Here is a 72,089-nt window from a genome sequence, read left to right on the forward strand (position 1 = left end):
CTAAAGTAGCTTATCTTTTAGTGCAACCAAACTCAAATTATTTGCTTTACTAGAATTACCATGCATAGCTATTTATTATCAACATGGAAAGCTTCACCACTAACATGATGTTGTCCATTCAAAATTAAGTACAATAGTCATAACCACCACTAGGATGGAGAGCATTAAAAAGACCCTATACAAAGATAAATATAAACTTGTCTATAAATCTCGTCTCCTAGTAGCTAGTTTGTCTTTACATTCAATTCATGATGATGCAAATTCATATTTTGTGAAAAAAAAACTTATGTGTGAACTTGTAAAATTTACTACTTACACTCAATACATGATTGAAGACAAATTAGATGTGTTTGCATGCCATGTAGACCTTCAATTGACCAAAAAGGGCTAAATGTGAGTAAGTGTCCCCTTTGTTCTCATGCCCCCCTCATGAGGAGTCACATCCTCATGCAAAACAAACCCCAAAATGAGCATCTTCGCTCTCTAATTATGTAGATCTTAACTTCTTTATGATATTCTAAAAGCAACAAGATCCATTCCCAAAGTTGAATGGTCCAAAATCCAAAATCCAAGTGTGTCAAAATAAGCTATTACGTAAAGTCCTCCAGTCTCAATCCATTGTGATGTTATCTTCTACCTTTAAAGCATGACATGGCTAGCAAGCCTTGTGCTACCTTTTTTCCAAGTACTATTATTGAAGTTCCATAAGGAGCATTGGCTTGAGCCAAGTAACCTAGTTACGTAATCATTTTATTAGACTCTAGCCTTCTTATAGCCTAATTAGAATCATTTTCTCCTATCATTCATACATGCCACATTCGTGAATGCCTTTTTATCTTATTGAAGAAAGTTTCCTTTTATTGAATGGCCCCCTTTTTTGTCTTTATTTTAATACTTCTATCATCAAATAGTTTCTTCTTTATCTCAAGGGACTCCATGTAAACTTCTTCAATCATCACCATGTGTGTTAAGTCTACCAATTTCACGTTGGACGTAGAAGTTATCTCTATCGACATAAAATGCTCTCAAAGTTTCTCTAAGATTGGGTTTATCAACCAAGTGCATACATGTCAAATAGGAATCTCAATATGAACTTGGCATCTAACCATTCCTAGATCCATTGAAGCTTCATATATAAGCATACGTGTGTTCCAAATTATGAGTATACTCTAGGGTACTTTGTGTATGTCACATTATCAGTTAGTGGCAAATGCTTTATTCTCAAATGCCTATGAGGACCATCCTTTACAATGCAAAGAGCTCTACATCCTAGTGTGCACTATTACTACTCTTCAAAGAGGGTAAACTTGCCATCCCTCACTCACATGAGTGGTGTTTCACCACTTACATATAGGATACTTGTAAATGTCACATCAATTTAATGGTGTAAATTTCTACTTGTAACGCACAACTTTATGATCTTATATAGACGTACCTGCTTATTACATATATTTGCATGATCCCTCTTGAACAAATGAGGATTCTTAGCACCCTATAATACATAATACTCTCTATAAAAATGGGATATCTACATGTTATCTCAAAGTCTATTATCCTTTTTTTGAAAGGAATGTAATATTCTCCAGGCTTTCTTCAAGAGAGTAATGGTGGAGCTTAACATCTTTTGTTTTGAAAGGGATGTAATGGTGTCCAAGCTTTCATTGACCTCTACTAAAGAGTAATGGTGGAACTTGGCATCTTTTTTTTTGAAAGGGAGGTAATGGTCTCCAAGATTTCTTGGAGGCGGACTCTATTTTGGAGGGTTTATTGGTATATGATTATGTTATCTACATCCCACCATTTATGCAATGGTGGGTGGTACAAGAGGAGCGATCAAAACACATACCATGGGCCTTCCATGCGGTGTGGGCAAAGATTGGAAAAGTGAAGGAAGGCGAAAAGCAACCTGAGGTGGAGAATGCCGCAAAGAGGGTTGTCTACAAGTATATATCTTCTAATGCCATTCTATTTTTGCAAAAAATACATATACACATTTAAAAAAATGCAAAGGAGATGCAGTCCAAATTTTTTGCAAATTGGTACATACATAGTTCATGTTACATTTAAGGTTTGGCATATCAGATTTTAAAGAAATGTTGTTAAGTTTTGATATATACATACCTACATACATATACATATAAATAGATACATATACCTACATACATATACATACACATACATATACATAGATACATACCTACATACATATACATATACATATGCATATACACATAGATATACATGTACATATACATATACATCTACATACATATACATATACATATACATATACAAAAAGGTCTGGGGATTTCTACCTTTTTACTAAAATTATCTTGACCTATTTCTTGAAGAATTTAAGAATTACCAATCTAAGCTTGAAAGAGAGCCCCCAACTCAAGAAGACTCTAGAATACCTTCCCCGTAGCCAACAAACTTGACCCAGTCTCCAGTAGTTGGATCCTTCGCGTGGCCCCAAAACCATCCACACCACTGTCACGAGTGGCACAATCACACCAAGAGCATACATCTACATCGTCTCAAGTGCAACGTGAGAGGCGAACAAAGAGACGTCTTGACATTATGCATGATGTTCAAGAGAGAGACCCCACAAATGAAGATCGAGAGAGACCCTCCAGAGCATCTTCAAGAGGGGGAGGTGTTAGGAAAACGTGACATCATGGACATGACTAGTACGAGTACTTTCCATTGCAAATTTATTTTGAGAAGTGTGTGCTTTCGAAATGCATCTCATTTTTTGTCTTGTTTACTTGCAGGTGAGAGATGTTCTTCACACGTATTGCTGGTAGACGTCCACACTCTTTTGGAGGGCTCAAATAGGTAAAAAGAATAATTTCACCATATAATTAGTTTTTCAAGTTATACTTACCAAAACCAAACGTCATAAATCTTTTTTGTAGTGTGGAAGAATTCTTGATGAAGATTCCCAAGGCTCTATCTCATAGAGGTGCTCCCTCAGATACAGTGGCTCGCCTCGTATGGGCTGACTTTCCTATAGGTTTACAAGTTGTTGATGTAGATACAGATGGGTGTCCCTCATGGAATCAAGTTTCTTCATCATTGATACGTGCCACACTCAGTTTTGTCGGTCTGTTTGTGGGCTGATGAGGGTTGGTTTGTGTGTTTGAGTCTAATGGATCAACTTCCTAAAATATATTCCATGGGAAAGAAAGTTGGATTGGGGTCATGCGTCGAACAATGTCTGTTCATGTGGAATCAAGTTATTTGTATGAGAATGGAGAACGGGTAAGTCATAATCTCTCAAATATTTCCCTTTATGTATACATGTTATGTGGTATGGATATCCAAACATAATGTTTTCTCGTTATGGTAGGTGGATACATTGGCGCTTAGTATGTTCTATCGAGTAAATTGCCATGTCCCTATTATTGATCATGAGGCTAGGCAAAATGTTTCAAAGAAGTTATTCAATGCTCAACGAAATTTCATTTTTGAGAAGAATAAGAAGCATCCATTCCAACGCACGATGGTCTTGGAGCGCTACATTCGAGGTGGTGCAGAAAGATCTCCTATATTTTGTAGGTGAGACAATTTTCATTCTGTTCATTTTCATAGCTACTTTTTCAAAATACTTAGATGCACGGTTATGATTGCATTTCATTATAGGTGGCTAGTGGAGACCTCAAGTGAAGGAGATGGTGTCTTGGACGTTTTTGTAGGATGTGGAGGCTTGGGATGTGCATGCCAAGAGTTAAAAAGGCACTATATGGGGATAGAGAATGACATGGAGATAGCCAAAGCATGTCTGGGAGATTTCTCATTAGGTCGGGATGACACGTAGAAGAATGCTACAATTTGTGGATCAAAAGATTTTGTAATCGAGATTGTCATGGTTTGGAAGTTTAAAGATCGATATATACATTTTCGATCTTTAAAAGATTATGGTATATATTTAAGTAAGTAAGAAAGTATGTATGTAATGTATGTATATATGTTAGTGCTGCATAGGTAGCTCTTGTATGTATGTATGTATATGTATATGTATGAGGTGTATAAATTTAGGTAGATATATGTGGATCAAAAGACTTTGTAATCGATATTTTCATGGTTTAAAGGATTGTTTTTTATATTTAAGTAAGTAAGAAAGTATGTATGTATGTATATATGTTAGTATGTAGGTAGCTCTTGCATGTATGTATGTATATGTATATTTTGTATGTGTATATGTATGAGGTGCATGAATTTAGATAGGTATATGTATATGTATATTTTGTATGTTGATCTTTCAAAGCTTGTTATTTATATGTAAGTAAGTTCTTGGTCCTTTTACAAAGCTCATCGTAAGTTCATGGTCCTTTGCAAAGCTCGGACTCCTTGTTCATTGCTCCAAAAAGCTCGCCAAAAAAAGCTCGCAAAAAAAAATCCCCCAGTGCCTGATGCTTTTTGAAAGTCTAACTATGTGCGGAGAAGAGCATCCTCTACAGCCTTCGGTGCATCTTGATGCAGGCCTTTGATGACAATGAACTAATGATGTGCTCATAATGAACTCATGATGGGCTTGGGTGACTTTATGGAGCACAGGGAAGGCAAGAAAGCCCATACGCTTTCTTGCCCTTGGTGGGGAGGAGCTAAGACCCACGGACAAAACTGGACAGCCTTGTACTTCTCTAGATTCACTAATCCCTCAGTCAATATGATTCACCGTGCAGATCGCTACGGGGCAAATCCAGGTCTTATCTCACCACCCGAGTGGAGACGGGGAGGGTAGAGTGCATTGTGAGGGGCGGACAGGAACTGTAGACTTTGTTCTACGGAGGCCGAGATGGAAGAGCATTACTGCCTTTGAGAACTAGGATGTATGGGTCTTAGCTCCTTCCCACCAAGGGCAAGAAAGCCCATACGCTGGCGTATGGGCTTTCTTGCCCTTGGTGGGAAGGATCTAAGACCCACACATGCTATGCAAGCCCCGATTGCAACTAAAATACACGCAAGCCCACATGTAATAGCCTTGTACTTCTCTAGCTTCACTAATCCCTCTGTCAATATGATTAGCCGTGCAGATCGCTAGGGGCAGATCGAGGTCTTATCTCACCACCCAAGAGTGGAGACGAGGAGAGTAGAGTGCATTGTGAGGGGCGGACAGAAACTGTAGACTTTGTTCTACGGAGGCCGAGATGGAAGAGCATTACTGCCTTTGAGATCTAGGATGTATGGGTCTTAGTTCCTTCCCACCAAGGGCAAGAAAGCCCATACGCTGGTGTATGGGCTTTCTTGCCCTTGGTGGGAAGGAGCTAAGACCCACACATGCTATGCAAGCCGCGATTGCAATACACGCAAGCCCCTTGTTGTTTCTATGGGCTACGGCTCTCGGCTCTTCTCTGGCTCAAGGCGAAGGCCCTCTGCAAACCCAGTTCCGAGCCATGGCTGGCCTTATATGCAGACTTCACCAAGGTGTTCATGTAGTCAGGACACGCAAACAACCAGTTGAACTCCCAGCCCCTGCCTCCTCACACTCGCAGTCACGCTACATCTTCTAACAACATAATCTCCTTAGCCCCTAGCCACCAAGGGCAAGAAAGAAAATATGCCAGCGTATGGGCTTTCTTGCCCTTGGTGTGGCAAGGGGCTAAGGGGAGTGCTAAGGGATGGAAGGGGTATGTACAATAACCGAGCCAAAACCTCTGAGCTAAAACATCCGAGCTGATCCATTTAAGTCTTGTTTATTCATGTATTTATTCAAGAAAGTATCAAAATTGGCAATATCAAAATTACTCTGAAACATGTGACAAAATGGTGCCTGTTGTCTATTACCTAATGACATTCAAACACACAGCTCTCCAAATTCGTGTCGCCATTGACATGATAAAACTTGGTAACACCCCGACAACTACCAAACACTTGCTTGCCACACACAAACTTGGTACACAAAGAATCGAAATGGCAGATATGCTTGTCACCTCCATCCACAGCAAAGCTGAGCTGATCCCCAGAAGCTGTAATATCTCAAATAGAAACCAAACTATCAGGCAAATCCACAGAAGGACAAGGTTTGTAGGTAAAATGCAACCAATCAAAAAGCCTCTCCCTACAGAATTTGATCAAGGGCATCAAAAAAGGTTCTGTTTGGTACGATTGACGTGTAAAATTCTCACATAGTAAGTGTCATTGGCAAGTAAAAATTCTAGACCAAACCACATGCAACACCATGCATGCAACAAGACAGGCCAGACAAAAGACACAACCTTCCAAATGTTCCCAAAAGTCTAGGGATAGTCAAGGAGACAACTAAAGCACACTTTATTAAGAGTAGCAAGTACAAACAGCTAAAAAAATAGTTCAATAAACTAAAAAACGTACAGCTCCTAAATGGTCCTTCAAACGTACAGCTCCTAAATGGACGATTGTTGTAGAGAGCATGAAGAAATAGCTCACTCAGAAGAATCCCAAACACAAGACGCGAACACAACCATGAAAATGAGGAAGATTGCAATTAGCATATCAATAGCACAATGTGGAGGTGCACTTTTGGATTCAACCCTTGAAATTTGAAATTTTCATGACAAAATTTTGACATTAACTTTCAACAACTTCCCGTTTTCTCCAACTTCTCCGTAAAAAATTACAAATCTGAAGACCTTTCTGAAAAGGTAAAGGACAGAGCAAAGGAACCTCTTTAAATTTCTTAAACTGACTATATTGTATCTGAATCCATTGGCCTAATCAACATCCAGCACAAAAAAGATCATGTTCTTGCCATTAAAAACAGAGAGAAAACATATTCAGCCTACCTTTACTCATCAACTTCGCAAAGGGACTGCAGGACTGATACAAAATTAGAAAAGACTCTGTTAGGGTCCATGCACTGATACTTATGGGCTCACTGGCCTGAGGTCAATGTGACACTCGTGACCTCCTCAACAACCCAAAATCCATAAAGAAGCAAAAGCTTAAATATACCATATTCAAGTGTCAACCATTTGGTGCAACACACTCCAGATGTAGCCTTGAGTCAAAACATATGCAAAGCACAAGTAAACAAAGTAAAAGGGATCTCTCCTTCAATACACTAACATGCAGCACTACCGGTTTGCTAGCTGATCATCCTTCAACTATTGATGTTCAATCACAAATCAGCTGCTTATATGCGTAACCTTATCTCATTACTATGTTCACCAAGGACACAATTTCGTAAACACTGACAATAAAACTCCAGTCACTCCAGCCATTAAAAGTTAATTGCAAGCAACAAGGTTGCCGCAAAGCTCACCACAACACAAAAACCTTCAGAAAGCTTGCTTAAGAACTGGCATAGATTAATATTGAAGTAGACAAACTTCAGTCAGCATTGATAACAAGCTTCTTTCAAAAAAGAAGAGGCTAAAGTTAGACTTAAAGAGAGGTCCATGGAAAGACATGATTAAGAACCATGACACCTTCCTAACTCTTTTTGTAACGACTGGTATCCAGAGTCTAGCAGAGTCTAACAACAAACACAGACCCAAAATAGAAAGTTAACGTCAGATGCATCAGACGACACCATAAAGCGATAACATATCAAAAGCAAGGAGACCACAAAGTTTGACATAGGGACATATTGAATTTGTCAAGATAGAAAATGTCTAGAAAAATGTTCAACAACCCACTAAATATCTTCTTCAGTAGCATCATCCACATAACAAGACCTCACTCGTCGTGCCTCTTGCAAAGGACGATCAAAAATGTCATCTCGTGTAGCCATGAAGTTTGCCGCATCTGCAGCATAACATGGCAAAGACCTTCAACTTAGTAATATAAGAAAATGCAATGTCAAGACCTATTTGCAAGTCACAAATATCAAAATTTAGATCACTCACCAATCCACAGGAGCACTGAACTCCAAAATCGTATCTGCATCATCATCTATAACATGAGGAATGGATGGTCTAGCATCATGTGTGTAAGATTTGACAAAAGGTGTCAAAAGATTATCACATAGCTCCTTATCATTATCTATCACCAAGCATCTCCTCCCTGTATGTAGTGCTGCTCACATAAGAGGTCCTGTGCCAGCTCCAATCTCCAATAGAGTAGCAGAACTCGAAGAAAGAAAGTCAAGGAACATCAAAATAAATGTTGGACTCTTTTCCATAAAACCTCTCCATGATCCCGACTTTCCTACAATCTTTGATCTACTGGATGATGGAAGATAGTGAGTCAACATGTAGGAGTCCAATGATTGCTTCAACTCATAAGCAATGGCTTGACCTTGGGACTCATGCACAGGGGGTTTACAACCAAGCTTGCGAAAAGCCATTACATGGAAGGCATTCTCCTGTCCATTTCCAAGGAGTTTGAATAACAAGAAAAAAGAATTTAATGATGACGAAACTAAAATCTCACAATGTAGAACACCAAGAAAAAAGTTTAAAGTTCTACCTTTACTTTGAAGCCATATTTTTCATTGATGGAGCAAGGATCTGGAGTAATTGCAACCCACCTAAAGCATATCTCCAACTTCACACGTCCGGCATATCGCTCAACCATTGCCACACTAGATACAGAACACATAACAAGTGTCCAACCATTGTCATCCATTGATGCAGCAGCCACTCCCAATGAGAAAAGGTAGTGATCATCTGTTAGTGTATTCCATGGTGGAACACCTTCAACACCTCCAACTGAAGATCCTGTGGGCAAATCCACAAGACATAAATCCACACTCCATGCACAGGCTTTGTTGTTCCTTATCCTACCATGACCTCCACTTCCCAAATAGAAGGTTCTCATCTCATTAAATCCCTCAGAAAAATCTCCTTGGAGAATCTGTTTGCCAAGAGCAATATAATCATAACACCAAACCTTCACATTATCTTTCATTGCTTTGCAAACCATGGTTGGAAAAGCAAGAAGAGGCAAGTGCACCATATCCATATCATATGATTTCTTTCTCTTCTCAATCTCTCTTGTGTCCAAACCTGAGACCAAAATATACAAAGTATCACATATAATAAATAAACACAATTACTCTAGACTTCCTGCTAGCAAACACTCTTGGAACATTCATGCAAAGTAAAAAAGAATGTAACCTCAAACCAAATTACCTGTTTTTGCAGGCGTGTCAAGGTTCTTGTTTTTTGGCCTTCCTTTGTAACCTTGTGCCTCCTCATCAACCCGTCGCTGATCAAGTAATTTCTTTTGTTCTTCTTCAAGTCTCCTCCTCTCTTCATCGTTTATGTTGCCAATTGAACCAGATTCAGATCTACACTCTCCCTTAGAGTGCTTCTCAAACAAGTTCTTCTCCTCCTCAATGAAAGTGCCTTTTTTCATATCCAACCACCATGGACAATGCTTCCTTTCCCAATCCGATAGCAAAAAAGCCCCTGTAGAAGATGCATCCTCCCTGAACACTAGAGAAGTGTACATGCAAAATGCTGGAGGACTCAACATAAAGCTTTACATATATGGGGAATACTTGAGACTTGTTTGGACTCCACCATGGAAAGAAGATACCTGCAAGAATACCCTTATTGTAAAACATCCAAAGCATTAAACAAGATAGGTGAAAAACAAGAGTTTGAGTTTGTAATCACCTATACACCACACGTCTAGCCCCATTAGGAAGATCTACTTGCTTCAATGGAGGACTTGCAACTGTCATATCCTTAGAGAGTGGCTCATATAAAACTTCTCTATAACGGAACACAATGTCATGAAAATACTCATCAAGAGTCGGATGGTCTGGAAGTATTAACTTCTCTCCTCCCATGTTCTTCTCCACTACCTGATTTAATAGCCGTGTGGCTTCTACAAGCACTTGGTCCATCCATACCTCCTTTGCCAACCAACGAATGAAACCATGGTCTGATGATTGTAGCCCATACGAGCTTTTAAAATTGTCATCCGCACCCAATAATGACAAAATCATCACCTTTTTTGTGGAAGAGCATGCAGCCATAGAAATCTGGTACAACTTATCCAAACTAATTTGAGATAAGTGATCTTCAAATGGTAGCTTCCATAAAACATCAAACCACTCTTTTCCATGAGAAGGATTCACAATTGACAAGATCTGTATATAAAATTGAAAATGTAGTTAGTTAAGAGACAATAGTATTAGTTAGGATAGCAATGCACAAAGAGACAATACAAGAGACTTACCCGGTGCATTTTTCTGCTGTAAGTCTTATTGATAGTCCTCTTAATTCCAAAAATCTTTTGAGTCTTTTCTTCCTTTGGCATACTTTGTGGCAATTTTTTGCATTGTATGTCAAAATCCTTTGTCCAACTTCCCTACACAAAAATATGTGTAATCTTGAATCAAAACAAGAAATAAATTCAATTGAGTGAATGAAAAAAGACTCACCGAAAAGACCATACGAGCCAGCAACGTCTGTGTAAGGGGATACCAAACTCTTCTGTCTACACTTCCTTCTTTTGTTCTAACCTTTTCAATACTTTGCTTCTCTTCTTCAGTAAATCCCTCAACAAACAGTTGTGCATCACATGCACACAAAGTACTAGCATGGTATAGGTAATCCCGCAAATTCGTCACAATAATCGCATGCTCATTAAGTCTGCATAGATGTTTTTATTAAAAAAAGAATGAAATAAATTAGAGACATAAGAAAAGACAATTGAAAAAAGTCCACTTACAAGTTAAATCTTTGCAAAGCCGCAATCAATTTGAGCTCATCTTTGGGTTGTGGGGAAATGAACTGAGCGTGTACACGGATATGGCGTTGCTTGTTGTTACTCCACATCTCTTTGATACTCTCTTTCCATGACGCTGTCCTATGGTTGCCTTCCCAAACATAAAACATTTTGTTTGAAAGAAAGGACCATGTCTCATCATCTTCTATCTCTTTCTCAAACTCATCATTAACTGCAATCCAATGCTTATCCCATTTGGACTTTATCTTGTCAGTCACATCTTGACTTGAACCATCTGGAAGGGTGGTAGAGAGGATAAATTGTCCCTTAGTCCAAACATAGTTCTCTTTGTCAAATGCTCTTTTCAGAGTTGTCAAATCTGTCCTTAACTCTCTCACTCGAGTATTCAGAAGGCATCTACACAAGGGTATCCAGGGGAAACCCTACCCTTATGTATTGCGAGAGCTTCCAAAATATCTCCCCCAAAGGGCTTCTCAATGGAGAAAGGGACAATTTCTTCTTGGTCCTCATCTGCTTCTTTGTCGCCATCATTATCATCGATCTTTTCCGCCTCTTTCTCCACCTCTAAATTGACATTGGGAACTTCAGGTGTGTCTTCAACAAGGTCCTCTTCAGCCACACTATCATCCAGGTTGGTGTTTTTTCTTCTGGTTTCCCTTACCCTTCCAGATCCCTCGCTTGACTTTCTCTTTCTCTATCATGTTAATTATCAAGTGCTTATTAATAATCAAGAAATACAAATCAACATAAACAATGAAAAAAATGAAGATTAGCTTACCACCATATTATCTGAGAACTTGATTTTCAAGACGATCCCTTTCAAGATTAGCTTCAAGACGGCTCTTCGATCCCTTTCGCTGGCCCAAGAGCAGAATGATCAGCAGAATACCTTTCTCTCTCTCCCTCTCTCTCTCTCTCACACACACACACATGGCGAGTTGGCATTATAACCATTTGAAGCAAAGAGGGCACTACACAATATACCTTTCTCTGTGTGTGTGTGTGCGTGTGTGCGTGCGTGCGTGCGTGTGTGTGTGTGTATCATTGCAAGTGGTGGCACTCATTGATGAATAACCAAAAAGATGTTCACCACCCTTTCGCTGGCGAAATATGCCCTACATGTTCCTATGCCTCAACTAAAGCATCCTTAACAAGGATATGGTGAGATGGCAATCTATCGCATAACCTCTCCTCTCTCAGGCACACATATTGATTTCGGCCTTCATGGGGTGGACACCCGTGGCCAGGTGATGTGCAAAAGTAGACCCTTCAGCTGAAGCCCGCCTAAGTAAACTACTCATTATAGGTTGGCATACTGAAGGTTTATAGCTAGACTTACATCCTTAATAAAACGATCGTTGTGCATATGTCTCTCCCTCGTAGCTCTGCACCTCCTGAGGAAAACCCTAAAGGTCCCCTGCATCAGAGATACGCCATAACCTCTCCTCTCTCAGGCACACATATTGATTTCGGCCTTCATGTGAGAGCAATATACCAACCCTCTTCCACCCCTTTCGCTGGCGAAAGATGTTGGTGGAAAGCCTATAATAAGCACTATGGCATAAACACTCCTGAATTATTGTATAATCTATGAAAAAACCTACCTTGAAGACAAAGTAAATGCAACCCTTTCCCTGGCGAAACTTGTTCGCTCAGAGCCCTCTTCCACCCCTTTCGCTGGCGAAAGATGATCGCTCTTCCACCCCTTTCGCTGGCTGAGCGAGCCCTCCTCCACCACCACTTTGAAGAGCCTATAAAGGCAACTTAAGTTTCTCAGAAGTATAGACACTGGTTGTGTTCAATACTCGTTGGCGCCACTTGAGTCGTGGAGGACATGAGGGTGCTAGTTGTAGAAGGCAGAAACAATACAAGAGATATAGACAATCTTTCTCCAGAGAAAAGTAGTAGGAGAAAGAGAGAATGAGAAGAGAGAGAGAGGGTAAGAGAGTGAGAGACAAGAAGAGGCTTATTAAATACAAAAACAATCATATAGAAAATTGATGCAAATATTTCGAACGCCCCTTCAATGCATATAAAAAGAGGCTTATTTTAATACAAAGACAATCATATAGAACGGTGGTGCATAGCATGCTTTTTTATCATTGCTTGCATTTAATATAATTTGCATTTACAAGAAAATAAAGTGACATAAAAGAATGAGTTGCCTTGCATGTGCTCATTGAAGTTGCCTGTTTTGTTTGCTATGGAGACTCATAGCTTTGCAGTGATAACAAATGAAAAACGTGATAGAGTATTTCATAAGTTATCCTCTCACGGTGTCTGTGTTGTTACGAGGAAGGAACTAGGTCTCATATTTAATATTATACCAGAGAGCTTAAAGCTGCACCAGAGTGTTGGATGCAGTGATGAACGTGATGTTCTATTTCAAGTTCCATTCTTGTCAGATTGCATCGAAGGTGATGTTCTCTTGGATGTTCAGTTTGGCAACACATTCATTGTGTCAGGTGATCCAGAAATTGTTTGTAGCAATGTTGCATCAAGTTCTACAATACATTCCTCCTCTGTCAGCATTGTTGACATAATACAAAAGTTGCCTTTGTCCAATGCTCTTCGCTTGGCATGTGATCTTGTCTCAGAGAAACAAAGTGTAATCGAGCTTCCACAAAAGTACGATGGTAACATACTGTTTGAATTTCCCCCTGTTGATGTTGGCCAGAAGACTCAAGGTACAGAGGTGAAATTTGATGGTCACCTTTGGTGTGAGGATGTAACCACAAACATTTCAAATTTTGATGGAATTGTGAGACTCAGAAAATGTGGTGGCCACCTCATGTGCGACAATGACCTTTGCTCTTACTTTGCAAGAACAGGCATAAAGAACGAGACTCAATGGAAAGGTCGTCTGCTCAGAGTGCCACAGGTGAATCAAGTTACTTCAGGAACATTGCAATGCCTGCACTCGGGGGGGTCACTATATGTAAATCCTCTATATCACGTGCGTTCAAGGCCTATTTAAAAAGTCCCTTACCTGTGAATTTTTTAGTGAATATAATGTATCCTTTCCTATTCAAATCTGTAATTTTTTTTTGAAATACAATAAATAAATCCCCTCTATAAATATATTTCTGTAAGTTTTAAATATTTAAAATGTCCTTCTGTTGAACCCACGTGATACTTACATATTTATACGAGTGACCCCCCCGAGTGCCTGCACTGCAAAAGTCATCCTATCTGTAAAACTTTGTGCTCTTGCAAGATGTATCTTTGTTTTCCAAAGCTTCAAAATGTAACAAGGTGTGTCATACATATTGGCTATCATATGCACCCAGTTTCTCAAGGAACATCTAGGAAAGAGATAGAGAATCTAAAAGCAAAGGTTGCAGACATAGTTGCCACAGCACCAGAGTCAAGACCAAAGGCAATGCAAAAGAAGCTAGCTGAGGATATTGTATTCGAAGCCATCTTGTCATCTAGTCAACAAAATGAAGGAATGTCAGATGAGGAGCTTGCACTCTTGTTTGAGAGATTGCGACCAACCCTTGACACAAAGAGGTGATGCTCTTAAATTGAATTTTTTCCCTTGCTTGTGTGCATTTGTGTCAATTCCTTATTGGTATATTTCTATCCATTGTTCTAGATTATCAAAATGGAAGAAGGAAGCCAAAGAGGAGAGATGGGATGGAGAAAGAGGCTTGGATAGCATTCTTGCCTTGAAGTCTAGGAGCAAAATTGATTTCATCCAGAGTGTTGTTTTTCCAGGACAATTATCTTTCTCCTCATTTGATAGATGTCATGTTTTTAAAATGACAACCAGGGGTCCTGGTTCTGGAGTTGATATGGTCAACAAGATGCACCCTGAAGGAGAGCTAGGTAATTGTTGGGTGTGCTTCGACCATGTCAAAAGAGTTCGTGATTGGCACACTATGGCATGTCATGTTTATAATCCATTTCTTAGGGAGCTTCAGACAATAGCTATTGGAGAGTTTAAGACAGAGGATACCAAGGCTCAAGTACTCTTTTGGAATTTGTTGAATGAGGTTATGATGAAGGATGGTCATGGTAAGGCAGAATTCCATGGATTCATGGCTGATGAGGCGGTTCAAAATTGGAAAGTAGTAAGAACGGTCTTCAATGGGGGCCCTGAGAATATACATGGAGGGAAAGGAGCGTACATGCTTGTGGCATTGGGAAGATAACTTACACAGACATGCTATTAGGTGCATTCCCTCTCAAGACCAAGAAGAATTCAAGTTGCGCTGTCGACAATGGAAGAATTCTCCCTCGGTCATGGCTGCTGAGGCTCAACTAAAATCCTTGTGTGCTTGGCTACATGCTGGTCATGCAATTTCTAAGTACATTCACATGTTGGTGGAAACATGGATTGTGTGGTGGTATGCTAGGATTCATCATTGGGGTGAACACATACTGAAGGTATCCTCATCCACCATTTACTTTTGTTTCCTTTTAACATCCAAAAGCAGGACAACTTTACACTTTCTTATTGATGTGCAGGCAATGGAAGAGAATGATCAATACCTTGTGCCAAGGACGAATCTTTCCGAGTCAATACATGGAAGCTGGTTGGGTACAAATAATGGGGTCAAATATATGTCACTATATGATGCGTGTATGGCGGACTTGGTGGCAGCATGCTTGCAAGGAGCAAGGCATGCATCCTTCCTTGGCGGCAAACATATTGGTGAGGGTCCAGACATTCAAAGGCTAAGAGATAGGGACTCAATGTGGAAGCGAAATGCTTACAAACAAGAGAATTTAATAGATCTCACAAATGATGTGGCAGAGAAAATAGGGGTGGCAAGGGCACATGAAGCTGCCTCAGGGAATACTACTACAGTGCGTAAGAAGAGGCCACGGACATTGTCATCTCCAATACATGTGGATGATTCCCATAGACCAGAGTATCAAAAGGTGAACAAGCATCTTCAAAGGAGGCATTCTATCTCTACTCCATTCGGTGGTACAGAAGGAAATGATGATTTTTCAATACTGCAAGAGGAAGAGATAAATCAAACCATGTGGGCCATTCGCCACACCAATCCTGGGAGTGTTGCTCGATGCCAGGGATATCTTCCAAGCAAGAAGGCAAAGTGCAATATGCTCATTGACTCAAAGGGAAGATCAGGAAAAAAGGGTGTCCCTTCCCCGTGCTTTTATGGAAGAATTAGAAGATCAACTATTGAAGACAATGTTCATTCTCAAATGATCTACTTCTGTGGAGATAGTGTGGATCACACTTGGAACCCAACAAATGCCATACATGGGATACCTGGACCTGCCCCTACAAGGTGAGTAGTGGATAAGGGAACAACACTTACTGTAGACGAAATTAAAAAACTTCAGCAAGGCGGATTTATTCTTCAAGGAATAACAGAGGAAAAATCAGCCAGCAGCCAAACTAGGTGAGTACACATAGCCAATGCAGGAGGGAAAGCTAGACCAGAATTTCGAGAAGGACAAAAGGTGATCTACAGAAAGACAGTTACCAAGGAAATGCAGGACACAATTGATTCATCCATAACAATGGATTGTGTGGTTTTGCATACTAATGTGGTGCAAAATAGGGAGCATGTTGAGTTCATTATTGCTACAGCTGGGTCAGAAAGAAGAGGATGCCATTATACAGTGACAGTCTCGATTTTCCCATCTTGTACATGCGAGGATTTTATTCGTAGGGCTTGTCGTGTTGATCGTTACTTTTCTTGCAAACATATATACCATGTATTCCTGAAGATTCTAGGTTTGGATTTGAAAATCCACAAGCTTGTGCATCAAGCTGCTTTGACAAAAGAGGAGCTCCATGATGCTCTATCAAGGGTGGTAGTGGCATAGCATATCTACAATGATCGTCTTTTTTGGAAAATCTAGGATTGGTAGTGGTATATCATATCTATAATGATCCTTTTTTTGGGTGAATACAGGACTGGTAGTGGTATATAATTTTTGATGAGATCCCTTTTTGGTTTAGTCAAACTATATCTACTCAAGCAGCAATGTACACTTATGTAGCGACAGTCTCGAGGAAGAAAATTATTTATTGCGGGCAAACTTTGCTCACTTATGTTGAAACGGTCTCTCAGTTGGCTATTTTGTTTTATGATTCCCATGTGGCAGCAATATTTAGTGTTTGTTTTTTGGAGATATATACAACCTATACAATTGTGTAGCAGTGATCTCTAGACTTCTCTTTTCTTCCATTGTGTCACTTGAGAGCCTTATTTTCTTTGTTGGTGATATTTTTTGGTCAAACTATATCTACCCATGCAGCAATGTATACTTATGTAGCAACAGTCTCGAGGAACGAAATTATTTATTGCAGGCAAACTTTGCACACTTTTGTAGAAACGGTCTCTCTGATGGCTATTTTGTATTATGATTTCCATGTGACAGCAATATTCAGTATTGGATTTTTTGAAATATGAAACAACAAACTATACAATTATGTAGTAGTGATATGTAGACTTTTGTTTTCTTCCATTGTGTTGCTTGATAGCCTTATTTTCTTTGTCGATTGATGTGTACAGGTGACTCCAAATTGCTTTCTTTTGGTACTGTAGATAACAACTACTTTTTATATGCAACTGGTAATAACCACTCATATGTAATCGTGATATGCTTTTCTTATAGACCATGAAATTTGTGGTGCAATGATACTTGTGAAATACTGATATATATCGTCCACATACCTTTATTTGTTGAAAATTTCATCTTGTTCCTCTATTTATTGAATTAATATGTTTGTCAAAGGATAAATTTTTTCCAAATTAAATTGTAATTACTTCCTTTTTCAAAACCCTGGCTCGCTAGCTCATGGATTTTAGCTCGGAAAATGGTGATCCCCGGATGGAAGGGGCAGTAGCTTACCTGGGAACGGAGACTTGGCGGATGCAGAGCCGGAGAGATGGAGGCGAAGACCGACCCTCAAGAGCTGGAGATAGAGGCGAAGACCAATGCTTGGTGGAGGCTTGGCCAAGGCTTGGCGGAGGCGAATTGGGAAGACGCTTGGCGGCGGAGAGCTAGAGACGATAAATACATATATAAATAATACATAATATATAAAAAGAGATTGGTATATATTATGTATTATTTATATGTGTATTTATTTTTATTTGTATATTATGCATTGAAATGCTATGAATTGATTTTACAAGTGTATAGTGGAGATATAGTCATTAAATGCATCGTAATCATTCTTCAGTTATTTGAAAAAGACATATACTAGTGGTGCAAATATTCGGTTTTAAATGCAATCATATCTGAAAATATCAGTACTCATATCTCGAAAAGGGAGAATGATGTTGGCCTTCTTGATATATTTTCAGACATTTGTCAATAGCTGCATCTCGCAAGCAGAATGGTGCACGTCATTTATATTCTTTGCTTTGGCCCTTTGAAAATTTTATCCGTCCGTTTTGATTCAGAAGATGTTATTTTGATAGAGAGAAAGCTTCAAGAGTACTTCTCCTTAGGTACTAATAACTTATCCATGGAGAATCAAAGCAGTGTAGTGCCTAGGATCAAGCTAGCTGATGGTGTTTATGCATTTAAACTTACTGCAACGATGCCAAGGGAATGCACTGTGTCTACTTTATCTCTACATTCCAAGGATGTTGTACATGGTAGAGATGACGGTGGGCATATATTCTCATCAGTACAAAATCCCTCTTTTTCTTGTTTGGGAACTCCATCAATCCTTGAACCCTATCTATCTAGTTTAGGGACCCATAGAAAATAAAGTTCTGAGTATCTTGTCTCTGATTAGACGATTTCCTGTTAATGACACTCTTCTCAATGCTTTAATGAATGCATCTGAAGTTAGGAAAGTTGCTGAACTTCCATCACAGTACGATGGGGATATTGTTTTTGAGCTCCCTATTGCACCACAAGGTAAGCCAATGGCTGGGATGGAGCAAAGATATGATGGTCATGTGTGGGTGGAGTATAACACATGTACAAAGGAATGTTTTGATGGTGTTGTTAGGTGTAGTTCTTGTGGGGGGCATCTAAGATGTTGTAATGTGGAGTGCCCTTATTATGAGCGGACAAAGGGGAGCAATCAATCTCAATGGAAGGGAAAACTTAAACAGGTGCCTAGAATTGGATTTTTAAGTTCTGAAACCGGTACTTTAGTTTGTCGACATTGCTCTACTTTACCAGAATGCTTGGCTGTGTGTGAGTCTTCTATTTATTATTGCTACCCTACAGATAGAACTACTACAACAAGATGTGTCATACATCAAGGTAGTCATAGGCATCCAGTGGCAGTTGGGGTGTCGAAAACAAATGAGACTTTTGTGCATACTTTTGTGCAAGATAGAGCTTCCCATGACCTATATTCAAAGTGTAAAAAGGTTGAGACAGGTGTAGCTCAAGATATAATTATGGACACGCTCTTTGATGACACTGATACCACTCTTGATATGGGAGATTTGGGGGTCGAGCAGCTTCTGGAAAGAGTTACATCACTTGTACAAAGAAAAAGGTTAGGTCTAAACTTTGTTTACATTTTTTTGAAACTATGTTGCAATGGTTGACTTTTGGTATTTGATTAGGATTCAGAGATCCATGGATATTGCCCGTCAAAATGTGAAGGGATCGGTTCTTGGGCTCGAAGCATTACTGGATCTTAAGGAGAAAACAAATAGGCAATACCCTTTCTTTCATAGCCTCTTATTTCCAAACCAGCTGGCAAGCAATGTGGAGCCTCATGTATTTAAGATGTCCTCTGTGGGTCTTGGGGATCGACTTGGTTAATCAAATGAGGCCAAGTGGACCATTAGAGAAACAATTTGTCCACTTTGATCATGTGTAAGATTCCTCTCCCAACCCCTTTTTGATGTCTAGTATATTCCCCTGTAATCAATTTCTTTTCTGAAATATAAGAGATCTTGTTTGTGGCTGTTTTAACCTAGAGAGAGAAAATATTCTAGAGAGAGAATATTCAGATTTTGAATATTTTTGGATAGAAAAATATCTCTTATAATTCAGATGAGTTCCCTTGAAACAGAAAGTTAAAAAAGAATTTTCCAATGTGCAATTGGAATTAATTGGAAATAGGTATAAAGAACCTTAGCCTAAGGGTCTAGATTTTCAGAAATCTTTAGACTATGGTCCAATTAAGGTTCCTATGGGCCAATAGCATCAATCCATGTGTAGGGAGGAGATAAATCCAAATTGTAAAAAAAAAAAATACCCAAAAATGAGTAAATGCTCACTTGAGGTGGAGAGTAGAAAATGTACAAGGTTTATTAGAAAAAAAACTATGAGCAATATTAAAAATATGAGATATTTTGGGTATAATGATTTTATTATGACACATATGTAAGGAAGGGGAGTCCCTTAAATTCTCACATAAGATGAAGAGTTGAAAATGTACAAGGTTTATTAGTAAAAAACTATAAGCAATATTAAAATGATTCCATTATGACACCTATGTAAGGAAGGGGGAGTTCTTTAAAGGAGGTGCATATTTCACATAAGATGAAGAGTTGAAAATGTACAAGGTTTATTAGTAAAAAACTATGAGCAATATTAAAATGATTCCATTATGACACATATGTAAGGAAGGGGAGTTCTTTAAAGGAGGTGCATATTTCCCTTAAATGATTTTATTATGACACATATGTAAGGAAGGGGAGTCTCTTAAATGCTCACATAAGATGAAGAGTTGAAAATGTACAAGGTTTATTAGTAAAAAACTATGAACAATATTAAAATGATTCCATTATGACACATATGTAAGGAAGGGGAGTTCTTTAAAGGAGGTGCATATTTCACATGCTTGAATGAGTTTTAAACTCATAAAAATTGAGATATTTCATCTCTCCTCTCTCCTAATCCAAGTCTAATTCCAAAAAGTTAGCTTAACTGACCTAAAAATGGTCAAAAAGTGACCAAACTGACTTGGAAAATTCTAGAATCGGTTTGTTTGGTTAGGAGCTCAAATTTTCCTATAAATAGAAGCCTTCCCTTGTTGAAAAAAATATAGAGTCTTATGCCTTGTTACTCTACTCCACCTAAGCCAAATTAGATAGTGTCTTATGCTTTGTTACTCTACTCCATCTAAGCCAAAATATATAGTGTCTTATGATATGTTACTCCACCTAAGCCAAGAACTGTGAATTCTTTAATAATTCACTAGTTTTTGACACTTCTCTCTTTCTTCAATCCCCATTGGTGGCTCCATCAACATACTAAACCAATTGATTGGTTGGGGGCCTCTACTGTGAATAAAGAATCAAGCAAATTATAAGGTAAGTATATTGAATTTTGATCTTTCTATAATTTCTCAATGATTCTCTCTTCTCAACCCCTCTCAAGCTTGAGAAGTTTAATTGGTATGGTTTTTTAAATGCTATTGAAGTTAATTGGTGAATAGTAGTGAAGAGTTACATAATTTAATAAATGCTATAGAAGTTAATTTCCATTTATGTTTAAATTCTAATGGTTTTTATGTAATTTCTCTCTCTCACTCAAGAAATGGTCATACTCATGAACCATTCTCAATCCAAATGAAGCTTTTCATAAAGCCTTTCCTTAATCCAAGATTAAGCTATGCTTGAGGCCAAATTAATGGCTTTTTGCTATGCTTTTAGTTTATGCACATTGATGATTCAATCCATTATGGATTGATGACCCAATTAGAGACCATTCTAATTGTTTTCTTAATGATCCAATTAGAGACCATTATGGATTGATGATCCAATTAGAGACCATTCTAATTATTTCTTTAATAATGAGCTTTATCCCTTAGAAAAAAATTGAGATTTATCAGTCATAGTAGCGGAGCTATGGCAAAATTTTTATAGAAATTACGCATAAAATAAATTCATTCAAAGTATAAAAAGAGGAATTCCTACCATATTCTAGGAACTATCATCCTAGATTAATTAAAAGAATTTTATTATGCATGGAGATGTGGATGTTGCATGTAGATGTAGATGTATGGATGTGAGTGTGAATGTGGAGGTGGATGTATGCATGGGACGTGGATGTATGCATGTAGAAATAGATGTGTAGATGAGGATGTAAATGGAGATGTGGATGGATGCATGTAGATGTAGAGGTATAGATGTAGATGTGAATGGAGATGTGGATGTATACATGTAGATGTAGATGTATAGATGTAGATGTGGATGTGGAGGCGGATGGATGCATGTAGATGTAGATGTATAGATGTAGATGGGAATGGAGATATGGATGTATGCATGTAGATGTAGTTGTGAATGGAGATGTATATGTATACATGTAGATGTAGATGTATAGATGTAGATGTGGATGTGGATGGGGATGTATGCATGTAGATGTAGGTGTATAGACGTAGATGTGGATGTAGAGGTGGATGTATGCATGTAGATGTAGATGTATAGATGTGGATGTGAATGTGGAGTGGATGTATGCATGTAGAAGTAGATGTATGGAGGTGAATGTGAATGTGGATGTGGATGTATGTATAGGGATGTAGATGTATGCATGTAGATGTGAATGTACGCATATAGTTGTGGATGTATGGATGTGAATATACGATTGTGATGTGAGGGAATCTGAAGTGATGAGATGGAAATGATGTGATGGGATGAGTATACATATAAATGGAATATGGAATAAGTAATGTAGATTGAGGAGGGATAATGTGGAGAAATGAAAGTTAAAATAGAAATTGTATTGTAAACTGTTTGTAAATGCTGTTTGTAAATGCTGTCTGTAAATGATTGTTTTATGTCAAGAATGCTGGGGGGAGCATTTTGACCGTCTTGTGATTAAGGTCGTGATGAGAAAGTTGCAACTGCTGACGGGGAGTCAATGAAGGACGTCTCGCGTAGCAAGGTCGACCGAGGTCTTGACCAGCCTCGGTGCGATTAAAATGGTGAGCTTCCGGTGCGGTGGATGAGGGGCCAAGGAAGCGGCCTATGCGTGAAGCGCTAGGTTACCTGCGAAGGATCCTAGAGGGTGCTGACCATACGGTGCTCGGGCTCTGGGTCGCCTAGGATACCCACGCGTGCGTCGAGGAAGATATTAGAACAGAGTTGGAGTTGTTTTCTGAAATCGAGCATGGATCTGGTTGATTGACCTTGCTGGTCTTCAATGGATGAGTCCATGGCTCCTTATATGGATCTGTTGGTTGATCTTGCTGATCTTCAACGAGAGTCCATCTTGTTAAGTGATTATATTGCCAAGTATTATGGGCTAGGAACTATCGAAACGGCTCCTGAGCGTTCTAGTTGCCAATGATGCCATAGATACTCTGATGAAGGAATGATGGGAAATTAAGAATCAATTGGATAAATTGGAAGATGGTGATCAATGATACTATGGTTTTATTAAAGGATTGTTTTAAACTGGTTGAATCTGGTTGAAAAAGGTAATTTCATATTGGGTGTGTGAGTGGTGTGACTAGTTTTATTTTGCATGAACATCCGGCTAGGGGGCCTTGGAACTCTTTTCCTTGGTACCCGGGACAAAACCTAACCAAATTTTTAATTGGATACCATCACTACAATGGTTGGGCGGTTGGCTAACCCATGGGATTGGATGGGGTTAGGCTGGACTCCGTAAATCGAGACTCAAACTTTTGTTTTTACGATAGAAAAAGAAAATAAATCCCGGACAGAAACTGTTCTATGGATAGAATCAACGGCTGTGCCTCTTGAATGGGGAAAAAAGCGTTGATCCCAATGATCCAAGTGCAAGTTTCTTCCTTGAACTGACTAAGTATCTTATAGATGTAATCGGATCATCTCGATCAGAAATGATCTTGACTACGTTAGAGTAAAAAGTTATCCTGGTGGAATCGCCCGTGCTTTCCGGAAAAGGAAGTTTTTCCGGGTTCGGTTTTGGAACAACCGACGGATTACTCTCTTATCCGGATATCCGTGGGCGAGGCCCCGAGTGTGGGACCCCTGTCCCGCGCGAGAAGCGCTATTTCCGCTGCCAGTACCCCGAATCCGTTGCTCGGTGGGAACAGGGATCTTACAGTTGGTATCAGAGCGTTTGGTTAATAAAGATCAACTGAGAAGACAAATATATCAAAAATTTATCAAGAGACACAAAAAGCTTATAATTGTGTGAGATAATTCATACAATTTGATATTCAAACTGAAATTCGTAATTTGGTAATTGAGTCTTCAGATGGAAGTGCCGCAATTATATAGAATCCCTGACGTGCTTGAGGCCTAGACATGATAGTATTTACCTTATAATTCCAAGGGCCGTGACTACCCATATATACCGAGAGTATACTGCAGCTCTTTACTGACAGTATATACGAGTAAATCTAAGACTTGAAATTATAAGTGTTAATGCTATCCAGATGATGATTTTGAATGTGATTGATATGATTTTTAATTCTGTTTGAGAATTGATGAATTGATTTGGATTCTGATTGAAAATGCTGATTGAAAAATGTTGATTTTAAAAATTAGTTGAAATATAATGAAACCACAATGAGGGGGAATGGGACGAGTCCCTGTGATGATATTCATAACTAGAATGATGATAATGAATTCAGCAAATCACTATGAGATTAGTGGGTTGTGTTGTCAGATTGCTACTGTTAACACTTGACCGGTAGATCAAGTTAAGGGATGACAAATTGAGAACTAGCTTAACTGAAATTCCCGTAGAGGAATGTTCAGAAGGGAATTTTTTGGTCTAATGGACCATTATCATGTTAAAGTTATGAATGATATGATCTGAATGAATTGTTATTTAATGATGAGTTCTATATAAGGGATAATTATCCCAGTGTTCTGTTGGGTTGACCAAAATATAAGCAACCCCAGAATAAAAATTGGATCTTAAGAAAAAGAGTTATCTTCTACCTTGCGAGATGAGGACATCTCGCACTTTTTTAAGTGGGGTAGAATGTAAAATTTCTCCCCAGTTATTGAAGTATTCAAAAATAAGAATCTCCCTTCTGATCTTATAACTATTCTCTCTCTAATATATAAATTTTGACAGAATCATGAGACGAGGAAACCATAGCCGTCAGCAGCTAGACCCTGTCTCTGAAGATAACGAACTTGACCCTGATGTTTGCAAGGCTCTTCATAGGACTCAGCCAGGACCCTTCAAAGGAGAAGGGGAGAACCTGGGTGAGGCTGTGGAGAAATGGGTGGAAGCCATGGAAGAGTATTTTGACGTCACAGGTTATAATGAGTTGAGCAAAATGGCTCTTGGCCGGTTGAAAATAGTGGAAACAGCCAGGGTAGCATGGAGGAACCATTGTGACACCAATCGTCTGGACAGAAATACTCAATCCTGGAATGATCTAAAAACCTATCTAAGAAAGAGATTTTGCCCTCCTGGATTTTTAGAAACCAAAATGAACGAATTCCTAGAACTAAAGCAGGAGAGCAAATCCATCGAGGAATATCACCAGGCCTTTGCCCTTCTACTCAAATATTCACCACCTCTTGACGAAGAGCAACTCATGGCCAGGTTCATTCGAGGAATGAACAAAACCTTGGACACACTGGTCAAAAACGCCAAGCCAGTGTCCATGGCTGAAGCAGTAAGAATGGCAAAAGATTTTGCCAAAGCTTTTGTAGTAAAAGTCCCACCAAAATCTACACCTTCTAACTTTAAGAGATTCCAAGCCCAGGGAAATACTTCCAACTTTCCACCCCCAAAGAGGCAGCAAGGCCTGGATCAGAATCAGGATGCAGGAAGATTCAGAAGTGAAGGAAGACCCTTCCCCCAGAGTACTTTCTCAGGAACCTCACCACTTTCAAAAAATCAAAAGGATGAGCTCAGAACTGAAAACCGATATTATGGATGCCAGGGTTTTGGTCACCAGTTAAAAGACTGCCCGACTCCTGCCATATCAAGGAAACAGGGAAGTCAAGAACCCCGAATTCAGAGACCAACCCCTTCATTCCAGTCTAATCAGGGTCAGTCTCGCCCTAGCCAGGGAAACCCCAGAAGAATTCAAGCCCAGCCATCTGCCTCTATCCAGAGTAATCTCAGAACTCCTTCCCAGAATGGGAACAACAAAAGAGAAAGAGTTCTACCTCAGACTGCAGCAGCCAAAGCAGTCACAATTTCAGATATAGTAGAAGAGGAAAAAGGGCAGATCTATGCTGCAATTGAAAATCAAGGACCTAACCAGCAGTTCTCCGTCATCCATACTCCAGCAGAGTATCAGGGTAAGCCTTTTAAACTTTTGATTGATTCAGGCAGTTCTCATTCATTCATTTCCCCTGGATGCTTGCGTAAGCTAGTCTTAGAACAGAAATCAGGGAAACCCATGCAAGTTGAATTGGCCAGTGGGAAGACTCTTTTCACTCACCATGAGACAGATCTTATCCAGTTCAATCTAGATGGTAATGTAACCGACTGTCAGTTCAAAGTCTTACCTCTAGGAGTTTTTGACGGAATCCTTGGAATGGATTGGCTCCACAAATATCAAGCTGACATACACTGTCACAATGGAACCATTTCCTTCCATGACCTTCACGGGAACAAAGTCCATGGAACTGGAATTTCCGGATCCCCAGACCTTCAGTTAGTAAAAGCTTCCAAGTTACTGAAAGGACTTAGGAAGAAGCAGCAAATTTATGTGGTCAAAATAAACCCTGTAGACTCAAAGCTTAAAGTTAAAGAACCAGAATGGTTAAGTGAATTTGATGATCTCTTCCCAGCAGAGCTAACTGAAATGCCTCCAATTCGAGAAATAGATCATGTGATTGAATTGACCCCCGGAGCTCAACCAGTAGCCCTATGCTCTTACAAAATGCCAGTTCCTGAAGCCATCAAACTCAAGGAACAGCTTAGGCAGCTGTTAGAACAAGGGTTTATAAGACCCAGTGTTTCACCTTGGGGTGCGCCAGTTCTCTTTCAGAAAAAGAAAGATGGAACACTTAGACTCTGTGTGGACTACAGAGGTCTAAATCAGCTGACAGTTAAGAATAAGTATCCTATCCCAAGGATTGACGAGCTTTTGGACAGGCTAAATGGAGCCCAAATCTTCACAAAAATAGATCTCAAATCCGGGTATTACCAGATCACGATCAATGAACCAGATATACCAAAAACAGCCATCAATACTCGCTATGGGCATTATGAATTTACTGTCATGCCATTTGGATTAACTAATGCCCCAGCTACATTCAATCATCTAATGCAGGACATCCTCAGAGAATACTTGGATGACTTTGTTCTAGTTTTCTTTGATGACATTCTGATTTACTCAAGAAATGCAACCGACCAAGAGACTCATGTCCGAAAAGTTCTTGAGATTCTAAGGAAGCATCAACTCTTTGCCAAAAAGAGCAAATGCACTTTCTCTGCCGACCACGTTGAATACTTGGGCTTTCTGGTATCCAAAGATGGAATTTCTCCAGATTCCGCAAAAATCCAAGCTATCATAGATTGGCTCGAACCAAAGACAGTGAAAGAAGTCAGAGGATTCTTGGGATTGACTGGTTGGTATAGAATTTTTATACCAAAATATGCTCTCATAGCTTCCCCCCTAACTAACCTTCTCAAAAAGAATATCCCATTTCAATGGTCTGCCAAGTGCCAAAGTGCTTTTGATAAGCTGAAGACCGCCTTGGTAACCAGTCCCGTTCTGAAACTGCCAGATTTTTCCCTACCCTTTGAGGTAGTAACTGATGCAAGTGGTTTTGCCCTGGGAGGTGCACTCATGCAGGAAGGTCATGCAGTGGCCTATGAATCCCGAAAACTCAGAACGCATGAGAGGAATTATGCTGTCCACGACTTGGAATTGCTTTCAGTAGTCTATGCCTTAAAGTTGTGGAGACATTACCTACTGGGTAAAAGATTTACTTTGATGACAGATGTGAGATCCCCCTGTTCCCACCGAGCAACGGATTCGGGTACTAGCAGCGGAAGTAGCACTTCTCGCACGGGACAGGGGTCCCACATTCGGGGCCTCGTCCACGGATATCCGGACAAGAGACTAATCCGTCGGTTTTTCCAAAACCGAACCCGGAAAAAAAACTTCCCTTACTCGGAAAGCACGGGCGATTCCACCAGGATAATTTTTTACTCTAACGTAGTCAAGATCATTACTGATCACGCTGATCCAACTGCACCTATAAAGATACTCGGTCGGATCAAGGAAGAAACTTGCACTTGGATCATTGGGATCAACGCCTTTTTCCCCATCAAGAGGCACAGCCGTTGATTCCTATCCATAGAACAATTACTATCCGGGACTTACTTCATCTATCGTAATAACAGAAATTGAGTCTTGGTTTACGGATCCATCAGTCCAGCCTAACCCCATCCGATCCCATGGGTTAGCCAACCGCCCAACCACTGTAGTGATGGGATCCAATTTGGAATTTGGTTAGGTTTTGTCCCGGGTACCAAGGAAAAGAGTTCCAAGGCCCCCTAGCCGGAATTTCATGCAAACATAAAACTAGCCACACCACTTACACACCCAATATGAAAATTGCCTTTTTCTTAGCATCAGCTAACTTTAAAACAATCCTTTAATGAAACCATAGTACCACTGATCACAATCTCCCAAATTATCCAGTTGATTCATAATTTCCCATCATTCCTTCATCAGAGTATCTATGGCATCATTGGCAACTAGAACGCTCACCACCTGTCCACACAGAGGCCGTTTCCATAGTTCCTAGCCCATAATACTCGGCAATATAATCACTTATCAAGATGGACTCTCGTTGAAGATCAGCAAGATCAACCAACAGATCCATATAAAAGAGCCATGGACTCATCCGTTGAGGACCAGCAAGGTCAGTCAACCAGATCCATGCCCGGTTTCACAAAACAACTCTTACTCCTTGTTCCAATATCTTCCTCGACGCACGCGTGGGTATCCTAGGCGACCCAGAGCCCGAGCACCGTATGGTCAGCACCCTCTAGGATCCTTCGCAGGTGACCTAGCGCTTCACTCATAGGCCGCTTCCTTGGTCCCTCATCCACCGTACCGGAAGCTCACCATTTTAATCGAACCGAGGCTGGTCAAGACCTCGGTCGACCTTGCTACGCGAGACGTCCTCCATTGACTCTCCATCAGCAGTTGCAACTTTATCAGTTAGGTCTCCACGACCTTAATCACAAGACGGTCAAAATGCTTCCCCAGCATTCTTGACATAAAACAGCCATTTACAAACAGCATTTACAAACAGTTTACAAATACAGTTTCTATATTAACTCTCATTTTTCCACATTATCCCTCATTAATCCACATTACTTATTCCACATTCCATGTATATGTGTACTCATCCAATCACCTCCTTTTCCATCTCTTCACTTCAGATTCCTTCACATCACATATCATATATTCACATCCATATCCACATCCATACATCCACATCCACATCCACATTCACATCCATACATCCACATCTACATGCTTATCTCCATTTTCACATCCTCATTTATACATCCACATCCCATATCCACATTCATACATACACATCCATATATCCACATCTACATCCACATACATACATACATCCACATCCACATTCCACATTCACATCTATACATCCACATCTACATTCACATTCACATACATCCACATCCACATTCCCATACATCCACATCTATACATCCACATTCCACATTCACATCTACATTCACATTCACATACATGCATCCACATCTACATGCTTACCTCCATTTTCACATCCTCATTTATACATCCACATCCCATATCCACATTCATACATACACATCCATACATCCACATCTACATCCACATACATACATACATCCACATCCACATTCCACATTCACATCTATACATCCACATCTACATTCACATTCACATACATCCACATCCACATTCCCATACATCCACATCTATACATCCACATTCCACATTCACATCTACATTCACATTCACATACATCCACATCTACATTCACATTCACATACATCCACATCCCCATTCCCATTCACATCTATACATCCACATCTACATCCACATACATACATACATCCACATCCACATTCCACATTCACATCTATACATCCACATCTACATTCACATTCACATACATCCACATCCACATTCCCATACATCCACATCTATACATCCACATTCCACATTCACATCTACATTCACATTCACATACATCCACATCTACATTCACATTCACATACATCCACATCCCCATTCCCATTCACATCTATACATCCACATCTACATCCACATACATACATACATCCACATCCACATTCCACATTCACATCTATACATCCACATCTACATCCACATTCACATACATCCACATCCACATTTCCATTCACATCTATACATCCACATCCATTCACATCTATACATCCACATCTACATCCACATTTACATCTATGCATATACATCTTCATGCATATATCCATTTTCATGTTCATACATCCACACTCCCATCTCCATATCCACACATCCACATACATACATCCATTTTCACATTCCCATTTATATAACCCCATATACCTTCACATCTAATCTTTTACATCACATCCATTCTCGCCCTATCACAACCCATATACATCTTATCCTATCACATACTTCTTACCTCATCCCCCCATACACATCTTAATTCATCTTATCACATCCTAACTTATTTCATAAGCATCTTATCACCTCTTAACACACCTCTTATCACATCCTATCACTTTCCATACGCATCTTATCAATTCTTATCACATCTCATACACCTCTTATCACATCTTATCACATTTCATTTTTTTTATTTTTTTTTAAAAAGAGAATTCTTTTATTTGATATAAGATTTCTCTACACATTTATTTATACATAAATTCCATTTAAGGAGACTAACACTTTCGAAATTAAAATCAATCTTTTATGCATCTTCTTATGCATGATTGCAATTTGTTAGGGAATTATACTTTTAGAATAAAAGAATTTCTCTTATGCATCTAAGTTAAGCATAAAATCCATTTATGAGGAAAATCATACTTTTAGTATGAAAAGAATATCTTTTATGCATACCTATATGCATGAAATCCAATATGATAAAAGTAACACTTTTGATGTAAAAATTTTTCCTTTATGCATACTTCTATGCATGAAAATTAAAAATGATAAAAGTAACACTTTTGATATAAAAATTTTCCTTTATGCATACTTCTATGCATGAAAATTAAAAATGATAAAAGTAACACTTTTGATATAAAAATTTTCTTTTATGCATACTTTTATGTATGAAATAAAAATGATAAAAGTAACACTTTTGATATAAAAATTTATCCATTATGCATACTTCTATGCATGAAAATAAAAATGGTAAAAATAACACTTTTGATATAAAAATTTATCCTTTATGCATACTTCTATGCATGAAAGTAAAAATGATAAAAATACACTTTTGATATAAAAATTTATCCTTTATGCATAATATTAAAATTCAATTTCTCCATGATTATAATGAAATTCTTTCAATTAATCTAGGATGATGATTCCTAGAATATGGTAGGAAGTCCTCTTTTTATGCTTTGAATGAAAATTTTTTATGCATAATTTTTATAAAAATTTTGCCATAGCTCCGCTGCTATGACTGATAAATCTCAATTTTTCTAAGGGATAAAGCTTATCATTAAGTAAATAATTAAAATGATTCTCTAATTGGATCCTTAATCCATAATGGATTGAATCATCAATATACATAAACTAAAAGCATAAGAAAAAGCCATTAATTTGGCCTCAAGCATAGCTTTATCTTGGGTTAAGGAAAAGCTTTATGAAAAGCTTGATTTGGATTGAGAATGGGTCATGAGTATGACCATTCCTTGAGTGAGAGAGAGAATTTACATAAGAATCATTAGAATTTAAACATAAATGAAAATTAACTTCAATAGCATTTATTAAATTATGTAACTCTTCACTACTATTCAAACTTCAATAGCATTTAAAAAAAACCATACCAATTAAACTTCTCAAGCTTGAGAGGGGTTGAGAAGAGAGAAACATTGAGAAATTATAGAAAGATGAATATTCACTAATTACCTTACAACTTGCTTGATTCTTTGTTCACGGTAGAGGCCCCCAACCAATCAATTGGTTAAGTATGTTGATGGAGCCACTAATGGGGATTGAAGAAAGAGGGAAGCTCCAAAAACTAGTGAATTATTAAATGAATTCACAGTTCTTGGCTTAGGTGGAGTAGAGTAACGATGCATAAACACTATCTATTTTTCAACAAGGGTGAGGCTTCTATTTATAGGAAAAATTGAGCTCCTAACCAAACAAACTGATTCTAGAATTTTCTAAATCAGTTTGGTCAATATTTGACCATTTTTAGGTCAGTTAAGCTAACTTTTTGGAACTAGACTTGAATGAGGAGAGAGGAGAGATGAAATATCTCAATTTTTATGAGTTTAAAACTCATTCAAGCATGTGAAATATGCACCTCCTTTAAAGAACTCCCCTTCCTTACATATGTCATATTTTTAATATTGCTCATAGTTTTTTTACTAATAAACCTTGTACATTTTCAACTCTTCATCTTATGTGAGCATTTACTCATTTTTGGGTATTTTCTTTTTACAAGTTGGATTTATCTCCTCCCTACACATGGATTGATGCTATTGGTCCATAGGAACCTTAATTGGACCATAGTCTAAAGATTTCTGAAAATCTAGACCCTTAGGCTAAGGTTCTTTATAGCTATTTTCAATTAATTCCAATTGCACATTGGAAAATTCTTTTTGAATTTCTGTTTCAGGGGAACTCATCTGAATTAGAAGAGATATTTTTCTATCCAAAAATATTCAAAATCTGAATATTCTCTCTCTAGAATATTTTTCTCTCTCTAGGCTAAAACAGATAGAAACAAGGTCTTTATATTTCTGAAGAGGGATTGATTACAGGGAAAGATACTAGACATCAAAAAGGGGGTGGGGGAGGAATCTTACATTCTACCCCACTTAAAAAAATGCGAGATGTCCTCATCTCGCAAACTGGGATAATTTCGCAAGATGCACGAATATGAGACTTAGAGAAAAATTTTAATCAAGATTAACCACCAAGATAAGTCTTAAAGAGAGCAAGATTCAAAATACGAACAAGATTTAAACTTTATTCATTCTCGGAACTTATACAGTAAAGATAGAGGAACTCTTTACACTTCCATAAGCCCGTCCATCATATGGTCACAAAAGCAGTCCTCACAAGCTGCACAAGTATAAGGTAACTCATCTATGGGAATGATTCTGTGGGTTATTGCTGCGCCTATCTCAGTGGTATGAGGTGTTCTAACAAAAGGACCTCTGAGAGGCAAGCCAAAAACGGGGTAAAGGCATATCTTCTCATGAGGAAGAAAACACGCCAGTAAGAAGACCCGCTCAGAAAACCCAGGATGTCTTGATCTCATGACGCAGTAGTATCGGGGACCCAAACCCAAAGCTTCAATAACCATGGCCAAGCGGACATTGTTACGGAAGTGCTGCTGACCCCAGGGTGTTACCCTAGTTATGTCTTGATAGGTCCGCCATTTGGTCTGCGCTACAGAAGTTCCCAAGTGAGGGAAAAGTGAGCGCTCATACTGTTCTATAAAATCCTTCTTCACAGACTCACTTGCGTCTTGAAGGTGAGGAATCATTATGGATAAAACTAATTCTTGTTGCCAAGCCATGAAGGAGATTAGGAAGAAAGGAGATCGATGGGAGTAAGATTACTGTGAGCGACAAGTAAAAGTTACGACTTATATAAAGGAAGGAGCTAGCGTAACTTAGAAGCCAACGGTAGCTTGCCACTGAAGTTTTACCGTCTTTCCATGATTTGGGTTTGGCACAATTTTCTATAGAAGGCATTAAGAACTTTGAGATGAGGAGATAAAAGAAGCTCGTAAGCTAAGTCACTTACTTTCTTTGAAGTCAGATAAGGCTCACAATATCTGGGGGATAACTTCTCAAACTCCCCAATAGATAAAGAACTTCTTTTGTGCCGTACTCGAATGAAGACCAAAACCTTGGTATCCAAAACACCGATTTTCACTTCTGAACTCATTGTTCTGAATCCTTAAAACAGCGTGACTCCTGAGAAGTATTCTAGGGAAAGGGTCTTCCTTTTTTTAAACAGAATCTTTCTTTTATTTTTGAGAGGGAATAATTTTAAGATCAAAAAGGGAGATTCTTACTCCTGTATGCCTCGAAGGCTGGGGAGGAATCTTACATTCTACCCCACTTAAAAAAGTGCGAGATGTCCTCATCTCGCCAAGTAGAGGACAACTCTTTTTCTTAAGATCCAATTTATTCTAGGGTTCCTTATATTCTGGTCAACCCAACAGAATACGGGAATAAATATCCCTTATATAGAACTCATCATTAAATAATTTAATTTCAGATCATATCATTCATATCTTTAACACGATAATGGTCCATCAGATCGAAATTTTTTCTTTCTGAACATTCCTCCACGGGAATTTCAGTCAAGCAAGTTTTCAATTTGTCATCCCTTAACTTGATATACCGAGTCAAGTGTTAACAGTAGTACTTTGACAGCACAATCCACTAATCTCATAGTGATTTGTTGAAATCATTATCATCATTTATCATTACAGGGACTCGTCCCATTCATCCTCATTGCGGTTTTGCTCAAGTTATTATATTTCAACTAAATTTCAAAAATCATCATTTTTCAATCAGAATCCCAATCAATTCATCAGTTCCCAAACAGAATTAAAAATCATATCAACCACATTCAAATTCATCATCTGGATAGCATTAACGCTTATAATTTCAAGTCTTAGATTTACTCGTATATACTGTCAGTAAAGAGCTGCAGTTATACTCTCGGTATATACGGATAGTCACGGCCCTTGGAATTATAAGGTAAATACCATCATGTCTAGGCCTCAAGCAAGTCAAGGATTCTATATAATTGCGGTACTTCCATCTGAAGACCCAATTACCAAATTACGAATTTCAATTTGAATATCAAATTGTATGAATTATATCACACAATTACAACCTTTTTGTGTTTCTTGATAAATTTCTGACCTATTTGTCTTCTCAATTGATCTTTATTAACCAAATGCTCTGATACCAACTGTGAGATCCCCCTGTTCCCACCGAGCAACGGATTCGGGTACTAGCAGCGGAAGTAGCACTTCTCGCACGGGACAGGGGTCCCACATTCGGGGCCTCGTCCACGGATATCCGGACAAGAGACTAATCCGTCGGTTTTTCCAAAACCGAACCCGGAAAAAAAACTTCCCTTACCCGGAAAGCACGGGCGATTCCACCAGGATAATTTTTTACTCTAACGTAGTCAAGATCATTACTGATCACGCTGATCCAACTGCACCTATAAAGATACTCGGTCGGATCAAGGAAGAAACTTGCACTTGGATCATTGGGATCAACGCCTTTTTCCCCATCAAGAGGCACAGCCGTTGATTCCTATCCATAGAACAATTACTATCCGGGACTTACTTCATCTATCGTAATAACAGAAATTGAGTCTTGGTTTACGGATCCATCAGTCCAGCCTAACCCCATCCGATCCCATGGGTTAGCCAACCGCCCAACCACTGTAGTGATGGGATCCAATTTGGAATTTGGTTAGGTTTTGTCCCGGGTACCAAGGAAAAGAGTTCCAAGGCCCCCTAGCCGGAATTTCATGCAAACATAAAACTAGCCACACCACTTACACACCCAATATGAAAATTGCCTTTTTCTTAGCATCAGCTAACTTTAAAACAATCCTTTAATGAAACCATAGTACCACTGATCACAATCTCCCAAATTATCCAGTTGATTCATAATTTCCCATCATTCCTTCATCAGAGTATCTATGGCATCATTGGCAACTAGAACGCTCACCACCTGTCCACACAGAGGCCGTTTCCATAGTTCCTAGCCCATAATACTCGGCAATATAATCACTTATCAAGATGGACTCTCGTTGAAGATCAGCAAGATCAACCAACAGATCCATATAAAAGAGCCATGGACTCATCCGTTGAGGACCAGCAAGGTCAGTCAACCAGATCCATGCCCGGTTTCACAAAACAACTCTTACTCCTTGTTCCAATATCTTCCTCGACGCACGCGTGGGTATCCTAGGCGACCCAGAGCCCGAGCACCGTATGGTCAGCACCCTCTAGGATCCTTCGCAGGTGACCTAGCGCTTCACTCATAGGCCGCTTCCTTGGTCCCTCATCCACCGTACCGGAAGCTCACCATTTTAATCGAACCGAGGCTGGTCAAGACCTCGGTCGACCTTGCTACGCGAGACGTCCTCCATTGACTCTCCATCAGCAGTTGCAACTTTATCAGTTAGGTCTCCACGACCTTAATCACAAGACGGTCAAAATGCTTCCCCAGCATTCTTGACATAAAACAGCCATTTACAAACAGCATTTACAAACAGTTTACAAATACAGTTTCTATATTAACTCTCATTTTTCCACATTATCCCTCATTAATCCACATTACTTATTCCACATTCCATGTATATGTGTACTCATCCAATCACCTCCTTTTCCATCTCTTCACTTCAGATTCCTTCACATCACATATCATATATTCACATCCATATCCACATCCATACATCCACATCCACATCCACATTCACATCCATACATCCACATCTACATGCTTATCTCCATTTTCACATCCTCATTTATACATCCACATCCCATATCCACATTCATACATACACATCCATATATCCACATCTACATCCACATACATACATACATCCACATCCACATTCCACATTCACATCTATACATCCACATCTACATTCACATTCACATACATCCACATCCACATTCCCATACATCCACATCTATACATCCACATTCCACATTCACATCTACATTCACATTCACATACATGCATCCACATCTACATGCTTACCTCCATTTTCACATCCTCATTTATACATCCACATCCCATATCCACATTCATACATACACATCCATCCACATCTACATCCACATACATACATACATCCACATCCACATTCCACATTCACATCTATACATCCACATCTACATTCACATTCACATACATCCACATCCACATTCCCATACATCCACATCTATACATCCACATTCCACATTCACATCTACATTCACATTCACATACATCCACATCCCCATTCCCATTCACATCTATACATCCACATCTACATCCACATACATACATACATCCACATCCACATTCCACATTCACATCTATACATCCACATCTACATTCACATTCACATACATCCACATCCACATTCCCATACATCCACATCTATACATCCACATTCCACATTCACATCTACATTCACATTCACATACATCCACATCTACATTCACATTCACATACATCCACATCCCCATTCCCATTCACATCTATACATCCACATCTACATCCACATACATACATACATCCACATCCACATTCCACATTCACATCTATACATCCACATCTACATCCACATTCACATACATCCACATCCACATTTCCATTCACATCTATACATCCACATCCATTCACATCTATACATCCACATCTACATCCACATTTACATCTATGCATATACATCTTCATGCATATATCCATTTTCATGTTCATACATCCACACTCCCATCTCCATATCCACACATCCACATACATACATCCATTTTCACATTCCCATTTATATAACCCCATATACCTTCACATCTAATCTTTTACATCACATCCATTCTCGCCCTATCACAACCCATATACATCTTATCCTATCACATACTTCTTACCTCATCCCCCCATACACATCTTAATTCATCTTATCACATCCTAACTTATTTCATAAGCATCTTATCACCTCTTAACACACCTCTTATCACATCCTATCACTTTCCATACGCATCTTATCAATTCTTATCACATCTCATACACCTCTTATCACATCTTATCACATTTCATTTTTTTTATTTTTTTTTTAAAAAGAGAATTCTTTTATTTGATATAAGATTTCTCTACACATTTATTTATACATAAATTCCATTTAAGGAGACTAACACTTTCGAAATTAAAATCAATCTTTTATGCATCTTCTTATGCATGATTGCAATTTGTTAGGGAATTATACTTTTAGAATAAAAGAATTTCTCTTATGCATCTAAGTTAAGCATAAAATCCATTTATGAGAAAAATCATACTTTTAGTATGAAAAGAATATCTTTTATGCATACCTATATGCATGAAATCCAATATGATAAAAGTAACACTTTTGATGTAAAAATTTTTCCTTTATGCATACTTCTATGCATGAAAATTAAAAATGATAAAAGTAACACTTTTGATATAAAAATTTTCCTTTATGCATACTTCTATGCATGAAAATTAAAAATGATAAAAGTAACACTTTTGATATAAAAATTTTCTTTTATGCATACTTTTATGTATGAAATAAAAATGATAAAAGTAACACTTTTGATATAAAAATTTATCCATTATGCATACTTCTATGCATGAAAATAAAAATGGTAAAAATAACACTTTTGATATAAAAATTTATCCTTTATGCATACTTCTATGCATGAAAGTAAAAATGATAAAAATACACTTTTGATATAAAAATTTATCCTTTATGCATAATATTAAAATTTAATTTCTCCATGATTATAATGAAATTCTTTCAATTAATCTAGGATGATGATTCCTAGAATATGGTAGGAAGTCCTCTTTTTATGCTTTGAATGAAAATTTTTTATGCATAATTTTTATAAAAATTTTGCCATAGCTCCGCTGCTATGACTGATAAATCTCAATTTTTCTAAGGGATAAAGCTTATCATTAAGTAAATAATTAAAATGATTCTCTAATTGGATCCTTAATCCATAATGGATTGAATCATCAATATACATAAACTAAAAGCATAAGAAAAAGCCATTAATTTGGCCTCAAGCATAGCTTTATCTTGGGTTAAGGAAAAGCTTTATGAAAAGCTTGATTTGGATTGAGAATGGGTCATGAGTATGACCATTCCTTGAGTGAGAGAGAGAATTTACATAAGAATCATTAGAATTTAAACATAAATGAAAATTAACTTCAATAGCATTCATTAAATTATGTAACTCTTCACTACTATTCAAACTTCAATAGCATTTAAAAAAAACCATACCAATTAAACTTCTCAAGCTTGAGAGGGGTTGAGAAGAGAGAAACATTGAGAAATTATAGAAAGATGAATATTCACTAATTACCTTACAACTTGCTTGATTCTTTGTTCACGGTAGAGGCCCCCAACCAATCAATTGGTTAAGTATGTTGATGGAGCCACTAATGGGGATTGAAGAAAGAGGGAAGCTCCAAAAACTAGTGAATTATTAAATGAATTCACAGTTCTTGGCTTAGGTGGAGTAGAGTAACGATGCATAAACACTATCTATTTTTCAACAAGGGTGAGGCTTCTATTTATAGGAAAAATTGAGCTCCTAACCAAACAAACTGATTCTAGAATTTTCTAAATCAGTTTGGTCAATATTTGACCATTTTTAGGTCAGTTAAGCTAACTTTTTGGAACTAGACTTGAATGAGGAGAGAGGAGAGATGAAATATCTCAATTTTTATGAGTTTAAAACTCATTCAAGCATGTGAAATATGCACCTCCTTTAAAGAACTCCCCTTCCTTACATATGTCATATTTTTAATATTGCTCATAGTTTTTTTACTAATAAACCTTGTACATTTTCAACTCTTCATCTTATGTGAGCATTTACTCATTTTTGGGTATTTTCTTTTTACAAGTTGGATTTATCTCCTCCCTACACATGGATTGATGCTATTGGTCCATAGGAACCTTAATTGGACCATAGTCTAAAGATTTCTGAAAATCTAGACCCTTAGGCTAAGGTTCTTTATAGCTATTTTCAATTAATTCCAATTGCACATTGGAAAATTCTTTTTGAATTTCTGTTTCAGGGGAACTCATCTGAATTAGAAGAGATATTTTTCTATCCAAAAATATTCAAAATCTGAATATTCTCTCTCTAGAATATTTTTCTCTCTCTAGGCTAAAACAGATAGAAACAAGGTCTTTATATTTCTGAAGAGGGATTGATTACAGGGAAAGATACTAGACATCAAAAAGGGGGTGGGGGAGGAATCTTACAACAGATCATCAGAGCTTAAAGTGGATCTTTACTCAGAAGGACCTCAACATGCGCCAAAGAAGGTGGATGCAGACCTTGCAGGAATTTGACTTTGAAATCAAGTACCGCCCAGGCAAAGAGAATGTGGTAGCAGATGCTCTCAGCAGAAAAGCCTCCTTGCTTGCAATTACTGTAATATCAAATCCTTTGATCATTCAAGCAAGTGAGAAGATCATGCAGGATAGATTCTTTGGCCCTATTGCTACCCTACTTATGCAGGAAAGCAAAACTCCGCAGGAGTTGATCAGAGCTCAAGGGTACAGCCTGGATGACGGCATTATGTATTATAATCGCAGGTTATGCATTCCCAATGATGAGAAAACCAAGGACCAAATTTTGAATGAAGCCCATGACAGCCTTATTGCAGGACATCCAGTTTCATCAAGACCTACATGTCCATAAAGAAAAGCTTCTTTTGGCCTGGTTTGAAAAAGGATGTGCTGAATCATGTACGTCAATGTTTGACATGCCAGAAAGTCAAAGCTGAGAGAGTAAAAATGCCTGGGAAGTTACATCCATTGGACATCCCCCAGATGAAGTGGGAATGTATCAGTATGGACTTCATTACTGGATTACCTTCAGTACAATTAGGTTACAACTCCATCTTCGTGGTAGTCGACAGACTAACCAAAGTTGCCCATCTGATTCCAGTAAAAGAAACTTACACTGCAGTGGATGTGGCCAGAGTGTGCCTCAAAGAAATCTTCAGATTGCATGGCCTACCGAGGAGAATAGTAAGTGATCGAGATCCCAAATTTACTTCAAGATTTTAGACTGCATTTTTTGAAGCAGTGGGAACTTTCTTAGATCTCAGCACAGCTTATCACCCTGAGACCGATGGTCAAACTGAAAGAGTAAACCAAGTAATTGAAGATATACTTCGGACATGCTGTGGCAGGGAACCCAAGAAGTGGCTAAGCTATCTGCATCTAGTCGAGTTCGCCTACAATGCTTCTTATCACCGAAGTATCCGGATGAGCCCTTTTAAAGCTCTATATGGACAAGATTGCTTAACTCCATTAACTTGGTGTGACCCATTGATTAAGGTCGAGATGTCCAGACAGATGATTAACGACATGGAGCAACAGATGCAGTCAATTCGTAAAGATATTAAAGCTGCCCAGGATAGACAAAAGCAATATGCTGATAAGAAGAGGACAAATAGAGAATTCAAAAAAGCAGATATGGTCTTCATTCGAGTTCAGCCCAAAAGAAGTTCCTTATCTCTTGGGAAGTACAAGAAGTTATCACCCAGATATTGTGGGCCATATTTGATTACAAAGAAAGTAGGTGACTTAGCCTACGAGCTCCTTTTACCTCCTCATCTCAAGGTTCATAATGTATTTCATGTAAGCCTTCTAAAGAATTATGTGCCAGGCCCAAATCATATACTTGATGATGAAATCCTAACCTCTTCAACCCAAGGACAGATGGAACTCCAACCTGAAGAAATTCTCGATGTTCGAGAAAAGATTCTCAGGAACAGAATTCTCAGAGAATTATTAGTAAAATGGAAGTTCTATCCTTTTGAAGATGCCACCTGGGAGAATGAAGCCGATCTGCTGCGGGATTATCCTAGTTTGCGAGATGAGGACATCTCGCATTCTTTAAGTGGGGTAGAATGTAAGATTCCTCTCCCAACCCCTTTTTGATGTCTAGTATATTCCCCTATAATCAATTTCTTTTCTGAAACATAAGAGATCTTGTTTGTGGCTGTTTTAACCTAGAGAGAGAAAATATTCTAGAGAGAGAATATTCACATTTTGAATATTTTTGGATAGAAAAATATCTCTTATAATTCAGATGAGTTCCCCTGAAACAGAAAGTTAAAAAAGAATTTTCCAATGTGCAATTGGAATTAATTGGAAATAGGTATAAAGAACCTTAGCCTAAGGGTCTAGATTTTCAGAAATCTTTAGACTATGGTCCAATTAAGGTTCCTATGGGCCAATAGCATCAATCCATGTGTAGGGAGGAGATAAATCCAAATTGAAAAAAAAAACCCAAAAATGAGTAAATGCTCACTTGAGGTGGAGAGTAGAAAATGTACAAGGTTTATTAGAAAAAAAACTATGAGCAATATTAAAAATATGAGATATTTTGGGTATAATGATTTTATTATGACACATATGTAAGGAAGGGGAGTCCCTTAAATGCTCACATAAGATGAAGAGTTGAAAATGTACAAGGTTTATTAGTAAAAAACTATAAGCAATATTAAAATGATTCCATTATGACACCTATGTAAGGAAGGGGGAGTTCTTTAAAGGAGGTGCATATTTCACATAAGATGAAGAGTTGAAAATGTACAAGGTTTATTAGTAAAAAACTATGAGCAATATTAAAATGATTCCATTATGACACATATGTAAGGAAGGGGAGTTCTTTAAAGGAGGTGCATATTTCACATGCTTGAATGAGTTTTAAACTCATAAAAATTGAGATATTTCATCTCTCCTCTCTCCTAATCCAAGTCTAATTCCAAAAAGTTAGCTTAACTGACCTAAAAATGGTCAAAAAGTGACCAAACTGACTTGGAAAATTCTAGAATCGGTTTGTTTGGTTAGGAGCTCAAATTTTCCTATAAATAGAAGCCTTCCCTTGTTGAAAAAAATATAGAGTCTTATGCCTTGTTACTCTACTCCACCTAAGCCAAATTAGATAGAGTCTTATGCCTTGTTACTCTACTCCACCTAAGCCAAATTAGATAGTGTCTTATGCTTTGTTACTCTACTCCATCTAAGCCAAAGTATATAGTGTCTTATGATATGTTACTCCACCTAAGCCAAGAACTGTGAATTCTTTAATAATTCACTAGTTTTTGACACTTCTCTCTTTCTTCAATCCCCATTGGTGGCTCCATCAACATACTAAACCAATTGATTGGTTGGGGGCCTCTACCGTTAATAAAGAATCAAGCAAATTATAAGGTAAGTATATTGAATTTTGATCTTTCTATAATTTCTCAATGATTCTCTCTTCTCAACCCCTCTCAAGCTTGAGAAGTTTAATTGGTATGGTTTTTTAAATGCTATTGAAGTTAATTGGTGAATAGTAGTGAAGAGTTACATAATTTAATAAATGCTATAGAAGTTAATTTCCATTTATGTTTAAATTCTAATGGTTTTTATGTAATTTCTCTCTCTCACTCAAGAAATGGTCATACTCATGAACCATTCTCAATCCAAATGAAGCTTTTCATAAAGCCTTTCCTTAATCCAAGATTAAGCTATGCTTGAGGCCAAATTAATGGCTTTTTGCTATGCTTTTAGTTTATGCACATTGATGATTCAATCCATTATGGATTGATGACCCAATTAGAGACCATTCTAATTGTTTTCTTAATGATCCAATTAGAGACCATTATGGATTGATGATCCAATTAGAGACCATTCTAATTATTTCTTTAATAATGAGCTTTATCCCTTAGAAAAAAATTGAGATTTATCAGTCATAGTAGCGGAGCTATGGCAAAATTTTTATAGAAATTACGCATAAAATAAATTCATTCAAAGTATAAAAAGAGGAATTCCTACCATATTCTAGGAACTATCATCCTAGATTAATTAAAAGAATTTTATTATGCATGGAGATGTGGATGTTGCATGTAGATGTAGATGTATGGATGTGAGTGTGAATGTGGAGGTGGATGTATGCATGGGACGTGGATGTATGCATGTAGAAATAGATGTGTAGATGAGGATGTAAATGGAGATGTGGATGGATGCATGTAGATGTAGAGGTATAGATGTAGATGTGAATGGAGATGTGGATGTATACATGTAGATGTAGATGTATAGATGTAGATGTGGATGTGGAGGCGGATGGATGCATGTAGATGTAGATGTATAGATGTAGATGGGAATGGAGATATGGATGTATGCATGTAGATGTAGTTGTGAATGGAGATGTATATGTATACATGTAGATGTAGATGTATAGATGTAGATGTGGATGTGGATGGGGATGTATGCATGTAGATGTAGGTGTATAGACGTAGATGTGGATGTAGAGGTGGATGTATGCATGTAGATGTAGATGTATAGATGTGGATGTGAATGTGGAGTGGATGTATGCATGTAGAAGTAGATGTATGGAGGTGAATGTGAATGTGGATGTGGATGTATGTATAGGGATGTAGATGTATCCATGTAGATGTGAATGTACGCATATAGTTGTGGATGTATGGATGTGAATATACGATTGTGATGTGAGGGAATCTGAAGTGATGAGATGGAAATGATGTGATGGGATGAGTATACATATAAATGGAATATGGAATAAGTAATGTAGATTGAGGAGGGATAATGTGGAGAAATGAAAGTTAAAATAGAAATTGTATTGTAAACTGTTTGTAAATGCTGTTTGTAAATGCTGTCTGTAAATGATTGTTTTATGTCAAGAATACTGGGGGGAGCATTTTGACCGTCTTGTGATTAAGGTCGTGATGAGAAAGTTGCAACTGCTGACGGGGAGTCAATGAAGGACGTCTCGCGTAGCAAGGTCGGCCGAGGTCTTGACCAGCCTCGGTGCGATTAAAATGGTGAGCTTCCGGTACGGTGGATGAGGGGCCAAGGAAGCGGCCTATGCGTGAAGCGCTAGGTTACATGCGAAGGATCCTAGAGGGTGCTGACCATACGGTGCTCGGGCTCTGGGTCGCCTAGGATACCCACGCGTGCGTCGAGGAAGATATTGGAACAGAGTTGGAGTTGTTTTCTGAAATCGAGCATGGATCTGGTTGATTGACCTTGCTGGTCTTCAATGGATGAGTCCATGGCTCCTTATATGGATCTGTTGGTTGATCTTGCTGATCTTCAACGAGAGTCCATCTTGTTAAGTGATTATATTGCCAAGTATTATGGGCTAGGAACTATCGAAACGGCTCCTGAGCGTTCTAGTTGCCAATGATGCCATAGATACTCTGATGAAGGAATGATGGGAAATTAAGAATCAATTGGATAAATTGGAAGATGGTGATCAATGATACTATGGTTTTATTAAAGGATTGTTTTAAATTGGTTGAATCTGGTTGAAAAAGGTAATTTCATATTGGGTGTGTGAGTGGTGTGACTAGTTTTATTTTGCATGAACATCCGGCTAGGGGGCCTTGGAACTCTTTTCCTTGGTACCCGGGATAAAACCTAACCAAATTTTTAATTGGATACCATCACTACAGTGGTTGGGCGGTTGGCTAACCCATGGGATTGGATGGGGTTAGGCTGGACTGATGGATCCGTAAATCGAGACTCAAACTTTTATTTTTACGATAGAAAAAAAAAATAAATCCCGGACAGAAACTGTTCTATGGATAGAATCAACGGCTGTGCCTCTTGAATGGGGAAAAAAGCGTTGATCCCAATGATCCAAGTGCAAGTTTCTTCCTTGAACTGACTAAGTATCTTATAGATGTAATCGGATCATCTCGATTAGAAATGATCTTGACTACGTTAGAGTAAAAAGTTATCCTGGTGGAATCGCCCGTGCTTTCCGGAAAAGGAAGTTTTTTCGGGTTTGGTTTTGGAACAACCGACGGATTAGTCTCTTATCCGGATATCCGTGGGCGAGGCCCCGAGTGTGGGACCCCTGTCCCGCGCGAGAAGCGCTATTTCCGCTGCCAGTACCCCGAATCCGTTGCTCGGTGGGAACAGGGATCTTACATCATGTGCACAAGACAAGTGGCTGGACCACATGAGTGCACATGTTTATCACCCTTTTGTCCGAGAATTGCTTACAATTGTAGTAGGTGAGTTCAAGGTGGAGAATACAAATGCAGAGGTTTTATTTTGAACTTTGATGAATGAAAGGTTGCAGCAATGTGGATTTGAGAGTGCAGAGTTTGCAGGTTTCATGGCTGATGAGGCACAAGCAAATTGGCTTGCAGTGCGTATTGTTTTCAATAAAGGTAAAAGGAATGTGATGATGTTCAAGGAATGCTCGTGTTCTTTTCATTGGGAAAAGAGTATGCTGGAACATACACAAATTTGTATCAAACCACAATTTCAAGAAGAGCATAAGGATTTGTGTCGACGATGGAGAGATGCACCAAGTGAAGTGTCAGCCGCATCAGCAAAGGACAAACTTGTTACATTTTGGAGTTTGGGACATGCGCATGAGACAGAGCTACATTCATTATTAGAGACATGGTTATCTTGGTGGGAGGTGCAGGGATTTCATTGGGCAAAATGGGTATTGACACAAGGGGGTGGAGGTCCATTTGTGCCTACGGTTAATCTCTTAGAGTCTAAGCATGCATCCATGCGAGTTGCTTTGGGATATGCTCAACAAGTTAGCTTGTTCTCTGCTTTAGCTACAGACCTTGCCATGTCAGTCTTGCAGAGTGCCCATTATAAGACCTACTTGACAGGAAGACATGAGGGGTCTGGGCCGGGTTTAAATCAAATTAAGAAAAGATTTATGTTCGGAGACGAAGGGGTTCGAGCAAAAAAAAAATCTTGTGGACCTTGCATCAACAGTGTTGGAGGAACAAGATATTGTTGCTCCAGATGTTCAAAGGACAGTCCTGAAAAGTGTGATGCGCAAGAGAAGAAAAATGGATGCAAAAATTATACTTGATACAAATAGTCATCGGCCAGAATATGAGAATGTTACTATTCATGTTCCAAGACCAAAAGGGGGTGCTTCATGCATTCATGGGACCCCAAAAGAGAGTGAGGTTGATGTGAAAGAATGGGCTATCCGGAGAACACCACCCAAATGTCAATCTACATGCTGGGGTATTTTGGAAGGGAGAGATAAACGCTGTGGAGCTTTCGTTCTTGACAAGAAGGAAGGGCCACTGAAGGGTATTCCTGCACCTTGCTTCAAAGGATGTCGACAGTATAAGGATAAGGAGAGTTGGCAGATGTTCTACTTTTGTCCATCGAGTGTAATTCATTAAGCTAGAGTGGATGAGCAGATTCAGAAATCTTGTGGGCCAGCTCCTCTTCTTTGGAAGGTTGCTAGAGGCACATGTTTGTCTACGGAAGAGATAACCAAACTCATCAACGCGGGTTTTATTTTGGAGGGTGTAAAACACAGTGTTTCCACTATTCACACAACACCATGCAATGTTTGCCCAAGAAGCAGAGGTGATGGCCGCATTGTAAGATGAAAGGAGAAGATAAGCAAGGCAAGAACACAGTGTTTCCACTATTCACACAACACCATGCAATGTTCGCCCAAAAAGTAGAGGTGATGGTCGCATTGTAAGATGGAAGGAGAAGATAAGCAAGGCAAGCCAAGATTGCGTCAACACTTATAATGGAAGGAGAGGTAGTGCATGAGACAATTGTAAGTCAAGCAGAGTCACACATTTTTTGGATTTCAACAACTGATTCAAAGAAATCTGGAATCTCCTTTGCGGTTAATGTATGCGAATTTCCAAGGTGCTCTTGTCCAAAGTTTGCTTTGAGGGATCTGGAAAAAGAGTCATACGTGCCATGTGAGCATATATATTTTGTGTTCATTAGGGTGTTTGGTTTGCAACCTGCAATTCATAAATTTATGCACCAAGCTGCAATTACAAAGTTAGAGCTTAGTCAAGCACTCTCGGGACACCGCAATATTCCTTCTACTAGTGTTATATAGAAGGAATGTATAAGGGATGTTTGGCATTTGGTTGGATTTTTTGATCCATTGCGGAAATGCGAAAATTGCAGGGAAGCAAGAAATTATGTAAAGCAAGAAATTGGGTTTGCGCCATAGATAAGTCAGTAACTTTTGAGACATCTGTAATTTCTTCTTGTAGTGTCTTATAGATGGTTATATGTTGTCATTCCTGTTTTGGTTCATTGAAACAGAGTTGTCATTCCTGTTTTGGTTCATTAAAATAGAGTTGCATTTTGAATTATGTTTGCACTTTCTTGATTGAGACATTATAAGTTTCTTTTGCTAATGTCAATAAGTTGTTGTGTTGTAAGTTGTTGCTGTGTTGTTCTTGTGAGGTTCCATTACTAGGCTTGTGTATGCACTTTCTTTGAGAATCTAAAACTTTAAGATATGACTACGAGTTCTGAATGACATTGTCAAAAGAGCTTGCTCGGTCTCTTGCCGCTCGGTTTGGGTCCTCGCTCGGTTTTCCCGCTCGGTTTTTGGTAATTCTCCTTCAAAATATCTCATTTTTTCAATTAATACTTCATAATTTTTAGCTAAACCTAGTACTTGGTCAACTCTTCATCTTATGTGGGCATTTACTCATTTTTGGATATTTTCTTTTATTCTTTGGATTTAACTTGTCCCAACACTTGGATTAATCTTATTGGTCCAAAGGAATCTTAATTGGACCATAATCAAAAAAATTTCAAAAATCTGGACCCTTAGGCTAAGGTCTTCTAAATCAATTTTAATTAATTCCAATTGCACCTTGCAAAATCTATTTGGATTTCCTGTTTCAAGGAAACATTTTTTTGATATTTGTAGAATTTATTTATCGAAAAATATCCCAATTTTGATTTACCACTCTCTAGAAATTTTTATCTCACTAGGCAAAACAAGGAAAAATGATATTTTCTTGTATTCAGAAACATAGAATGATTACAAGGAATTGAAGTAGAGGTTTATTTGATATTTAGGCTGAGGAGGAATCTTACATGCTCTCCCACTTGAAAAACGCGAGATGTCCTCATCTCGCAAGTGGGGGTAATCCTTCGCCAACTCTTCTTCTTTCTCCCAGATGGCATCTTCTAGAGGGAAGAACTTCCACTTTACAAAGAATTCTCTGAGGACTCTGCTCCTGAGAATCTTCTCCCGAACATCAAGGATTTCCTCAGGTTGGAATACCATCTCGCCTTGAGTCGGAGAGATCAATTGCTCATCATCAAGCACGTGATTCGAGCTAGGTACATACTTCTTAACCAAACTGACATGGAATACATCATGTACCTTGAGAGGGGGAGGTAGAAGAAGTTTGTAGGCTAGATCGCCCAATTTCTTTATGACAGCATACAGCCCAGAGTATCGAGGAGAGAGCTTCTTGTACTTCCCTAAGGATAAGGAACTTCTTTTTGGTCGTAGTCGAATGAAGACCATATCTGATTCTTCAAACTCTCTCTCAGATCTCTTTTTATCTACATACTACTATTGCTTGTCTTGGGCTGCCTTTATATCTTTACGGATTGATTGCATCTACTGGTCCATGTTATCAAGCATTTGTCTTGACATTTTGACTCTGATCAATGGGTCGGACCAAGTCAGCGGTGTAAGGCAATCTTGTCCCCATACAAAGTCTTAAAAGGACTCATCACAATGCTCTGATGATCAGAAGCATTGTAAGCAAATTCGACCAGATGCAAATGACTTAACCACTTCTTGGGTTCCCTGCTGCAACATGACCGAAGGATATCTTCAATTTCTTGATTCACCCTTTCTGTCTGGCCATTGGCTTTCGGGTGATAGGCTGTACTGAGATCCAAGAAAGTTCCTACTGCTTAAAAGAACGCAGTCCAAAATTTTGATGTGAATTTGGGATCTCAGTCACTTACTATCCTCCTGGGTAAACCGTGCAATAATCTGAAGATCTCCTTAAGGAAAACTCTAGCAACATCCACTGTAGAGTATGTTTCTTTCACTAGAATCAGATGGAAAACTTTGGTTAGCCTGTCAACTACCACAAAAATGGAGTTGTAACCTGATTGCACTGAAGGTAATCTAGTGACAAAGTCCATACTGATGCATTCCCACTTCATCTGTGGAATGTCTAGAGGCTACAGTTTCCCTAGCATCTTAACTCTCTCTGCCTTGACTCTTTGACACATCAAGGATTTCCTTACATGATCAAGTATATCCTTTTTTAGTTCTGGCTAGAAGAAGCTTTTGTTCATAGTCATATAAGTTTTTATAAACCCTCGATGTCCAGCTATCAGGCTATCATGGGCTTCTCTCAAAATTCTTTCCTTTATTCCTGCATAATTGGGGATACATAGCCGATTATTAAATTACATGCATCCTTCATCCACCAAGGACTCGACTCATTTCCTAAGGAGTCTTTCTTTCTTGCATTAGAAGGGTAGCAATAGGGGCAAAGAATTTGTCTTGCATGATTTTCTCCTTTGCTTCATTGATCAATGGATTTGACACCACTGTAATTGCAAGCAAGGAGGTTTTTCTGCTGAGCGTATCTGCAACCACATTTTCTTTCCCCAGCCGATACTTGATCTCAAAATCAAATTCCTGCAAGGTCTACATCCATCTCCTTTGACACTTGTTGAGATCTGTTTGGGTGAAGATCCACTTCAGACTTTGATGATCTATCATCAAGGTGAATCTTTGTCCCAAAAGATAATGTCTCCACAACTTCAGAGCATACACTACTGAGAGTAACTCCAAGTGATGGACGGCATAATTCCTCTCATGTGTTCTGAGTTTTTGGGATTCATAGGCCATTGCATGACCTTCCTGCATTAGAGCACCGCCTACAGCAAATCCACTGGCATCAATAACTACCTCAAAGGGTTTGGTAAAATCTGGCAATTTAAGGATAGGGTTGGTTACTAAGGCTATCTTCAGCTTGTCAAAGGCACTCTAGCACATTGCAATCCACTGAAAAAGTGTACTTTTCTTGAGAAGGTTAGTTAAAGGGGATGCTATCTGAGCATACCTAGGTATAAAGATCCTATACCATCCGATTAACCCTAGGAATCCTCTGACTTCCTTTACTTACTTGGGTTCTGGCCATTCAACTACTGCTTGGATCTTTGTGGGGTCAAGAGAAATCCTATCCTTTGACACTATGAATCCCAAGTATTCCACCTGGTCAACAGAGAAGGAACACTTGCTCTTCTTTGCAAAGAGTTGGTGTTTCCTTAGGATTTCCAGGACTTTGCGCACATGATCTTCATGATCTGCAGTATTCTTTGAGTATACTAAGATATCATCAAAGAAGACAAGAACAAAATCATCCAAGTATTCTCTGAGAATATCTTGCATAAGACGATTGAATGTCACCGGGGCATTAGTCAATCCAAACGGCATGACTGTGAACTCATCATGCCCATAGCGAGTATTGAATGCTGTCTTTGGGATGTCCTGCTCCTTGATTCTGATCTGGTAGTACCCGGATTTGAGATCTATCTCTGTAAACATTTGGGTACCACTCAACCGATCCAGAAGTTCATCAATCCTAGGAATAGGATACTTATTCTTAATTATTAATTGATTCAGTTCTCTGTAATCAATATAGAGTCTTAACGTTCCATCTTTCTTCTTTTGAAAGAGAACGAGTGCACCCTAAGGTGAGACACTAGGTCTGAGGAATCCCTACTCTAACAGTTGTCTTAACTGCTCCTTAAGTTCTATGGCTTCAGGGATTGGCATTTTGTATGCACGCTGGGCTATTGGCTGAGCTCTGGGGGCTTATCTGATTTCATGATCTACTTCACAAGACGGAGGCATCTCAGTTAGCTCTTTGCGAAATACATCTGCATACTCACTTAATCACTCTGGTTCTTCAGCCTTGCATTTTATGTCTACCAGATTCATTTTAACGACATAGATAGCTTGCCTTTTTCTGAGCCCTTTTAATAATTTGGAAGCCTTGACTAATTGCAACACTGGGGATACAAAAATTCCAAGTCCTTGAACTTTATTCCCGTGAAGGTCAAGGAAAGAGATGGTTCCTTTGTGACAATGAATGTCAGCCTGGTTCTTTTGGAGCCAATCCATTCGAAGGATTCCATCATATATTCCCAGGGGTAGAACTCTGCACTGGCACTCTGTTACATTCCCATCTAAGCTAAACTGAATAAGGTCAGTCTCAAGGTGAGTGAAAAGAATCTTTCCACTCGCTAATTTCACTTGCATAGGTTTCCCTGATTTTTGATTTAAGACTAATTTACGCAGACATCCTGGGTAAATAAAAGAATGAGTATCGGTTGAATCAATCAAAAGCTTGAATTTCTTACCTTGTTACTCTGTTGGAGCCTAGAGGACTGAGAATTGACGGTGATGCTCAATTGCTGGCATAGATCTGTCCTTTCTCTTTCTCCACTTCCTCAGCTATGGTGGCTGCTGTGGGTGCTGCAGTTTGAGGTGAAACTCTCTCTCTTTGATTATTCCAATTCTGGAAGGGAGTTCGGAGACTGCTTTGCATGGAGGCTGCAAGCTGAGCTGGCACTCTTCTTGCGTTACCCTCATTCTGGTGCTGGGGACCCTGATTGGCTTGATAAGGAGTCTATCTCTCGGAACTCTGGGACCCTGGCTTCCTTGGCCAACAGAAGGAGATGGGCAATCCTTAAGCTGGTGCCCAAGTCCTTGACATCCAAAGAATCTATTCTTGCTTTGAAGGTCTTCCCTTTGCATTCTGGAGAGAGCCAGAGTTCCAGAGAATGTACTTCGGGGGAGAGGTCTTCTTTCATTTCTGAAGCTTCCCGTCTCCATCTTTTGGTTAGAACCTTGGTGTCTCTTTGGAGGCAAAAAGTTGGAAGAACTTCTCGGTGTTTGAAATCTCTTGAAGGATGAGGGAGCTGGCTTTGGCGGGACTTTTATGATGAAGGCTTTGGCAAAGTACTTCGCCATTCTGACAACTTCAGCCATGGACACTATCTTGGCATTTTTGACCACATCTATTCACATCCCTTATCATTTATTCACATCATGATTCACATGCTATCACATTCATTCACATCCTATATCATTCATTCACATCCCGATTCACATGCTAACACATTCATTCACATCCTTTATCATTCATTCACATCCCGATTCACATGCTAACACATTCATTCACATCCTATATCATTCATTCACATATCGATTCACATGCTAACACATTCATTCACATCCTTTATCATTCATTCACATCACGATTCACATGCTAACACATTCATTCACATCCTATATCATTCATTCACATCTCGATTCACATGCTAACACATTCATTCACGTCCCTTATCGTTCATTCACATCCCGATTCACATCACATCACGTCACATCCATTCACATCCCTTATCAATCATTCACATCCAGATTCACATGCTAACACATTCATTCACATCCTATATCATTTATTTACATCCTGATTCACATGACATCACATCTCGTCTATTCATTCACATTCATTCACATCCTATATCATTCATTTACATCCTGATTCACATCCTATATCATTCATTTACATCCTGATTCACATGACATCACATCTCATCACATCTATTTACCTCTCATCAGGGATTTCACTGACGTGAACGAGAACATGTGAACATGTTAATAACAAATGTTAATAACACAAAAAATCATGTGATCACATGTTATATTCACAAAGCTTTCACAAGGGCCTAAAAAAGTTATCTTTGTCGGGCATAAAAAATCTTCTTAGGTGGCCATTGACTTGCTATTATGTGAATATGGTAACATGAGAACATGTGAATAGCTTATTCGCATGTGTAGCCAAGCTTTTAAGGGGTTCCCAAATGGCAAGTGACCTGTTATTTTGTGAACGGTAACATGAGAACATGTGAATAACTTGTTCACATGTGTTATTATCACAAAAAATCTTGTGATCACGTGAATATTAAATCCTTGCCTCTCATTCTCATCACTTCTATCCTCATTACATCCATTCTCTATTTATTCTCATCTATCTGATTCATATCACATCTTACATCTATTTATAGAATGTAAGAGAATTCTTATTTTTTATATAAAGATTCTTTACGCATCCATTTATGCATAAGAACAACTTGAGTAGGAAATAACACTTTCATAAAAATTCTTTTATGCATCTATTTATACATAAATTCAATTTTAAGGAGAATAACACTTTCTAAATAAAAATACATTTTTTATGCATCTTTCAGTTCTCTTTAATCCTATGTTTAAATCCCATGAATATTGGAAAATGAATAAGTAAATACTCAGTGAAGGAAAATTATACCGTTTCATATTCTCTAAGATGATAATGAGAAAATTCAGTAATGTAGTAATTGAAATATTACTCTTCGAGAAAGATAGTTCAGGGAGAACCTTTCCAGACTCAAACCCTGAATCAGACTATGACCAAGACGTAACTCCTTTGTCAGTTTCAAGAAAAGACGATGTGACCAGTTCAGTAATCTATACTCAAATCACCCACCGAATCTGAAACTAAGTTGAGACCTTTGATTTTGATCTGAGGATCAAGAATTCAGAATTCGAGGAATTCTACTTGGGAATCCAAACCTGTGATCTAGAAGTCTTAGGATACGGGATTAAGATATACTCATTGTATTCAAAAGAAAATCAAAATTGAAAACTTTCATAGAAACTCTATTTTCTTAAAGGACTATATCTTACGCCAGAATGCTGGAGGGAGAATTTGGTATATATGTTTTTCTAAGGGAAGTTCGGTTGCAACAGCTAGCGGGGAGTGTTCAAAGGATGGCTCATGCGGCCAAAACTTGCCCAGGTCTTGACCAGCCTGGGTATAGTGTAAAATGGTGTGCTTCCGGTACGATGGGCGAGGGCCGACGAAGCGGTCCCTGAGTGAAGTGCCAGGACACCTAAAGAGGATCTTAGAGGGTTCTAACCAGGCGATGCATGGGCTTGCGGTGCTTAGGACATCCATGCATATACCGTGGAAGATATATATGTTTGATGACGATAAAATTGTTGTAATCTGTTATTGTATCTTGTTGCTGACCTGTTGGTCTCAACAATGAAGAGTCCAGAGTGATACTGTTTTGTAAGAAACAAGGATTGAATGGAAATTTTGAGTTATTTCATCTGTAACCAATAATTGTTTGTCAATGGATTGTTTTATAAATTAATGTTTAAAGAGGAGTGTGTGCATCTATATTCTAAAGCAAAAGTTAAGAAAGGCATTCAATTATGGGTGGGTGAGTACTTGTGTGGTTCTACCAATTCCACTGGTTGGGCGGTGGCTAACCCATTGGCCCTTAGGCTAGAATCAATAGAGTTTTAATAATAAAATTAATTAATAGGAATACGCTTAGAACTCGAATAGTTAAATAATAACCTGAAGACTTCTCTAATGAATAGATCAACGACTGTGCCTGATTCAATTAGGAAAAAAGCGTTGATCCCTTCAAGTTAAGTCTGTAATAGTTTCCCTTCTATATGGTTTATTCAGATGAAGGTTAGTTCAGTATCTTGACCTCGTTAGAAAAAATCGCTATGCTAGGAATCTGGTGTGCGGAAGGGGCAGTGGGATCCCATAGCACTGACATGCTTTTCATGTGGGAAAACATGTCTGGCGTGCTTACCAAGTTGGCATGCTTCACATACTTTGTGCATACCATCAACCTTAAACTTTGGAAAACCTGTAATAATATTTTGGCCTTGCATAGGCTTTAGTCAGTGTACATTCACATGACCAATGCGCTTGTGCCATATGTCAATTCTTGCAATGACACATGTTCCATGCGCAAACATGGCTGCCTTTACTTCAGTCATTCTCACATCCAAAGTAAACATCCTTCCATTTTGTTACCCTTTGCAACCAAGCAATACTGATTTTTTAAGTCTTTCATAAAACATCGTTGAGGATTAAATCTCACTTGCAGACCTTGCTCAACCATCTATGCAATAGAAGCCAAGTTCTTTGTAAGCTGCAAATCTGCAAGTGAGATTTAATCCTCAAGGATGTTTTGTGAAAGATGAGACCCGTCTCATTTTCATATAGTGCATCCATCTCCTCATCCATAGCTTTCTCCCAACACACATTTCCAACAGCCTCATCAATGCATGTGGGCTCTAAAACCTGTACAACTTTTGCCATGTATGCATAGTGATGTGCCACATAACCATCATAGCTAAACCTCTGTACAGGATTCTTCACTCTCCTAGATCTTCGCAGTTTTTCATTCATGGCTTCCATAGCCTTCTTTACACCAGGTATTCTCATAGCTGGTATCCCAAGATCCTCATCAAGGCTCATCTCTGAGCCACTAGACTCTCCATCAATATGAGAATGCCCTGCAGAAATGTTAGGCATACTAAGGGGCTCAATCACTTTCTCTTTGCCTTTATGTGATGTAATAATCACATTTGCAGGACTGGTATTATGATGCAGCCTGCCACTCCATGGTCTATCAACTGAACCACTAGATGAGGACTCTCCTGGTCCACTCAAAGACTGTGATTACTGACTTGTATTCTGTGCAACCACATTTCCACTCACATCAGCCCCAATAGCTTCTTTTTTAGCAACATACCAGCTGCTCAACTCATCAAAAACAACATTCTTGCTTACCCTCAACTCATGTGTAGTAGCAGGGTTATAACACCTGCATCCCTTTTGCTCAAGGGAATACCCAATAAACACACATTTTTCAGCTTTTGGATCCAGCTTAGTTCTCAGCTCATCTGGCACGTGCACATATGCAATGCATCCAAAGACTTCTTTCAGATGAGATAAATCAGGTTTTTTTCCAATAAACCTCTCCTCTAGAGTTCATGTATGGTTGCAGTTGGAGTCTTGTTCATGATGTAAGCTACTGTAGAAACAGCCTCAGCCCAATAGCTATGTGGCATATTCTTCTCTCCCATCAATGCCGCGCAATCTCAGCAATGTGCCTATTTTTCTGCTCAGCAACTCCATTTTGCTGCGAAGTGTATCTCCATGTAAACTATCTTCGAATACCATTCTTCTTAAAAAATTCAGAGAACTCATTGGAGAAGTACTCTCCCCCTCCATCTGACCTAGGCACTTTACATATTTCCCTGTTTGCTTTTCAACCATAACTCTGAAATTTTGAAAATGAGTGAACATCTCACCCTTCTCCTATACCCACACTTTCCTTGTGTGGTCATCAATAAATGTCACATAATACCTGCAGCCTCCGATAGAGATGGTCTTCGTAGGATCCCATACACCTGAATGCACAACTTCGGAATGACCACCAACTTAGTCTCGTGCCCAGACATTTGAGGGCGAGGCCCCAAGTGGGAAACCCTGCCCCGCGCATGAGGGAGCTGCTTCCGCTGCCAGCTACCTGGAATGCCGGTGTGCAGAGGGGGTAGTGGGATCTCACATCTCTCATCAGAGTAATCTACCCATCATTTGATTTTGACTAGATTCTTGGTGATTTCGATCAAAGGAAAACTAGTTTAATTCAACAGTGGTCTTTTCTTTGTATTTAAGAACTGGAATAAGTCACAAAGTTTTTGCTTGATTCAGATCGAGAGATGGACAAGTAGGTTTACTAAACCAAAACTGGGAAAATTTCCTATGCCCGAAAAACGGGGACGATTCCACCATTTTGAATTTCTTAATGAATTTTTCTAACGAGGTCAAAATACTGAACTAACCTTCATCTGGTTAAGCTAGATAGAAGGAAAACTATTATAGACTTAACTTGAAGGGATCAACGCTTTTTTCCTAATTGAATCAGGCACAGTCTCGCTGATCTATTCATTAGAGAGGTTTTCAGGCTTTTATTTAACTACTCGAGTTCTAAACCTATTCTTATTAATCAATTTTATTATTAAAAGTCTACTGATTCCAGCCTAACCCCAAATGGCCCATGGGTTAGCCACCGCCCAACCACTGGGGAATTGGTAGAACCAGACAAGTACTCACCCACCCATAATTGAATGCCTTTCTTAACTTTTGCTTTAGAATACAGATACGCACACACTCCTCTTTAAACTTTAACTTATAAAACAATCCATTGAGAAACAATTATTGATTACAGATGTCATAACTCAAAAGTTCTATTCAATCATTGTTTCTCACAAAAAAAAACAGTATCACTCTGGACTCTCCAATTGAGACCAACTGGTTAGCTAACGAGATCCAGCATAATTTCATGAATTCTATAACCTTGATCTTCATATCTGAATCAAAGGGTCTTAACTTGATTTCAGATTCGGTGGGTGATTTGAGTGAATTTTCCTGAACTGTTCACATCGTCTTTTCTTGAAACTGACGAAGGAGTTATGTCTTGGTCATAGTCTCATTCAAAATTTGAGTCCGAAAAGGTTCTTCCTGAACTATCTTTCTCGAGAAGGGTAATATTTCAATTACTACTTTACTGAATTTCATTCATTGAGTATTTCCTTAACTGAATTCAAAACTAATCACGAATTTCTATGAGGAATAAATTAATCATTTATCTAAAATTCTAACTTCGATAGTTTTTTATTTGAGTTTTCTCATTACCATCCTAGAGAATATTAAATGGTAGAATTTTCTCTCACAGAGGATTTACTTATTCATTTACCAATATTCATGGGATTTAAACATAAGATTAAAGAGAACTCTTATTTTGATGTAAAAATTCTATATGCATCTATTTATGCATAAAATCCAACTTCTATGGAAATAACACATTTATATAAAAGAAAATCCTTTGATGCATCTATTTATGCATAAAAATCAATTTTGATGAAAGTAACACTTTTGTAATTAAAAAAAATTCTTTGTAGTGGATGTGGCATCCTTTCTCAGGGAATACATATGTGCCCGATTTGGGTGTCCATTAGAAGTCCTTACGGATGGGGGGAGGTCTTTCAGGAATGACTTGATTAAAGCTTTGGTGTAGAAATTAAAAATAAAGCATGCTATGTCAACTCCCTATTATCCCCAATGTAATGGTTTAGTAGAAAAAACTAATGGACTACTTTGTGGATCTTTGTAAGCTGGTGGATTCTATGAAGAGAAAGTGGGATGTGCATTTGCCAAAGGTCCTATGGGCCTATAGGACAACTCACAAACTCTCTCTTGGTTTCACACCTTTTCAGTTAGTTTATGGAATGGAAGCTATTTGCCAACAGAATTGGAAATCACAAGCCTTCGCTGCACGCTTGAATAATGAAGAAGAAACACATGCCCAACGCCTAGTACAACTGGAGACCTTGGATGAGAGGCGCCTTCAGGCACTTCAAAATTTGGAGGCTACACAACAATAGCGCAAGGCAAGGCATGACACTCTCACGAAGAAGAAGGAAGAAGAAGAAGAAGCCAGAACTCAAGAAAGGAAGCTTAGTCTGAGGTATGATGGCCGTGTGGAGAAACGGCTAGATAAGAAGCTTCTTCGACGCTGGGAAGGCCCCTTCAGGAGATAAAGCAAAAGTTCAAAAATAACACCTATCTTCTAGAGGATGCAAGTGGCCAGGAGGTTCCCGAACATGCCAATGAGTACCGGCTAAAGATATTTTACCCTCGAGCACCATGGCCAGTAGACCCCCAAGACAAGCATGGAGGATCTGCTAGGGGGGAAAGATGTGACATGCAAAATTGATATCTTTCATTTTCAAATTTGTACATATTTTGAAGGTTTCTCAATGGTAATAAGGTGGAAGCTTGTCTAAGAAGATTGCGGCACCCACAATGTAATAACGGCATGGTGATGTGGCGGCTTGGCGGCTACCCTGATAGCAGCATTCTATCCTCAAATATAATGGTTTTACTTGATTTAGGGTGCACACATTGTAAATGCCGCAAGTATGCTTGATAAATACTTTGGTATGGTAGATAGGCTAGTGATGTGGAAAATAAAAGTGGACCTTCATACTCACATGGATTTTAATTGTATTATTAATATAGTATTCACCATAAGGCTACAAGTTGGGGAGTGTGGAAGGCATGTGGAGGAGTGTGTGTAAGTGCATAATTGGGAAAGATTCTTCTAGAATGCCTACATAGAAGAGGAGAATTCCACCATATGTAAGTGGGATCTTCACCTACATGCCACTTAGACTTGGCTATTATCTCATCACACTTTCAAAGTCAAAAAGTCTTTAATTTAATAATCAATAGAAGACTTAGCCTAAGAGGACAATTGATGGTGACATCTACCCTTATGTCACTAAAGGGTTGAAGATTTTTATGTTGTAATTTTTAACAAATGGAAGAGAGGGTGATTCTCCACCTATAAAAGGATCCCTCCTCTCCCTTTCAAATCAATGAATGAAGCCTCCTCAATTGAGCATTTTGTGTCATTGCCATTGTCTTATCTTCAAACCCTTATTCAAACACTCTCTTTACATGTGAATGTCTCATTTAGCATCAGATCCTCATGCTTAACCCAATTTTGGACCTCTTTGATGATTCATGATAAGTGGGATAAGGAGTTATTATCTTGGTGGGCCTGTGACTTCTCAAGGTAGCCCTTGCCTTATTGCCGCCCTCCTTTGAAGGTACCAATGGTTTTAGCGGTAATGAGCATGTGGAAAGACTTTGGGGACCATAGGTAAATCTTTACAATTGTCCGCTGAGCAATGTTAACCCTTACCCTCTAGCTTGAATCATGAAGGAGATGAAAGACAAGAGGCTATGTGAAAATTGAGGTTTCATGTGCAAAGAGAGGGAAGTGCAATTTTTGTAGTCTAATACCCAAATTTCAACTAGTAATTACTCATCACTCGAGTATTGGTTTCTAAAATTGATCATATGGCTAGGAAGCTCTCTATATGCTCTTTCTACTCATATAACTAATTTCTTAATCCTTTACTTCATTGATGATCATAATTTATCCCAAAGTTGCTAGCTTTTAGGCGAATTTTGGCAGTTTTATAGTCTTGTAGTAAAATGCTCATAACTTTTTGCTCGATTGTCCGTTTTCGAAAGTTTTTATATAGGCGCGAAGCTCTCTTCAAGCTCTACGTACCTATGTAATCATCTTTTGCATAGTATATATGGATTGAAAAATGAAATTCTCTGTGTATCTCTATTTTTACAGACTTTTGGCCATTATTTCTTCTTAATAATGATTAATTCCTCTTAATCTCTTATCAAAAAGCAAATCCCATGTATCTTATCCGCTTGTAAGTGACTTCTATATTCTTTTACTTTAAGATGTTCCATCCAAATCGCCCAATTCGAATGGATGAACCTTACCAACATTCCTCGTATGTTTTCGTTCACATAATCTTGAGTCGGAAGATTTTCTTCCGACAAAGAATTGCCCTCTTTTTTGGAGCTGCAAGACTGGCAGAAATTCTTGTTTCTCTTGAGCCTTTCATCTTTCCTTCCATGAATTATGATCTCACCTTTGATGTGTTTATCTTTATCTTAACCTAGGGAGAGAAACGGAGGTGAGGAGGCTGTGAGGTTTCATACGAGTGTGTTTTGATTCTAAGAAGTGACCAAAGTTAAAACCCCAACTTTGTGTCACAGTACCAAACATAGCTTCTCACCTTACTTAAACTGCAACACCATATTCTCTATAAATGCTAAATGCTACATAGCATCTTCAACTTCTATCTGGAATTGTTCTAGCTTAACTTGTACAGTCTCACAAAAAGACATAGCATAATAAGTTAGAAAGATATAAGGATAATCTAAAAAGATATAAGGACATTCTAAAAAAGACCTTTTTGTGTGCTAAACTACTTTTAGATATTGTTAACAATCTAAAAATAACTTTTAAAGAAATAAAATCTAGTTGAAAGTATTATGTTGGTACTAAGCTACTTCTAGGTTCTATACACAATCTGAAATCTACTTTAAGAAGAATAAAAACTACCTGAAAAGTAATTTTTGGGTACTAAACTAATTCTAGGTTCTGTTCAAAATCTAAAATCTACTTTTAAAGGAATAAAAACTACTTCAAAAGTATTTTTTGGGCTTTAAACTAATTCTAGATTCTGTTTACAATCTGAAATCTACTTTTAAAGAAACAAAAACTACCTGAAAAGTATTTTTCGTGCACTAAACTAATTCTAGGTTCTATTCACAATCTGAAACCTACTTTTAAAGGAATAAAAACTACCTGAAAAGTAATTTTTGGGCACTAAACTAGTTCTAGGTTCTGTTCACAATCTGAAATTTACTTTTAAAGAAATTAAAACTACCTGAAAAGTATTTTTTTGGGCACTAAACTAGTTCTAGGTTCTGTTCACAATCTGAAATCTACTTTTAAAGAAATTAAAACTACTTGAAAAGTATTTTTGGGCACTAAAGTAATTCTAGGTTCTGTTCACAATATGAAATCTACTTTTAAAGAAATAAAAACTACTTGAAAAGTATTTTTTGGGTACTAAACTACTTCTAGGTTCTGTTCATAATTTGAAATCTACTTTGAAAGAAGTTTAAATTATTTTGGGAATATGAACATTCTGAAAAATATTTTGTGGGTACTAAAATACTTCTCAATGGAAAAAGTAATTTTAAAGGAATAAAAAGCTACCTTAAAGAGTAGAACATTATAAAAGGTTTACTTTTATGGATACTAAACTATATGTAGGTGCTAGTCAATATCTACTACTTGGAGGAGCTAAATATTTTGTAAAGTAGGTACTTCTTATTCAACTAGGGACTTGTTCAACTAGGGAAAAAAACACATACCTCTAACAATGCAACATCCCCCTTCATGTTCAACATTGACTCATTCACTCCTAGCAAAAACTGGAGCATCCTAGAGCAAGCTTCAATTTGAAGCTCAAGTTTATGAATTTTCTCCATGTTGGTGTGCGGGTCTACCTTCAACTCTTCCAGCTTCCACTTGTGACCTTCCATATCTGCTATCAAGACAACTGCTGCAGGCAGATGATGTGCCTTCATTGCAATGTAACATGTCCGTCTTATTATTGAAATCGGTTGTTTTGCAAAAAGAGAGCTCGTGTGTCTTTTTGGGTAGCCTCTCATTGGCCTCGGTAGCCATGGACTCCACCTTCGGAATGTGCACACAACAAGGATTGTGATCAAGTATCCACAAACCAGGTTGAGCCGTCTTGCTGCCGCCATGCTCCCACATTGAATGCTTGGTCTTCTGGTTACTGCCACCTGCATCACGTTCCATGTCAGCCACACTACTTGCAGCTTCTAAATTTGTGGGCCCTGAAGCTTTCCTCCATTTTTAGTAATCTTTTTATGCAAGCCTCTTGGCTGAGCTTTACAAGTTTCAAAGACACTCTCCCCAAATGTTGCTCATGCAATCTGGTGACCTTCAAGATCACTTTTTGCTTATTTACACTTTTTGTATACGAAACACCTGGAAAACTTGTGACCAATCTCGTTTTGTTCGAGGGCACAACTTGGTACACCTTTTGATAAATCAAGCGGCACTCGTCCATAAACTCCGATTGCAACATATGCAAGAATATCTTGGAGTTATTCTCACACCGTGTTATGAAAACACTCAACCAATATGCCACTGGCAAGCCATCTTTTGATAGATGCTTCAGACGCTTCCCCTCCATGCTCAAACCATATTCCTCATGGAGCTGCTCTTTTGTTAGGAAAAACTGATGATGGGATGGAGAATGATGTATCTGGTCAAGAATGGATACACATATGATTTGGATTTGGGTTAAGTAATATGGATTAATGTGGAAAAATATGGAAAGATGTGAATTCATTATAGAAACTGTATTTGTGAACTATTTCTAAATGACTATTTTATGTCAAGAATGTTGGGGAAGCATTTTGACTGTCTTGAGAATGTGGTCGTGGAGACCTACCTGATAAAGTTACAATAGCTGACGAAGAGTCAACGGAGGACGTCTCACGTAGCAAGGCCAGCCGAGGTCTTGACCAGCCTCGGTTCGATTTAAATGGTGAGCTTCCGGTATGGTGGATGAGGGACCAAGGAAGTGGCCTATGAGTGAAGCGCTAGGTGACCTGCGAAGGATCCTGGAGGGTGATGACCATACTGTGCTCGGGCTCTGGGTCGCCGAAGATACCCACACGTGTGTTGTGGAAGATATTGGAACAAGGAGTAAGAGTTATTTTCTGAAACCGATATGGATCTGGTTAATTGACCTTGCTGGTCCTCAATTGATGACTTCATAGCTCTCTTATATGGATCTGTTGATTGATCTTGCTGATCTTCAACGAGGATTCCATCTTGATTTTTATAAGTGAATATTTACCGGGTACTATGAGCTAGGAACTATCGAAAAGGCCCCTGAGTGAACAGGTGGTGAGCGTTTTGGCTACCAATGATGCCATAGATACTTTGATGAAGGAATGATTGGAAATAAGGATTCAACCAGAGATTTTGAGGATTGTGATCAGTGACACAATGGTTTCATTAAAGGATTATTTTAAGATAGCTGATGCTGAGAAACAAGAAATTTCATATTGGGTGTGTAAGTGGTGTGACTAGTTTTATGTTTGCATGAACATCCGGCTAGGGGGCCTGGGAACTCTTTTCCCTGGTACCCGGGACAAAACCTAACCAAATTCCTAATTGGATTCCATCACTACAATGGTTGGGTGGTTGGCTAACCCATGGGACTGGCTGGACTGATGGATCCATAAATCGAGACTCAATTTCTGTTTAGTTCGATAGATGAAGTAAATCCTGGACAAAAATTGTTATATGGAAAAGAATCCACGGTTGTGCCTCTCAATGAGAAAAAAAGCGTTGGTCTCTATGATCCAAGTACAATCTTTTTCCTTGATCTGACTATGGGACTTACGGGTTCGGTCAGATGAGTTCAGTTAGTTAAGGCTTTTGATTACGTTAGGGAAAAGTTAACCTGGTGAAATAAAAAATAAATTTCTTTATGCATCTTTCTATGCATAAAATTAAAATTAATGAGAATAACTCTTTTGAATAAAAAATAAATTTATTTATGCATCTTTCTATGCATAAAAGCAAATTGATGAGAATAATTATTTTGAAATAAAAATAAATTTCTTTACGCATCTTTCTATGCATAAAATCAAAATTAAAGAGAATAACTCTTTTGAAATAAAAATAAATAACACTTTTATAATAAAAATATTTCTAATATGCATTTTTCTATGCATAGAATAAAAATAACACTTTAAGAATATAGAAGCGGTGGGGAATTACTCTTTTTGAATAATAAAAACATAAAACTTACTTCACCAAATTTAAGAAAATTTTGCCATAACCTCCTTTGTATGGCTGACCATTTTTCAAAATTTTCACTCTAAAATTTACTAAAAATTATCCAAGATGATTTAAATCATTCTAATCTAATCAATTTTCACTTTATTATTAAGAGTAAACAATATGAAAAGTTTAATTCCATCAATTTGATTACACATGTGAACAAGTTATTCACATGTTCTCATGTTACCGTTCACAAAATAACAGGTCACTTGCCATTTGGGAACCCCTTAAAAGCTTGGCTACACATGGGAATAAGCTATTCACATGTTCTCATGTTACCATCTTCACATAATAGCAGGTCAGTGGCCACCTAAGAAGATTTTTTATGCCCGACGAAGGTAATTTTTTTAGGCCCTTGTGAAAGCTTTGTGAATATAACATGTGATCACAAGATTTTTTGTGTTATTAACATATGTTATTAACATGTTCACATGTTTTCGTTTACGTCAGTGAAATCCCTGCACATCTAGGATAAATAAAGGCTGAATTCAATAATGAAGAGACGAGGGAAAGCCTTTCCAGCAAGGCATAACATCAATTTTCATTTTAAAGAAAGTAAAAATCTGAAAACCATAAAATAGAATAAGAAAAAGTAGAATTTCTAACTTACTAGGAGTTTTGTGAGCTTTCCTTTGGCTTGATGGTTTGAGAGATCTACTCTTGTTTGCAACAAGAGTGGCCACCAATTATTTTGAAGAGGAAATGGTCAAAAACAAATGAATTATCAATGAATTCACTGTTTTTGGCTCTGGGGAGGAGTAGAGTAACAGTGCATAAAACACTATTAACCATCATTAGGACCTCAATGGAAGGCTTCTTGGGCCCTTTTATTTGGCAGTTTAAGGGAGTCAAACCTTTTCTCTTAAGAAGAAACGTTTTCTAATTAGAAGCTTCAAAACGGCTACTTTATTCGAATTTGAATTTTGGGGGGAAAATGGAATTTAAAATCTAGCGGATAAAACCATATCATGTAACATATCTATGGAAAGCTCTTGATGCGTAGATCACGGATCTGTAATCTCCGCTCAAATCGGAGCTTGTATGTAGAAGTTATGGAGGTCCGAAAATTGTAAAATTGTCCCCCCCTTTTGGGGGAAAAAGTGCACCCTTTGACCACTCTTACACCTCTCTTAAAAACCCAACATTTCAGTCCACATGGCAACCCCCCATTTGGCTATTCCTTAATCACCTTGATTAGACTTGGGCAAATTAAAGGGCCCAAGAAGACCCCATTCACTTCCTAATGTTACAAAGGGGGAGGCTTCATTTATAGGAAAAAGTGAGCCTCTAACAACCATGCAAATTGATTCTAGAATTTTCCAGGTCACTTTGGTCAATTTTTGACCATTTTTAGGTTAGTTTGGCTTATTTTTTGGATCTAGTTGAAGCAGGAGAGAGGAGAGATGAAAATATCTCATTATTTATGAGTTTAAAACTCAGCCACACATGTGAAATAGGCACCTCCTTCATGAGGGGAATTCCCCACGCTGTAAAAAATGCATCATTTCTTCTAAATATCTCTTCTTTTTTAACTAATAACCTTGTCCTTAGTCAACTCTTCATCTTATGTGAGCATTTACTCATTTTTGGGAGATTTTCTTTTATTCTTCCATTTATCTCCTCTCTACATTTGGATTAATCTAATTGGTCCATAGGAACCTTAATTCAAAAATTTTACAAAATCTGAACCCTTAGGTTAAGGTTCTTTTTAGCTGATTTCAATTTATTCCAATTGCACATTGGAAATTTCTTTTTGAATATCTATTTCAGGGGAAACCATTTTAGACACTAGGAGGATTTTTATATCCAAAAATATCTCAATTTTGAATTACCTCCCTCCTCTAGATATTTTCTCTCTCTAGGCCAAAAACAGGGTAAAACAGGATCTTTCTTCTATTTCAAAGAGGGGAATAATTATAAGATCAGAAGGGGAGGTTTGTACACCTGCACACCTCAAAAGCCAGAGGGAGGAATCTTACATATTCCATCAAAGATTGCTGCTTTTAGATTTTTAAGAATTTAATTTATTTCTCCCAAATATGTCATCAAATCACTACAACGCGAAGAGGGATCTCGGTGAGAACTAATGTACCCATATCGCGTTGCTAAGATTTTGCCCACAATGGTAATTTGCTCGCATAAATTTCTTGAAAGCACTACAATGCGAGAAGAGGTCTTGGTGCTCAAGCATATCACGCTATAGTGATTTGTCCTATTGTCGTGCTTTTTTTACTTTTTCAAAGATTTCATCGTTTAGATTTTTAAGGAATTAATTTTTTCCTTACAAATAATTGATCAAATTACTACAGCGCAAAGAGGGGAGTCGGTGAGAACTCTTCCACCCATATCGCGTTATAGTGATTTGTCCTACTATCGTTCTTGTAGGTGATTTTTTTTACAATCGTCATTGCCTTTGAAATATTGCATCAAATCACTATAACGTGAAGAGAGGGCTCCTTTGGGAATTCTCCCACATGTATCGTGTTGCAGTGATTTTGGCACTTTTTCCTTGCAATTTCTTTTTCTCACTAATATTTCATCAAATTACTACAACGCGACTAGAGATGTCGGTGAGATTTCTCCAACGCTTATCGCGTTATACTGATCTTGGCTAATCCTTTATTATCTTACACACAACTTTCATCATCCTAGCATATTTCCTGGCTTGTAGATGGAACCTTTCGAGATTGAGGTTGAGTCTGATGCTGGCATTCAAGAAACCCCAGATGAAAAGTTGTTTGACTTTCTGTATAAAGTTCGACAGCATCATCGCCATCCTGAAATCTCACGCATGTTTAATTTCAATTTCTCCATCAAAGACATGATCGTTTCTGCTTGTTTGTATCTTGAGGAGAAAGGGCAGCAATTTCAGCACACCACTTTGAGTGGTACACTCATGTTTGACGGCGTCTAGTACGTTGTCATGCTGTGACACGTCCATGTAGGGAAAATCTTCTCTGTGATCAGTTCACATGAATTCAGAGACAAGGACATGCAAGCAGAGATGTACAAATTGTACATGGGATTGATATGCTAGTACTCTGTAAATAGGAGTTCAAATATAGTGTGATTTCAATTATAAAGTGATACACTGGCATGGTTGATTTCTTTTGGGGTATACAGGGCATTTAGAGATGGGCCTTGAATGTGTGGGCGTCCCCAAGCATGAGCGGGCATCGTGGATTGTAATAGAAGTATGTGGAGCATGAGAAATAAAAGATTATTGATATGGCCGATGTATCTTTGAGAAATGGTGTGAAATCAAGGCTTGAGGGTGGCCATCTTTAGGCCTTAGGCAAAATAAAGAATAATAATATAATAAAACGTGGCCATAAAAGGCCTACCCATGTGGGAGCTCTACAGTGCTGGCCAGCACGTGAAGGAAGGTGGCAGAAACGAAGAAGTCGGGAGTTCACCGTGTGGGAGAAGAAGGCCGGAGGCTCTCGGATGCGGCAGATATACACGGGGGGGAACAGGGTGCTGCAGCGGCTGCAGAAGAAAAGAAGGTAGCCTTGTGTGTGGGGAGGAGGCTGCTGAAGCTTGGTACGTCAAGTCGCTGGGGAAAGCTCTCTAGGAGCAGACCATAACAGAGCAAGAAGGTTAGAAGGAGTGGGGAAGGCAGATTGTCCATGAACAGGTCACCCGCATGCTAGATGAGGGCCGGATAGAGTGTGGAAGAAGATTCTGCAGACGGGAAGAGAGGCAAGAGGAAGAGGGATGCAAGCTGAGGCTGCAGGGGCAGGGCATAAGGCGCACAGAAGCGCAGCATAACAGAAAAAGAAAAGCCAGCCGCCCTGTGGGTGAGCCGCCTCGTGTATCAGGGGCTGACGAGCTGGCGCAGAAGATTGTGGCCTTGTACGTGTAGAGGCGGGGAGAAGCTTCTCCAGCGGGCAGCAGTCACAAGAGGTAGGGGAGGCCAAGCAACTGACGGGCATGAACTGGTTAAGCCAGCCGCGTTGATCTGTCGGTGGGGGGCCTCCAATGTGAAGAGCTGCACAGCTGACTGGCGCAAAGGGCACGAGGAAAAAAAAGGAGGGCCTAAGGGAAGGCGACTCTGAAGAGCAGCGCAGCTCTGCAGCTATAGACGGAAGAGGACGCCAGCTGTGGGTGCCGACTCGTGGACTGTAGTATAGAGGCCGCCTATGGGCAAGGTCTGGCGCAGCTGCAAGATAAAGTGTGGGAGGTGGCATTAAAGGAGGTGGCTGGCAAGGGTGATCGAGGCAAAGTAGCAGCTGCTGGGAAACCAGAGGCGCAAGGCTGGTCAGGTTCAGAAGGCTTTGGAGATGCTTGCAGATCTGCATATGTTTGATGAAGCAAAAGCCTTAGCAGAGAGAACATATGTTGTAGACAGTAGGTCTCAAGCTAAAAAGCAAGAGATCATTCAGAAACAAGTAGAATGGACTGAGGAAAAGAATGACTATGCAGCTGTTGCTGATCATGAGGTCACAATGTTATGGTTTTTCTTGGGTTTTGGAACCATAAGAAGGTTGGTTTGGTCATGTATATGAGGTGTCTATGTTGGCTTTGAATTTATAGTTTTGTTGGATGTTGAGCCTCTGATGCTCCATGATAGCCATGTGTATCTTTCATGTGAATACCATGAGGTGATTTTCTGGAGTGCAAAGCCATATGAGATGAGACAAGCCATGTTAATGTTAGTTTTTATATGTATCATGTGTCCAATATTGGCTTTGAGGATGCATATGTATAGTTGGGTACTCGATCTTTGATGGTACCAGCTTCTGCTGGTGGTGCCCCTTGAAGAGTTATATGTTGTGTTTCTTTGCTGGGATTTAAAAACTACTATCACAGCCAGAAGTCTCGCACTTCCCCAGCGACACCGCCCACGTCACGACAGCTTTGGTGAACCCGACGTGAAACTGCTAGGGTGAGAGTACGTAGAGATGGCTAGCAAAATGGAGCATTTATATGCAGAGATGACAGAGCTTGAAGAGCGGTTCAGGAAGATTGAAGAAGAAAAGCGAATTCAGGAAGCGGTGGAAATTGCGGTGCAATTGGTATATAATAGGGTCAATATATTTGATGGTTTCAATCCAGAAAGCTATCTAAGGTGTTACGAGACAGAGATGGAGAATCAAGGGGTTCCAGAAAACATGATGATTGCATCTTTTGCATACCTTATAAGTCCTGATTTAAAAGATGAAGTGCTGGAACTAGCAGAGTATCACTCCAAACGATGGAGTGATTTTGCAGATGCACTTATTTATGCGAGTTCCATGAACCTAAAGCAGGAGCAACTTACTTGGGAAAAGAAAAAGCAAAAGGGTGATGAAATGAGGTATAATGTGAGCTGTGATAGTGTTCCAGCAACGATCCGAGCCAATATAGAAGCGGTTGTCGATGCATGTCTTATGGAGGATAATCAATTGCTATTCAAGGCTGATACAGAGATTGTGGAGGCTGTTTATGCTAAATTGGGACTACAAAAAGCCATTAGTGAGCAACAAGGCCTTCATAGTGCCAAAAGCGATGCTTTGCTACAACCTCATAAAGATGCAATGGGTGAACTGTACAAGTATAATCTGTCTTCCTTGTTTGAGGGTGCAGACATACAGAGTTCTATAATCATACCACATGATGTGTGTATGCCTATGCTTGAGGAGACACTTGATTTAGAGAGCTTCAGGACAGGTGCTTAAGACCCAGTACACGAGGAAGAGGACATCGCTAATAGTTTCCTCTTGGGCTGTGAAGCATGTAAGTTGTGTAAACTTGAGGATTCTCATGATGAAAGTGCTCCTTCGAAGGGTATTCCTCAGGTGTCGTATCATATGTGTGAAGAACAGCAGGAACCAATGCTTCTTGCTGAAAGCATGATTGCAGAGTTTGAAGATCTAAGACAAGAAGAAGATGCTATCATTACTGCATTCTTATCTGGTTATGATGCTTATAAGCAGGATGATGTACATGAATATGCATGCGAGGAAAATAAAATATTACAAGATGGGCCACAAGTATGTGTGATTGATTTAGAGGGGGTGAGTGATATGGGTGATTCCAACAGTGATGTTGCTTTTGAAGCTGGTTGCCAAGGTTCTTTGGATTTGGGTTATCCTAGAATGCTAACTGGGTGTTCCAACAATAAACAGGGTGATGCTATGTCATCAGTGTCAGGGTTACCTTTTTTGCAACCACATTTGTGAGCAACAATCTCGAGCTTGGAAGCCTGTTTATGATGATGATTTGGAGAGGGAAATTGAATCTGTCTTTTTGGATCATAGAGGGTTCAATGACATACAGATTCAAGGGTACTCAGGTGAGGGACCCATAATTCTAAGCCCATCTGCAGACATGTATCAAGAAATACTGGGAGATAACATGCAGGATATGCAAAGTGTGGTCGCAGAGCCTCATGAGGCTGCATATGAGCAACCAAATGGATATAGCTATGGGGGTATGAATGTTCATGATAATCAACATGTGGGATTGCAAGATGATAATGGCTTCAATGCGATTGATCTTGAATTGGATGCTATCCTAGATGATGCATTGGATGATTTCATGATATATAATAGATCCCCATCAGCTTTGGGCTCTTCTATGCTTGATGCTAGTCAACTGTCGGTTGCAAGTGAGGATATGCAGGTGTTATGTAAGCCAAATGATTGTGATGAGATTGATTCAGAGCTGGAGGCTATTCTCGATGATGCCTTGTTGGACTTTGTATGTGTTGATGCTTTTCCGTCTTTAGATAAGAAGAATGAATGTTTGTCAGTGGGTGAGCTGGATCCAGGCAAGGTAGATTTGGACGGGATGCTACCAAGTGTGTGTTCCATGCTGTTAATGCAATTGTTACTTGGTGTGGCCATACAATATGTGGTGCAAAGGCTTCAAACATGGCCTGAGGAAAATTTTGAAGGAAATTATTTTGAAGAGCATCCCACTTTGAATGATGAGGATAATTATGCATATGCAGAGAATCTAAGTGAGGATAGGGCTTCATATGAGCAAAGGATATGGCACATATGCCAAAAGCGATTGGTATTTGATCCAGGTGGGAAAGCAGAACCATTCAGATGTGATTGCTAAGATATAAATATCTTGCAGGCTAGGGGGGTAGGTTAAGATGTCATGCTATGTTTCAACAAAGGATAACCCCTTTTGAGTGGCACTATGTATATTCTTCTACTGTTTCATGTTTACTAGGGTGATACCAACTGGGTCAGGTTTGACAGGGTTTAAGACGCCTAGTTGGATGCTTGTACATATACCAATGTTGGTGTGCAAATAATGCATGGACACTGAATTCCAGGACCAGTGTGGCACATACCAGAGGATGTGCAGGCTTAGAGGGGGTGGATGTCGTGCTGTGACACGTCCATGTAGGGAAAATCTTCTCTGTGATCAATTCACATGAATTCAGAGACAAGGACATGCAAGCAAAGATGTATAAACTGTACATGGGCTTGATATGCTAGTACTCTGTAAATAGGAGTTCAAATATAGTGTGATTTCAATTATAAAGTGATACACTGGCATGGTTGATTTCTTTTGGGGTATACAGGGCATTTAGAGATGGGCCTTGAATGTGTGGGCGTCCCCAAGCATGAGCGGGCATCGTGGATTGTAATAGAAGTATGTGGAGAATGGGAAATAAAAGATTATTGATATGGCC

Source organism: Cibotium barometz, chromosome 22, assembly GCF_041138505.1.
Source record: "Cibotium barometz isolate CiBa-2024 chromosome 22, ASM4113850v1, whole genome shotgun sequence".
Taxonomy (NCBI): Eukaryota; Viridiplantae; Streptophyta; class Polypodiopsida; order Cyatheales; family Cibotiaceae; genus Cibotium; species Cibotium barometz.